Source organism: Schistocerca serialis, chromosome 1 (assembly GCF_023864345.2).
Source record: "Schistocerca serialis cubense isolate TAMUIC-IGC-003099 chromosome 1, iqSchSeri2.2, whole genome shotgun sequence".
Taxonomy (NCBI): domain Eukaryota; kingdom Metazoa; phylum Arthropoda; class Insecta; order Orthoptera; family Acrididae; genus Schistocerca; species Schistocerca serialis.
Window position 1 is genome coordinate 158,647,434 of NC_064638.1, and position 72,089 is coordinate 158,719,522.

At 39.5% G+C, this 72,089-nt stretch overlaps 1 protein-coding gene across 1 annotated transcript; it reads right to left on the minus strand.

Moving 5' to 3' along the window:
• Positions 1–26,357: 26,357 nt before the first annotated feature.
• On the minus strand, positions 26,358–29,674 carry LOC126457926 (zinc finger MYM-type protein 1-like). Its single transcript, XM_050094668.1, has 5 exons — positions 29,619–29,674; positions 28,097–28,425; positions 26,969–27,781; positions 26,519–26,855; positions 26,358–26,385 (listed from the first exon to the last, which is right to left on the minus strand). Exons 1-5 carry the CDS (start codon positions 29,672–29,674, stop codon positions 26,358–26,360), a joined length of 1,563 nt encoding a protein of 520 aa, XP_049950625.1.
• Positions 29,675–72,089: the final 42,415 nt, after the last annotated feature.

A 72,089-nucleotide genomic window follows, 5' to 3' on the forward strand; every position in this document is an offset into this window, starting at 1 on the left:
TTCTGGCTGGTGCAGTATATCTTTTTGTATTTTGTCTAACATGCACACTTTTTGCTCCAGGTATGTCTACTGCCTTGGAGCAGACAAGGTGCCCATCATTTTATGCCTAGGCTCTGGGGACAAAGAAAAGAATTTACTCTCTGTCATTAAACATCTTTTGAGGTACACAAAAAAGTAATTACTTTCTTTTTAATGTGATGCAAAACAAGTTATAATTATTCTAAATTGTCTGATTTGTGTGCAATAGTAATATTTCTCACAATAGCAAAATGCAAGGGTATAACATTATTGTATTTTCTCAAGAATAAAACTCAAGATGAGCTCGTTATTTCAACTACCTCTGATTACTATTATCTTCACCCATGTTCACATGTTGATGAATTTGCAGGTCAGAGGGATCATTGCAAAGTGGACCAGCAACAAGAACCTACACTTTTTATCAAGCCCTGTTGGAGAAAATTTTCATTTAACTCCCTAAAACACAGTATTGCAGCTGTGGCCATTAGTCAATGACAGAGCTATGTGTTGCATTACATGCAAAACTCTGGTTTATGTAAGATTGGAATTTTTTCATATAAGGTAAGTAATTTGCAGCCAACATTCTATCTAACACATAATGTAGGCTCATAATGTTTCTAATATTAGTAAATAATCAGATGAATCTAAAAATCAAAATTATCAACCTCATATATAATAATAACAATGATTAAATCTTCATCTTGTAAAATGCATTATAAAGGGGTTGTTTGTGTTGTTGCCTCGGATGATTATTACATAAATATTTTGTCAGGATTAGTAAGTGCTGGGTCCTTGAGGTATGGCAATACGTGAACACCAAGAGGTAATTTTAAACAGTTTTATTAACAAACTTGGATTATAAATCATGCACACTATGCGTAACCACCATCACTGTGTCTGACATCCCAACAGCAGCTAATTACGGTCGTATCAAAAGGCTCCATGTTGAGCTAAGAAAAGAGGCATATTCGCTCCTGAGACCATGCTAGTTAATACAGGGTGCTGCAGATGGTGGGCAGTGGCATACTCCCTGCCTCACGCTCCAGCCAGATGCCGCGTGTACTGACCAAGCAAATTGTCAGCATTCCAGATAGGCTCACTGGCGACCATGTGTTACTTACTGTATGGCTGTGTACAACCTGTAGACCCTTACATCACTCTCCCCAGAGAAAAAGTGCAACCATAGCTCGCTCAAAACAACCTCCTGGGCATTGTAAACTATTTTGCCATTTGTGGCATCAGAAGGCATTGCAACATGTATTTCATTTGCAGACACAGTTCGGTACAGGGAAGTGTGCCTTCAAGATGACAACTTCATACATGACAAATGTGGTTCACAAAAGACAAATTAACAACAGTAATAGAAAAACAATACTGACAATCAAGTATGCATTAACATTACTGGATGAATCGAAGGATTTAATCTAGTCCCTGCTTCTTTGAAGTTTAACTCATTATTGGAAGAAATTACATTTTCATGGGCATCCTTAATTAAATTATTGTCTTCAGAAAAACATGATAAGGAATGCTTTCCATATTTTAATATGTATGAATCATAGTAATAAACAGATAACATTCACATTAGTGGAAAATGTCCAGTTGCATGAAATGTAGTTGGCAATACACTAGGCATATCAAATAGTTAACATGATAAATCACAATTCATTCAATATTAATACACTATTATTCAATATGAGTGTAAAGGGTAGCTCAGGTGTATCATAATTTGTACATGTAAATGTGACATCAAGGGTGGAGTTAAATGAGAAAATTGTACCTTCAGAACATCGTTTAAGAAATGGATGATAAAGATGCATTAAAATTCTAGGGCAATCATTTCTTGGAGGATGATTCATAAACAATTCTTTCTCACAGCTGTACACTCTACTGTCTAAGAATACTGTCGATTCAGGGAAATTAACTTATGACTATGTTTAGACATATGCAGATCATTTTTGTTTAGGGACACAAAATATCTTTGATCCTTGCTGATCAGTAGATAATCACTCAGTACGTACTTTACATGAGTACCTGTCTGTCTCCATTTCACAGGGTAATTATAAATCTTATACATTTCAAAATTATGTTCTGATCTAGAAATGGGTATAGAAAAAATAACAGTTAATTCATCTTCAATCACTAAAGAGTGTGTGGTGGTTAATGTATTGTAAGCATATAAATTGTAAGAGTTAACTGGGTAAATCATAGTATAGATTGCATCTAGCTTTCGCTCAATCGATTGTAGGATCTGTAAAAATTGTTCTGGATGTAGTAGTACACTGTTCAAACAATCATTTGAACTACTTTCTAAGGCTTTTCTTAGTTAAGAGCATCAACTCTAGCATTTGATACACTATCAGTAATCCTTAACAAAAGAGTGTTTGGATCTAAGTGACTCTAAATGAATCTAATGAACATGGTTAATTAGTTCTAAATACTAGAGTTAACAATGCACGTAAAATAAATGAGTTCCTTGTGGGTAACCTGTGCAATAAAGGGTTTAGTTTCTCTTTGCGCTTGTGCAGTAGCTTCAATATTTCACATTCACATAAACACATAGCTAAAATAAACACTCCCATTGCACTCTCAGACAATACACACATTTACGCAAATTACAGGATCACTCAGAATGTGGTGATGCCTTGGCCTTGAAGTCTGGACTGCGAGCTCGCTATTCTTGCTTCCTGGGTTTGAGAACAGTCAACCTCTTGGACGGTCCTCGTCATATTGCGATACTACAGGAAATCTACTCAGAAATGGCTTTACGTGATTGACATGTATGACAATCAAACGAAAGGGCAGTTGGAGCTTAAGAGTGGCTGTCGACAACACCTCTGAGATCGGATATGGTCCTTTTCAAAACTTCTTAAACTTTTTGACTTGACTCTTCTTTAACACCACGTTGCTCAGATACACAAGATCTCAAACTTGATACTGAGACACTGCTACTTGGTGGTCATGTTGTCTTCCTTGCTGAAGAAAGGATTGATATTTCGCTGTTTTACTCCCCTCCATGCTTCCTTTAGCTTGCATGCTAGATCCCTTATGTGTTCATTGGTGATTCCGATAGTTAACTGTGCAAAGTCCAATGGTGAATGCATTCTTCTTTCATAGACGATCTCATATAGACTTGGCCAGTTGAGCTGTGCATTTTGGCTTTGTAACTACTTACCAAGTATGATAAACAGACATTCCAATTGTCGAGTTTGCTGCTCACATAATGGCTAACCATTTTAATAATTGTTCTGTGGACTTGCTTGATTCTGCCATTTCCTTCAGGGTGTGCTGGTGTAGTCCTTAACTGAGTTATTTTCATGAGCTTACAAGTCTGTTTAAGTAATTCACTCATAAAATTCGGTCCTTGATAACTAATTATACTTAATTAGATCCAAACTTAAGAATCCATTCTTTTACAAAAACTATAGCTATAGTCTCTGTGCTCTGATCAGGTATTTGTAAAATGAGAAGGTATCTAGAGAAATGATCCAACATTGTCAATATGTATTTGTTTCCATCTTTAGTCTTAGGCAATAGTCCTATGACAGCTGGTCCTATTCGTTCAAATCATTCATTTGTTTCCGGCAGTTCTTGCAGTGGTTCTCTACTTTTTCCTACATTATTTCATCTGTTACTGGAATCACATTGTGAAACAAACTCGAAAACGTCAACTTTGTGGCTTGGCCACCAAAACATTTGAGCTATTTTAATGTTTGTTGCTTTTTTACCGCAATGTCCTGATAATAAAGAATTGTGTTGCTCTCTCATGATTTGCTCTTTCATGCTTTCTGGAATAACTAGGCAATTTCCTTTACTAGTGATTTTGTACAATATTCCAGCTATTTTGACAAAATGTTGATCATTTTTCAATAATTTGCATTGTGGATCTTCTTCTTGAGCTGCCTTTAACTCTTCTTCTCGACTTATTGTAAGACAAACATTGACTTTTCAACTCATTGCATCAGCATTCACATGTTGTTCACCAGGTCAGTGAATAACCTTAAATTGGTACTCACTCAGTCTTAATGCCCATCTTGTTAATCTGGAACTTGGATCCTTTAAGCTCAATAACCATTTAAGTGTGGGATGATCTGTAATAACTGTAAATTCTCTTCCTGTTAAGAAACATCTGTTACGAGTTATACCAAAAACCAAAGCACAAAGCTCCTTCTCAATAGTAGTATAATTACATTCTGCTTTGTTTAATTGTTTGGAAGCAAATGAGATTGGACGTTCATGACCATCAACTTCTTGAGGCAAGATTGCACCTATGACAAAATTGGATGCATCTGTTGAAAGAATAAAAGGTTTACTGAAATCCGGAAAGGCAAACACTGGAGCTGTAGTTAGAGCAGTTTTAGCTTCTTCCATTGCCTTTTTGCACTCTGTTGACCAATTAAATGTGGCTCCTTTCTTCAATAGCTGTGTCACTGGACATGCTATATTCGCATAACCGACTATAAATCGTCTGTAGAAATTTGACAATCCCAAGAATGATTGTAGTTCTTTCAAATTTTGTGGTTCAGGAAAATTCTTTACATCTTCAATTTATTTTGGATCAGGTCGAACACCTTCACTGGTTATAACATGACCAATATAGTTAACTTTACTTTGTGCAAGATGACATTTATCTATTGATAAAGACAGGTTTGTGCTTCTTATATGCTCAAAAACAGCTTGTAGACTCTCAGTATGCTGTTTCATGTTTTCACCAAAAAATTATTACATCTTCAAGATAAACGAGTGCTTGTGTTGGGATGAGCCCTTGTAAAACTGAATCCATCAGGCGTTGAAATGTAGCTGGAGTGTTACAAAGTCCAAACAGCATACGAAGATAGTTGCATACTCTTGTTGCTGTTACCAATGAAATTTTTGCTTGATCATTAGGATGCACTGTCAACTGGTGGTAACCATTTGTTAAATCAAATACTGAAAAAATTCGGCACCTGCCCAAGTAATCCAAGGCTTCCACTATATTTGGTAAGGGGTAAATGTTGGGTATGGTAATGGCATTCAAAGATCGGTAATCAATGCAAAAACAGAACTATGATTTTCCAAAAATTGATTTCTTCTTTACAATTACAACAGGTGAACACCACGGTGGGTCGAAAGGATCTCTTGGTTTTTATACTTCCGGCTTCTAACTGTTCTTTAACCATGTCTTCTACCAACTCTCTTTGACTAAATGGTATTCGGTAAGGTTACTGTGTGATTGGGGACGCATTCCCTGTATGAGTATGGTGCTGAACTAAATGAGTGACAGGTAAATTTGTACGTCCTCAGAATAAATCTGTATACTCCAACAAAACAGCTGCTAAAATCTTCTGTTCATCAGCTGTCAAATGTTCTATCTTCTTCCAAATTGTGCACTTCAGTTCATTATTAACTACATCTCCTCATTGTAATGTTGTGGTACTGTTACAAAAATATGTATTTATAACTGCACTATTTGTTACCTCATCTGCAATCTGTACCGTCACTGTTACTTACACTCAACACTTCAGCAACTTTTGTTCCTTGTGGCAAAACAACATCCTCATTGCTCTTATTCGGTATTGTAACCAGGACTTTTGTGACATTCTGTTTCACCATAGTAGCACCACCTACACTTCTAGCTACATAACAATTCATTGTATCTAGTAACTCACTTTTCTTGGATCACTCAATTAATAACAGAGTTCCTTCCTTGCATCGGGGTGACTTAACTTCAACATATATTGTCTTTCTAGCTCCCTTGGGAATTTGCTGAGGCTGATCAATTTGAACATCAACTCGGATGATTTGAACTGATGCATTGTTTGGGCAGTCCATTCCTATGATGTCAGTATTGCTGCTCCTTTGACTTCGATCTGAAGAACGATTTCCTAGGTTGTAGTTGCTATGGCCTAGTCTGATCTTTCTTTGTGTGACAAATATCTCTGCCTCATTAGTGGACAAGAAATCAAATCCAAGTACACCATCGTAATGCATTCCATTGTTTGAAACTACTTGCACCCTTGCTGTGTATTTCTCTTTATCTTTATTTTCACCTTCATCTTGGTGTTGGCCAAGAATTAATTCTACATCAACTTCTCCATAGTTACGTGGCTTTCCTCCATTTGACCCTCACACTTTTAATAGTGGTGGTTTCAATTTATCCCATTTATCTATGCAAGACCACATTAATGAGGTCTGTGCTCCAGTGTCAATAAGTAGTTTGACGTTTCTCCCATGGTATACAGCACCTATCACGAAGTCATTTTTGGTCTGATTTTCGTTGGAACTAACAGGAATCACTGTCTCTGGCAAGGGGCAGACGAAGTGGTGGCCTGTACGTCCATGTACCCGTTTAAGGATCTGGCAGATTGTCTGTTGTTTGCATTACCTTTATTCTTGTTGCAACAATCTCTCGAAACATGACCCTGCATCCTGCAATGATAGCAGATTCAATTCCCTTTACAATCCTTATGCTTGTGACCCAGATTATTGCATCTGTAACAATGTACTGTTGTGTTGAAAACTCTGTGTTCTTGTTTCTGCATCTCGTTTGGGCATCTTAGAGCTTCAACGAAACCAACAGCTGATTCTACTACTTCCCGAAACGTTTTACATTGTGCCAATGTAACAGCTTTGCTTACTTCCTCTCCGTGCAACCCATGAGTGAATGTGTCCAAGGCTCCCTGGTTGGCTTCGAACAACTGAATGCGATCTCAATTTTCATCTTCTACTAACTCGTACATTTGAAAGTTGATATTTTGAATTCTGTCAGCAAATTGCTTGATAGATTCATCTCGTCGCGTTTGCATACTGTAAATCTGCTCTCTGTAAAATCTGATTGCGTTTTTACGTTTAAATCTCTGAACAACAATCGTTCTAAAGTCATTGTTATCTTCTGTTTTCATGCAAGTAGGCTCCATGATAATGAAATCTAGTGCTGCTCCCTGAATTCATAATTTGGCAACCACTAACTTATCGGAATCTGTCCATGATCCTAAGAGGGTGGCACCTTCAAGTTTACGAAAAAACAGTTTCACATCATCTTCAGGTTTCCCGCTGAACTCTGGTATTGATGGCAATAATGAAAAATTCTTTATTGCAGTTGTACCTGTACTGCATGAACTATCATTTACCAAGTCTTTTGGAATGTTACTCTCACTTCTTTCTGCTTTTAACTGTTGAATCTCTTATTGCAGTTCATTAATAACAGTTTGTAGACTGAGAATGTTACTATGACTGGATTGCGATCTTTTGTCTAATTTAACACCAATGAGTCACTCAAATGTAAAATAAAAATCCATCACTGCCTTTTGTATTCTAGCCAAACTGGAGTAGACCAACCTGAGTTCCAGCGTTGGATGTCAATGAGTAGTCGAAAGATGTTCAGGCTGCTGGTGCTCGAAGTTCATGTTGTGCTGCACCTCTTCAGAACTGTAGATTTTCCATAATTATCCCATGTTGACACCACATCTATAAGGGTGTTGTGTAGTGTTCCCCGGATGATGATTACATGAATATTTTCTCAGGATTTGTAAGCTGTGGGTCTTTGAGGTACGGCGGCAATACGCAACCACGGAGAAGTAAGTATAAACAGTCTTATTAACAAGGGCAGATTATAAAACATGCACACCCTGCATAACCATCATCACTGTGTGTGACATCCTAACAGCGGTTAATTATGGTCATATTCAAAGGGTCCATGTTGAGCTAAGAAAAGAGACATATTCGCAACCCGAGGACACGCTAGTTAATACTACGGATTGCAGCCAGTGGCATACTCACTGCCTTGCACTCCAGCTGGACGCTGTGTGTACTGACCAAGCAAATTGTAAGCATTCCAGATAGGCCGGCTGGCGAGCGCGTGTTACATACCATACGGCTGCATGCAGCCCGTAGACCTTTACAGCATCAATTAAATTGTAATGGGCCCCTTTAGAAAGGTCTTGAGGAGACATCACTTTGTATTGTATTATTGTATTCTGTTGTTAACCATTTATTGTATTTTTTGTTGTAAGTATTGAAAATTCTCTGGTTGGAGGTCAGGTGCAATCTGTGCTGAGTCCGTGTAGTATTTTTCACAATTTGTGTCATAGAAAACTGTATTTCTGATCTATTTTTAACAGCAATTATCAATATAGCAACCTTATCTATGTGATGATATTTTGTGTGTATGTGTGTTAGGGATAAACTGTGTTGTAATCTAATAGTAGGCTCAAGGTTCTCATCCAAATTTGTTTATGTGTTACGGTAAAAACCTGTGCTCAACACAATATGGAGTCGGTGGACTTAGTCAATATTCATTCAGCTGAAGAGGTAGTGGAAAGCAGAGGCATGTAGACCACAAACTCAAGATCCCTAAAATGAAATTCTGCTGTAGTTGTGATTTCTAGCTGCAGAACAAACAGAGATGGCCACTCAGGTTGCAGCATAAGTCACAAAGCAAAAAGGTATGAGTACTTGTGGGGAAGCAAGACGCATTAGACGAGATATGGCTTTCGTGAGCACTCAAATTATGATTTAGCGGAGAAACAGGAAGGTAGAGTGAAGGAATTAGGATTCCTGGAACTATGGAGAAGCTACCAACAAAAGTGAATGAGAACCATGGTAGGCAGGAATCCCTAGGTGACACGGTAGGCTGACTTTTAGACTGAGTGATGAAGTAGCCATTAGAGCAAGAAAAAAATTATACAAGAACAGCTGACCATGCACAGGAGCAAGTCTCTATAAAGATAGATGCTTAGGCAAAGTCTAAGGAAGATCAAGTCCCACAATGCGTGAATGAGGAAATCAAGACTGCTGTTAGTAATCTGATGATAAAGTTCCTTTTAACAGTGAATTACTCAAGATCAGGGAACAAACAGAATCCATTTTTTCTCAGTGGAGATGTAAAATAGTTGAAACAGTCAGAATTCTGAAGAAAAAGGCAATAGATGTTGGGGGGGGGGGGGGGGGAGGGAGGGGGGGGGCAGTGCAGTAATGCCAATGTGAATAGAATGAAAATAAAATGACACTGACCTTGAGCCCCAGATCAGACTATAACAAATTGAATGCAAATCAATCAGTTCAAAATATTTCACTTTCTACACATGACATGCTGTTGGCAACAACACTACTCACAACAGTAATGATGGAAGGTGCTTAAGAGTATAAATTTTTAAATATTTTCATCAGATAAGAAGATATTGTGGTATTCATTTGTTACTTTGCAGTTGTGTTGCCATGATCATGCAACAAGACAAAAAAGATAAGTTATGTAAACGAATATATAAATGGTGATGGAGTCCTATGGGTAACTGAAATAAATGATTCGTGTGAAACCTACACTGAGGTTACAAAAGTCATGGGATAGAGATATGAACATATATAGATGGTAGCAGCATCACATACACAAGGTATAACAGGACAAGGCATTGGCAGAGCTGTCATTTGTATTCACATGATTGGTGTGAAAAGGTTCTGATGTGATTATGGACACAAGACAGGAATTAACAGACACTGAATATGGAATGGTAGTTGGAATTAGATGTATGAGACATTCCATTTCAGAAATCATTAGAGAATTCAATATTCTGAGATCCACAATATTAGGAGTGTGCTGAAAATATCAAATTTCAGGCATTACCTCTCACCTCGGAAAATACAGTGGCCGACGGTCTTCACTTAATGACTGAGAGCAACAGCATTTGTGCAGAGATGCAAATAGACAATTATGTCACATGAAATAATCACAGAAATCAATGTGGGATATACAACAATTATATCTGTTGAGACAGTGCTGTCAAATTTGGCGTTAATGGGCTGTGGCAGCCGACTACCAATATGAGTGCCTCTGCTAACAGCACGACATTGCCTGCAGCACCTGTCTTGGGCTTTTGAACATATCAGCTGTACTCTAGATGAATGGAAAACTGAAGCCTGGTCATATGAGTCCCAATTTGAGGTAGTTAGAGTTGACAGTAGGTTTCAGGTATGGCACATACCGCATGAAGTCATGGATCCCAATTGTGAACAAGACACTTTGCAAGCTGGTGGTGGTTCCTTAATAATGTGTTGACTGTGTTTACACGGAATGGACTGGGTTCTCTAGTCCAACTGAACCAACGATTGACACGAAATGGTTGTGTTGAGCTACTTGTAGACCATTTGAAGTCAATCATGAACTTCATGTCCCTAAACAACAGTAGATTTTTTGTGGATGACAGTACCCCATGTCACTGAGCCACAATTATTTGCAGTGGGTTTGAAGAACATTCAGAACAATTTGAGTGAATAATCTGACCACCCAGAGTGTCCAACATGCATCCTTCAAACATTTATGGTACATAATCAAGAAACCAGTTCAAGTACAAAATCCTGCACTGGCAACACTTTTGCATTTATGAATGGTTATAGAGTTAGTACCTCTCAATATTTCTGCAGAGGACTTACTATGACTTGTTGAGTCTATGCCATGTTGAGATGGTGCACTATTCCTTGCAGTCAGCCAGCCACTTGCATCTGCTATATTGTTTTAGCTCCCTCTACCACTTTCTTCCTGTGTTGTCCATGTTTTACTGCTGGCGGCATGCTTCATCCCACACTTCAGTGTAGGTAGGCCCACATTTTTCCAAGCTTGTTACCTATGTTTTAGGTTCTGTTTTATCTTACTGTCCTGAGTCTTTTCTTGACACTCGTCTCAATCTGTTACTGAGCGGGCACTGAAGACCTTGCTGTCGTGCACCCACACAACCCTCTCCATCCATTATCCAATCAAAAGGGGGTTCAACACAATATTATGTGGTATCACATGACTTTTGACCCCTTAATGTATGAGGATTTTCAAAAGGCATTTCTTGCCCAATCAGGGTTCAGTGGTGTACAGGTAATACTATGGAAGAAAGTTTTTATTCGGAGCCTAATCTTTTCAAATTGGAAGCTTGTGCAAATATTTTGAAAAATAACTTAATATGGCATGCTACTATGATTGAGGGTGTTCCAGTAACTATTGTTCTAGGCACAGGAGCATTTGTCAATGTCATTTCAAGAAGTTATTTCAGTAAATTGTCCACAAAAACCAAGTTTCAAGGCATTCCTGTTCAGAACTGCAAGATTATTGAAAGCACTTGCATGTGATCCAAAAATGTTAGAATGATGGAGATGTCAGTAAAACTAGAAAATGTAGCAATACATTTGCATACCCTTCTACTAGCTGAAGACTTGATTGTTGACTGTATTCTGAGCCTTTATTTTATCTGTGAGGACACAATATTGACTTCTCTACTGGTAAGATTTTCTTTCTCACTGGCAGTGAAAGAGCTAAAGTGGAGCTACTGTGGAAGGATGGTAGCATCAGATGGTAGTGCCCAAGTTTTCAGATCAAAACCTATTGTTAAGGAACAACAGTGGATAAGAGCATTTGTAATACTGTTGAACAAAGAAGTTGAAGTCACATTACAAGTACAACAGAAAGTAGAAGAGCAAGGGAACCTCACCAGCAAGGAAAGACAGCAGTAGCATGGAATCTGTGTGGGGATACAAATGAAGAAAAACCTGGAATAATCCAAGGAAATACATATGACCTTTTACAACAGTTTCTATCTTACCACATGGTCTCAGTGGAAAGCACTAGATAATGAAATTGGAAGGATGCTTTGAGAACATAAGAGGTTCATAAGGACGTATTCTCATGATGAGGTAATGCTACAGATTGACTACATGAAACCATTTGAGAAGATAGTGAATCATCTGACTCATTTGTCAACACACTACACAACAGCACAGCTAATGTTTCACATGAGGGGAAAGAGTGAATGGATGGACCACATCCCACAAGTTGCCAATGTCAGAGATTAGTGGGAGAAAAGGTTCAGAAAGCTTTGATCAGTTTGAGGGACAAAGCATTCAGAAGAAAGCACAAGTGTTAAAAGAAAGTGGTAAAAATAGTAAGGTATCTAGTGGCGAAGAAAATATTATTAAGAAGCCACCCACTTTTTGAACAAAAGGAACAAAATGTGGCACCCACTGTATATGGGACATTTTTTTCTTTCTAAGAATTTCAAATCCTGGTGCACATTTATGAGGGAACTCAAGTCGTCATTGAATTAAAGGATTTTACCCTCTTCCAGATTTATGGAAATGTTATTTGTAGTGGAATCAGTGTACATCATTATAGGAACACAGGATCAATTGGAATGGCTGAGCAGAATATTGCATTAGTGTAATGCATAAAATTGGATTTTTTAAATTTTACAACATGTGGAATTTGTGTGCGTCATTGTAGGAACACAGGATCAATTGGAATGGTTGAGCAGAATATTTTCATGAGTGTAATGCATAAGTGCTGCGAACACTCACACACCGAACCAAAACACTCTCTGACTCAGACAGGCTGACAGCAGAATTAGAACATCTACAAAGAGTGTTCACAGACAACGGATACTCCACCAGGGAAATCCGCAAAGCCCTCCAACCCACCAGATGGCCTGAGGCAGCAGGAGAGGAGCAGGAAGAAGAGACCAGGAAAGTAGCCTTTCTACCATATGCTTGAAGAAACAAAATATCAAGAGTGTGTTCTGCCCACCTAGCAAGATAAAGACACTCCTTGGAGCTGTCAAGGATGATTTGGGGTTAAGGAAAACTGGTGTCTACCATACACCCTGTGAATGTGGGATGTATAACATCAGTCAGACTACCAGAACAGTTGAAATAAGATGTAAAAAACAACAGAGACACACCAGGCCACGACAGATAACTACATCTGCAATGGCAGAACATTGCCTGGACCTTGAGCACACCACGGATTATGACAAAACCAGAATCCTGGCTCAGACCTCCCACTTCTGGCCTAGTGGCATTAATGAATTGATTTAAATCAAGATGGTGGAGAACTTGATCAACCGGGAAGCAGGATATTAGCTTAGTACTGTGTGGAATCCTGCTTTGGAACTACTACAGAAACAGCGGAAGAAAGTTCCCTCCTACAGGAATGGACTACAGACGTCCAAGGGCATAATTAACAGAACAGAACAGCATACACTATACCAGGTGACAGCAAGCTCCTTGGAGACAAACTCGTGCGGTCACGGACAGCATAAGGAACTTCAACAGAGGCATGATAGTGATGGGATTGTGCCTATCGGACGCGGACCCAATGGGGAACGCTTTGGGATGTCCGTTACTTCAGAAGAGAGCCGCAACAGGCGCAGACTGAAGATGGAGCACCTAGAGACTGATACCACCACCAGAAATGACCACGGTGGGTGTGGACTGCATAGGGAGCACCACACACCACCCAGGCATAAATATGGGACAAGGTCAGCTCGTCGACCAGTCTCAGGGAACACCTGATGAAGACGCCGAGTTACAACATCGAAATATCGTGTTGGGAAGATGCATTCCACCGGCAGTACACCCAATTATATGAGGTGACATGATAGTCATTCATTTAGAAGTTGGTCTTTCTTGTGACTAAAGCTGCACCAACATTTGTAGAGGTGGGATATTTTGTACAATTTGGTGGGATGTCTTCTACACTTGTAAGTTTCATCCTTCTTCAGAGATGCATGCTTGATTTCTGAATATTGACCTTTTGTGTTTGACATAATATATTTTCCATTGGCTAAGATTAAGCTACTTGCTCCACATATCAGCTTAATGAATTCATGAAATTATGAGGTGGTGCTGTTCAATTGCTGCAGTTGTCATGATTTTTGGAACTTTTATGAGAGGGGTTTATATAAATATGTGGAACAATAAACATCAAGAGAAAATGTTGTTGATTTTTTTACAATAAAATGGGCATAGAATCATGAACATATGTGAGTACAGTGTTTTGAAGAAGGGAACACATTCACTGCGCACAAAGTGTATCAAATGACAGATGATCACTCATGAATGCGGTATGACAATTGGCCCATAACGTCTGTAGCATTGCCACTGAAGTGAAGCTAATGTGTATAAGGATCCTGTTTTATTTGAAACATTTGTGAAATGTACCACAGAAATTGTGTGACTGTACTGTATTGGCATTAACCAGTTGGCCAGTGAAACTTGGGTGTCAAGTGATGGTCTAATGATAGTCTAAGGAACATTTATGACTGCATGATAATTAACCTTGTAATTAAACTTCTCCCAAATCCAACAAATTCAGCACAGCTGATAATTTAAAATTATTGGTCAATATGGTGTCGGGTGAAACCTCCTCATGTAATGACGTCTCAGTTACTATAAAATGTGATAGTTATGTGTGTAAAGTTTGTTTAAAAAAGGTTATGTGAGTTACCCTGTGTATTGAGTGCAAGTTGGGGTACCACGATAAATGTGTAAAAGTGAATCTGAAGTATATAAAAGTTGATCATGACTGGATATGCCATCAGTGCTTTACAAGTGCCTTGAAAAACCAAATATTTAACACACTAAAATCAAAAGAAACAGTAATAATGGTTCTTACATACAATTTAGTTACTATAACCATGCAATACCATGAACTCCAGAAGAAATATCAAGAACTAGAAATAAGATACCAAGGATTGGAGTAAAATCATCACGTAGCACAAGATGTTGCTGTGAATAGTCTTTCTATGCAGAAAACATAGCTAGTCCCGACTAAAGCATGTAAACAAACAGTAAGTGCGGCTCTGGTGATACTGCTATCAAATAAATACTTGGTTCTAGATGAAGACTGTAATAAAACAGCAAACACAGACGAACCAAAATCAGTGACAAAATGTCCAGTAAAGTGCACCGTCGAGGGAAGGAAATACGGAAAAAACCATAACAACTCCATAACAAGAAAGTCAGTCGCAGCCACAGTATCAGCGCAGCCAGGATCATCATTTGAACAAAAAGAGGCAGTGCCAGAATCATCTTCAGCAAAAACAGCAAGAAAATGTGAGGGTCCAACAGAAGAAACAGTGGTCAGTGCATCAATCAGTGGGATAACTGAAACACCTCATCACCAAAAGCATGTTTAGACCAACGCAAGAGAAACATAAAGTTTTCAAGGTAAGCAGTGCTCAATGCTTCTCAGTCTTCCACCAAAATATGCAATGCATAAGAAACAAAGTGCAACAATTAGAAGTGTTTATTGACAGCGCACTTGTTGCATACAAGAACATTGGCGTAATCATTCAGAATTAACAAATGTAGCACTAAATTCGTACAGTCAAGCCTGTCATTACAATAGAAGCACTGTGAAATGTGGTGGATCATGCATATATGTGAAGGAGGGGATTATATATAAAATAAGAAACGATGTTTTGGCATTAAATGAGGATACACGCATAGAGATATCAGCTTTAGAGATAAGAAAACCTAGATGTATTCCAAAGACTAACTGTACTGTGTATATATCGTGCTCCCAGTGGTGACATGGACACATTCACTACAAAGTTAACCAAAGCATTAGATATGGTCTCTAGCCCCAAAAGAAAAATCATCATTTTTGTAGAACTAAAGATTCACATGATGGACCCAGATATGTGGTGCAACAGCTTTCTGAACAGTACGTATACCTATGGTATATTACTATTAAGTAACACTGCCACTAGGATAACCACACATTCAGCATCAAGTACTGTCCATATGCTAATGGACATAGTGAAAGATCGGTGTGACATTGCCATAGATGACCTTGGTATCTCAGACCATTCAAGTCAGTTATTAAAATTAGGCATAGAGTTAAATAATAACATTAAAATACACAAGTACAGTAGGGTTTTCTCTGAGACAAAAAAATAGTTCTGAGCACTATGAGGCATAACAACTTAGGTCATCAGTCCCTTAGAACTTAGAACTACTTAAACCTAACCAACCTAAGGACATCACACACATCCATGCCTGAGGCAGGATTTGAACCTGCGACCGTAGTGGTAGCATGGTTCCAGACTGAAGCACCGAGAACCGCTTGGCCACAATGGCCGGCATTTCTCTGAGACAAAAAGATCTCTATTTGCCTCACTAATTAATAGTGAAACATGGGAGGAAGTGTACAGAGAAACTACTATAAATGTGAAGCTTTCAAAGTTTATGTCAATTTTAAATTCAGATTTGAAGAAATGTTTCCTAAAGTTCTAAGAATCACTAAATCATGCAACAATAACAACTGAGTAACCAATGGGATAAGGAAATCCTCTTAAACCCTCAAGCACCTTAGCTAAATGAAAAACTACTGTAATGATTCAGCATTTCATAAATATTATCATACATACAGAAAGATGTATAGAGAAGTTTTGTTAGCAGCTAAAAGGTACCAAAAAGACAAATTTGTAGAAAAAGCTAATAATAAAATCAAATTAGCTTGGAAAATCACCAAACAGGAAACTAACAGGAAAAAATGATAGCCAATAAACATGCAGTTTCAACACAATGATACCAAAATAAATGACCCCAAAAAACTAGCAAACTTTGTCAATCAGTATTTCAGCAGCATACAAACCAAACTACAACAGAAGTTCAACAAAACAAAGCATTTACAAATGCTGAGCAAAATACCACACACAGTGGTGCTACAATCAACTACAGCAGAAGAAGTATGCAATGTTATGAGTAACCCAAAATGTAAAAATTCAGCAGCCATAGATGAAGTACCTGCGTGCTTACTGAAGGACTGCATAGACAGCATTAAAGACTCTTTAAGTCACATCATCAATTAATTCTTTTCCACAGGTTGCTTCCCAGACATACTAAAGCATGCAAAAATCCTACCTGTAAATAAGAAAGGTGACCCAGAACTCATAGAAAATTGAAGACAAATCTCGTTACTCTCATCCTCCTCAAAAGTCATAGAAACCATAATGAAAAACAGGCTTATGGGGCACTTTACAAAGTTCAATCTTCTGAGTAAAGAGAAATTGGGTTTCTGGGCTGGCAAAAGCACAAATTCAACTGTTGCTCATTTCTAAAGTGTTGTCCTTGTAGCACTAGACAAAGGAGACCACATAACAGTGATCTTCCTTGTTTTGACCAAAGCTTTTGACACAGTAGACCACACAATTTTGCTAAACAAACTAAATGCACTAGGAGTAAGAGGAGTAACAAACATGTGGTTTCATTCATACCTGCAAACATCCAACAGGTGGAGGTCACTCAAACTAACTCCAATCATACCTTTTCATACCTTTCAGACAGATAATACATCATTATAGGAGTCCCCCAAGGAAGTTTGTGGGCCCAATCGTCTCTTTAATATACCTCAATGATTTTCCATGAACTGTCAAACATGGTGAATCACTACTGTTTGCTGATGACGGACGGTAACATCTTAATCAAGCTGAGTCACAAAGTGTACTCAATGGTAAAGCTCAGGAAACACTTAAGCATCTATGCCAGTGGAAAGAGGCTATCAAATTAACCCTAAATGTAAAAAAAAAAAAAAAAAAAAAAAAACAGTATTAGTTTCCACTTACACTGAAAACTGAACAGTACCACGCTAAAAGTTAATGACGAGCACATAGAATGTGTACCAACAACAAAATTTTTAGGCATGCACGTCGACTCTCAACTAAATTGGACCGAGCACACTGTGGCACTGTCTGCCCCCAGTAGCTGAGTGGTCAGCATGACAGAATGTCAATCCTAAGGGCACGGGTTCGATTCCCAGCTGGGTCAGAGATTTTCTCCACTCAGGGACTGGGTGTTGTCTTGCCCCAATCATCATCATTTCATCCCCATTGACGCGCAAGTCACTGAAGTGGTGTCAAATCGAAAGACTTGTACCTGGCAAACAGTCTACCCGACGGGAGGCCGTATTCACATGCCTGCGGTACTTGGAAAACGAATAGCTTCAGCATTCCGTGCACTTAGGATAATAAATTCAATGTGTAGTAGCTCGAGTACTAGAAATGTATTTTTTGCATATGTCCACTCTATAAATAATTATGGCATATCCTTCTGGGGAGCAAATGAGCAGAACAGACAAACAATATTTAAGTTGCAAAAAAGGACTGTACAAATCATAACAAAAAGTAGCAATAGATCCCACTGCACAGAATTATTCAAATCTTTGGGTATATTGACAGTTTTTTGTGAATATCATTTTGCAGACAGTGATATACATAAAAAACATATTGACCAGGTTCTGATAAACTGTTCCATACATGCACATGAAACAAGACACAGGCAACACTTTCACATCTATAGGAAAAACAAATCAAAAACTCAAAACAGCATGTCACACAATGGAATGAAATTATACAAAAATCTTCCATGAGAAATCAAAGACATATGCGAAATAGATATCTTCAGGAAATCACTTAAAAATTATCTCTTGGAAAAGTGTTTTTATACTGTCAAGGATTACTTGGAATGATGTAAATATACAGCAATATGTAAAAATTATCAACTGTGTTATTAAGTGATTTAACAATGTATCTTTATGTTACAATATTCAAGAATTGCAATTGTGATAATTATAAATTTGTTTACCTATTGTATATACTCATTTGACAACATCCATACAATCCTGATTGTCTATGGATGGATAAATAAATAAATAAAAACAAATTACTCTGCACAAATTATCATTGATAAACCAATAAGTTCCCTTAAAGTGATTCATGTCAATGAAGTTTTGCTCTTTTATGTTCAAGTATGTTGTATATTCACATGCCATCATTGCTGACGTGGCATAATGTGGGTCAGATCACCATCATTCTACCATTCCTTGGATCAACCCTATTTCCTGTCCATCCCACATCATGGATGAAATCAAGAAGGGCTTCACTGTCCGGCACACGAAATTCATCACTACCTTCCCTTCAGTTTTCTTAGGGACATCATATTGATGTTATTACATCTGATTAATATTGTTTCCATTTTCATTGAAATGTTGGTGTTGTACCTAAACCTTCATCCAAGAAACATTTGCAAAATGTACAGATGGAATAGCTTTATGTAACCTATATTATAAGTATTTGGACATCAAAGCATAATAGGGTAGGGATTGGGATGGCCAAGTAGTGGCTCTACTCTAGGAGCAGACAGGGACCTGGTGTGAAGAGGTTTTGGGCAGTTAGGCACAGTCAGGAGGTAGACAGATGACTGGGTGGCTGGGGGGAAATACATGGGTGCATTGGCAGGTTAAAACTGTGTGCCGGACCAAGACTCGAACTCGGGACCTTTGCCTTTTGCGAGCAAGTGCTCTACCAACTGAGCTACCCAAGCACGACTCATGCCACATCCTCACAGCTTTACTTCTGCCAGTACCTCGTCTCCTACCTTCCAAACTTTACAGAAGCTCTCCTGCTCAGTTGGTAGAGCAGTTGCCCACGAACGGCAAAGGTCCCGAGTTCGAGTCTCGGTCCGGCACATAGTTTTAATGTGCCAGGAAGTTTCATATCAGTGCACACTCTGCTGCAGTGTGAAAATCTCATTCCATCAACCTCAAAGTCTTCTGCTCCTCTCATGGTCAGCTACACGTAGCTTGCTCTTGGGTAGCAAATTCGAAAAATCTGTACATATATAACATGGATAATAAAATGAAATGTTGTTTTGATCGTCAATCAACATAGATACTGAGAAATTTATGGACAGCTACTCCCTCTAAGGTCTCATTTTGTACTTTAAGGCTTTTCTATTAGGTTTTCTACTTATATAGAAGTTCTTGTGATTAGTCTCCTTTATATTAAGAGTTACCTGTTGGGGACTGACATAAGTGCTGTGTGAGCTTTCTCCTAACATTTCTGGTGTCCTGTTTGTAATTATTATATTATTGTTGTCAGCAAGTAACACTGTTTCATCTTGTGTGGCCTGTAGTGGCAAGCCAGTAATGTATGAGGTAGTTCGAAAAGTTCTTAGAGTGGAATAGAAGGATATGAATCACACAAGTGTAACTTTTTTATGTTTCAGTGTAGGCTCCCTTTGTACTAATACATGTGGCCCAGTGATATTCCAATACCTTGAGCTCAACTCAAAAATTAGATTCCTCTGTGCTTGCAAAACACTGTCAACTTTGGCTGTCCGTTCTTCGTTTGAAGACATTCTCTATCCATCATAGAAAATACTGAGCTTGAGGAAGAGATGGATGTTTGATGGAGCCAAATAAGGTGAGCTTGGCAACAATTCATACCTAAATTGATGTATTTTTCTCATGGCATTGACACTTGTGTGTGCGCATACTGTCTTGTTGAATGATTACTTTCTCTCCTGCCAAACCTGGCCTTCATTTGTATATCTTATGCTGTAGTTGGGCCAGGAAGTTAGTGTAACATTATCCTGTAATTGCTTCACCTGAGTCAAGGTAACATATCAGCAGAATTCCTTTTGCATATCCGGAAACTAACACCATGACCTACCAAGCTGACGTTATTGTCTTTGTTAAGTTTCCCGGCTTAGGACAATTTTACAGTAAGTAAGTGATTACACTCATGAATCAGTTTGTTGACACAATCAATTTATGTTTACAAATGTAAGTCCTGCACTCTTTTAGCATTTCAAAGGAAATAAGAAAAATCCTTCTTGACAATAAAGGAAAGACTTCTTGGACAACTTAAAGTTCTCGGAAAAAAATGTAAATAAATATTTATGTGAGACAATCCTCTGAAAAGTTCTATTGTAAAAAAAGTGCCTCTCTTCTTAGGATGCACAGTATGCAAAAAAAATAAAGTCCCATCTCATAACAAAACAACGATTTTGAGCCTCAGAGTTCACAGCTGGAGCAGCAGGTCATGATGCACATTGGTCCCTGGTGGCAAGGGCATCATCAAGTCTGGGCGGTGACAGAATGCTGGGAAACTTCGGCCTCTGCTGGCATAGATTGAACTGTCTGTTGCTTGCTGGACGAAGGCAGTTACACCCATGTGGTGGATGACTACTAGATAGCTATTGGTCTGGCAATGTGTGCTCAAACTGGCTGAGGAATATGGACTGCAGATGCACCCAAAGATCCATATACATGGTGATGTCTACTGCTCTCGTGGGTGCCCTCAGAACTAGCTTGCTTCCTGCAGGACAGGCGAAGTTGAGCTGACTTTGACCAATGTGCCTGCAGAACTGGAGCAAGAAGCTGCATAACTGTGTAATGTTGTGGGTTGGCAGCTTATAGGAGACCCCAGAAACACACCATACCTTCCCCATTTCTCGAGAAAGACCAAGAGGGGCAGAGACTGGAGTGAGAAACAGTGTTATCATCACTGCCAGAAGCATTGCCAGAGGGCAAGGTAGGGGTTGCTGGTGTGTTGACATCCATTGGGATGGTGAATGGAGGCATCGTCTGGCTGGGCACACTGGAAGGTGGAAGCAACACATCTGCTGGGTGAGCAGCAAGCTACTCAGAGTCCTTTGTATCTGAAACACAGAACTGAATGGCAGAGTCTGTTGGAGGCCAAAAACCATGGCAGGGGCAGTATTGGTTGATGTGCTGTAAGATTTGGGAGCACTCGAGGAGTGTGATGAGAAGCATAGCTTGCCTTAGAAGATGGGAAACAGTGGTTGTCAGCCACTGGGGCTAGCCACAGAAAAAATTCATATCCCACATCAGGTCCCTGGGAGACAAACAATGTTGGTGGGAAGAAGAGGAGAAGGGGGATGGTCTGTCGGGTGGAGAATGGACAGAGAAAAGTGAGGAGGGCAACCATGGGGCCTCTCTGCCAGAGAGGAGCCCTTCATCAGAGTGCCTCAGTACGATCTGTGATAAAGATGAAGATTCTCATGAGAGGAGTGGTACTTGTGTAGTTTAGACATTTGAAATTTAAAAGTCTGCAGAAAATGCTCAGCAGTGCCATTAGAGGCAAGTTGGAAAGGCACGGTGGTAATTAATGCAATGCTGTGAGCAGCACAGAAGGCAGAAAATTCAGAGGAAGTTAGCTGAAGCCCATTATCAGTGACAATAGATCTATGGAGGCCCTCTAGTGCGAAAATCTGGGTAATTGCCCAAATGGTGTGGGAAGAGAAATTGGAAGACTTGCAGACCACAAACAGAAAACAGGACCCAGCATGCATGATGGTAAGCCACATAGAGTCAAGGATGGGGTATTCGAAGTCCAGATGAATGTGGGACCAAGGACCGGCAGTGGAAGGCCATGTTAAGTAATGCTGAGGTGGGGCCCTCACCAACTCTGGCAGGTGGACCAAGCAGTGACCAAATCTCAAATAGTAGAATCCATGCCTCATAGACGTGATGGTGAGCCAGTCACTAGGTAAGAACAGTCCACCAGTGTCCTTTGTGGAGCAACTGGAGGATGCGATTGCAGAGAGCCGCCAAATAACCATCCAAGTGCAGTTGTTGTCACCCTGGAGCAGGACAATGCTGTCCTGGGAAGAGAGGTCCTGTCATTGATCCCAGAACAGCTGAAGATCTGGGTGTGCCACAGCCTTAGTGTTGGGTGGCCAGCTTTGCCAGATGTGCTGGAAGAGATGTGGAAGACTGGATTGTCTGCAGTGTGGAGTCAGACAAGGTTGACATCCAGGAGTAGCTGTTCAATGTCGGCAGCAACAGCGGTCAAGGTGACAGTAGACTTCTGGATCAGTATTGAACACTGGGTCCTCTCCTAGTGAAAGCCGAGAAAGGAGATCAGCATTGGTATGGTGGAGGGTGGAGCACAAAATTGTCTCATAGGAATAGACAGTGAGGAACAGGGCACAGTGTTGGAGGCGGTGGGCTGTGTGGTGCTGAAACCCAGAGAAAGTGCAACAGGGGCTTGTGGTACATACTGAGGGTACATGGGCGCCCATAGACATAATCATTGGACTTTCTGAACCCAAAAATAATGGCCAGTGCTTATTTTTTGATTTGGCCATAATTACACTGGGCAAAATAGTTTCTGAGACTAGTTTCAGAGACAAAGGCAATCGGCTGCACCATCTCATTGATCACTTGGAAAAGAACAGCTCCCACACCATAATTGGAGGTATCAGTAGTGAGTGTACACAGCTATCATATGTCATAAGGCAGGTAGGCTTGAGGAGCATCTGATTTAATAAGCAGAACACCCTGCCACACTCAGGGGACCAGAGGCACTGGACATTCATTCAGAGGAAGTGAAGAAGCGTCTCTGCGACAGCTGTTGCATGGAGAATGAAATGACCTAAGACAGATTCGAGTTGATTCTTGTGGCAAAGCACAGGGAGCTTCTGGATCACCTCAATGGACTGCATGACAGGGTAGATGCTGGAAGCTCTTAGGATGTAGCCAAGATATTCCACTCATTGCACTAACAGGTCACGCTTGTCCTTGTTACATTGGAGACCCACATGACCAGACACTGCAAACAAAAGATTCAGATTGTGTAAGAAGTCTTAGACAAAGGCACCAGTAACCAGGATATTGTCCGAGTAGTTGGCAGCCTGGGTAACATACAGCAACAGTTGTTCAAGATACTGCTGGAAAATTACTAATACACTGATGATAATGAAGGGGAGCTGATTGTATTGTAGAAGACCAAACGGGATATTGATAACCAAAATGTCCTGGATGCTGCCTCGAAAGGAATTTGCAGGTATGTGTCACAAAGATCAGTTTTTGCATAAATCTTGCTAGCACCCAGTTGAGACAAAATCTCCTTAGCTTAGGGGATAGGGTAAGAGTCCACTACTGACTAAGAGTGGACCATAACACTGAAAATGCTGCAGATGTGTTTCTGACCCGTATTCTACCAATAAATTGTTTTCTTGCCACTAATAATTGTTAAAGTGCTTAAAAACACTGCTCATGCAGTGAACGCAGTTGGATTTAAATTAACAGTCCGGGAAAAAATGGTTCACTACACTCAACTGTGTAAACCTGGTCAAATTCACTTACACTACTGTGAAAGCTTCTTTTATGCACTTAACAATAGTGTTCTGCAGCTGCATAGTGTACTAACTAAGAACAATTCTTTCATGTGATACAGCTCTATTTTGGAATAGGCCTACACATTCTAATATACTTACTGAATTAAAATTGTTCTCTGAAGAGCATTTGTCATTTTATGGTAAGCCAGATGTTTTACCCTTATATGCAATTTAGAAATACTGATGCACTTTTAGTACCATTCCAGAGTTATGAACATAAAAAACTAACATTATAACTATAGTAAAACCTTTTTTACATTAGCAGACTGTACATTTTGCCGCCATTTTCATTTGATCCTGTCCTAAGCTTTTTCTCTCTGAACTACTTGTTTTCCTGCTGTTAAAAATTCGACATTCGGAAGTAACTGAAGTATATCTTGTCATTCTTCCCTTCAAACAATGTTTAGAAAGCTCCATCCTCCCCTCTTCTTAAATTAATTGGATGATGATCCCAAATTGTTCAGTTTTCCCTTCTCCTTTTCATTAGTCGACACAATAACAATACTTAGATTTTACTGTCTGTTCATTTCAAACAAAACTGTACATTTAAAAACAATGAATAATTTACGTAACACACTAAAATTAAATGAATGGGTTTGATGATGAAAGTACATTGCCTTTAATCTGCTGACTTGTGGGGTGGCGACGGTGATTTTACTGCCATGTGTGTAAACACTGGACTTCTGAAAATGGTGACGGTCAATTGACATGGCGGAAAATATCCACTGTGAGTGCAACCCGCCTTAAAGACCTGGTCAGAAACATCGTGGCCTGGTGGTCCGACCTGTGGCCTTGAACAGCAATGGCAACGGAAAGGCCGCATCGTTGTCGTATATAGGTGTCGGTCACACAGAGCGCAACTCTGGCTGGGTCGCCGCACCAGCTGACGTCGAATTTCATCACAGACAGATTCGCAGCAGCCCGGAGCGGCTGTTTGCATTTGCTGATGCATTTAACAGCAATGGTGCGAGGCAGATCTTTGATACCACGCTACACGTGCAGGCTGCTATGTGATGAGGTTCCGTCTGTTTCCACGGTGTGACAGCTGACGCAGCAGCAACCACTTTTGCCTGTCCAGTGTTCCTTGCCCTGGTCATCCGCCATGCCTGGCCTGCACAGGCAGACTGTGGTGTTGTGTCTGACCAGGCCTTCAAGATGCTGAAAATCAGTTTTTATCTTTCCTGTATGTTTGGAAACTGGCACATCCGGGATATATTATAGAAACGTAGCCTGGAAACACAGGTGGCCCTTGTGACTCCTAAGGGATTGAGACCACTCATTTGTAAGTCATTATGAAACTATCACAAGCAAGCCATCATTGTCTCATTAATCATCAGTCACTTATTAGTTACCATCTCTCTACAATATGTCATATTGATCAAATGCCTGGATGGTTAACGGCATACCCTCGCTTGCAATACTGAAGTAAATGGCAACTGGCAAATGTTTCAAACTTGGTCCCAGTGTGGCGACTCCACATGGTCATAGAGAGGAGACAAATAAAACTGGAAATGCATTTCCAAATAAAATTTGGCAGCTCTGCAAAGCTTAGATTCATGTGCTATGTGGCGCAGTGGTTACACACTGGACTCGCATTCGGAAGGACGACGGTTCAATCCCGCGTCCGGCCGTCCTGATTTAGGTTTTTCGTGATTTCCCTAAGTCACTCCAGGCAAATGCCGGGATGGGTCCTCTAAAAGGGCACGGCCGACTTCCTTCCCCATCCTTCCCTAATCAGATGAGACCGATGACCACGCTGTCTGGTCTCCTTCCCCAAACCAACCAACCAACCATGTGCTATGCTGTATTCTTAGAGGCAGACGCCCTAGTGTCAGCCACATCAGTTTTAGATGAATTCGCTGTTTCTCACACATTTGCTGTTAAGGTGTCTCATTTTAAGAGTTAAAGTTGTGAGAATATTCTGAATTGCTCTCGTAAATGGACATTTTGAGGCACAACGCCATGTCAGTAAGTGCACCACTGCTGAGAGGTGTTAATAGGTGCTTAAAATAAATAATAACAATCTCAGATTGGTAAATATAAATTATTTTCTCTTTTTAAGTAAGAATAAATCGTTCATTTTTGCCTGCCTTAACACATTTTCTTGCTATTTGCACTTTTCTCTGTTAGTTCCCTGAAAAGTGAAAAAAACAGGGCTTTACTTTCTATTTCGTAAAGTAAAAACTAAATGTACACAACAATTTCCACAACCCATAACAGATTCATGTCTTAACAAATTTTTTTGAACTTTGGTTGTAAGGATGATGTGACTGTTTTATTGTTACAAACATATTAATGTAGTTTGAAATACTGTTGTAAATTTAATATTAAGAACAAAAGAAGGCATACAATTGTGGAAGTCAGTTCTGTTACTAACAATGTGCAAAACTTGACTACTCACATACCCGCATTACTTAAACAGAAATTGAATTCGTCTCGGGTCCTTCCCATAACTATCTACCACTTTTTCGATAAAGGACTCCTCCTCTGATTTTATCTTATCACGATGAACTGACACCATACACAAACAACTGAGTCGATTATCTGCCATGGTAGTTCTTAGCCACATTTTCACACTCCTGTGAGTGCTGCAAACAGACATGACGTAGGCCTATACTAATTCATACAGTGTAACCCTCTTCAATTACTCTATTGTGATAATATTTCAAACAAGATTTAAAAATAATTAGAAGAAATGTTTCATCTGACTTAAGAAATTGTTTCAAAGTCTTTCTAATTAAGTAATTACAATCAGAAAAATGTTACTGTGTTAATTAAGTACCTGAACGATCTTTCCGCAGAGCAGGTGGTTGCCAGTAAGCTAAAGGCTATCTTTGAAGCTGAAGCTACGGCGGGCATGAATTTGGCTTTGTCCTGTAGATCAGTCAGGCTTAATTGAGCAATATCTCCTTCAGTTACTTTATTGCGTTTCCACATACTGATCCATGTCCATGCTTCTTCAGTGAAATTATCTAAAAGATCGCCATAAAATCTTTTGATATTTTCAATTATCCTTTTCACATCTAGGTTGCTTTGGGATTTCATTACCTTTGGGTGCAAGCAGAAAATCTCAAAAGATGCCTTGTTATCGTCTGAAAACCGTTCTTGCAAGGACTGGACTAGGGAATCCAAATATGGAATAAAGAGAGATTTTCTGTAGTACTCAGTGACAGAAACTGGTGGATGATTTGATTGACGCACTTGTCGTGCAACACTCACAGTTGTCAAATGCCAGTGACATCTATTTCAAGTGCACTATAGTTGCTTTCAGCACTTTTCATTATCATTTCAAATTCGGCTTCCGCATTTTCTCTGTCATCCAATAACATTTTTACAATTCGTTGAATGTGTTCTGAAACTTCTAACAAGTTAATGTTTACTGATTGTAGGATATTGGTGACAGGTTCTAGTTTGGCTGAATATTTTGCTATGACTTTTAATGTAAGAATAAATGTTGGAGAAGTAAGTGTGCAGTAAAGTTGCCAGACTTTCTGACCAGTTTCACGATCTCCTTCTTTATGTAAAATTGCAAATGCTTCAACAATTTCTAAAAACTTATCATTAAATTTCCTTCTAGGCTTATGCTTCTCAGACGAGCGTGTCTCACACAGTTTTTGAAGGTTCCCAACTAGGACTTTCCTTTGCGTGCTCCCTCGGAAAAAAGAAATTCCTTCTTTGATAGTACCAATGGCATTTCTAACCTCTGGTAAGGTGTTCAAATCATTCACAACTAAATTAAGTCTATGGCTAGCACAACGATAGAAGCGAGCCTTGCGATATTTCTCAGCAATTATCTTCTGTACTCTGCCAATTTTACCGGCCAGTGTACTGCACCCATCATAGCCTTGTCCTACCATTTTATCTAGATTTAAACCCCAAGCAGATAAAGTAGATATTGTGTTGGAGATATGTTTTACATCTAACCTTGCTAATGGTGTAAATCCAAGGAAGACTTCTCTGACAACATTAGTTGCATGGTCAAAATAACGTGCAGAAAGAGAAAGTTGTTCTGTGCCTGCAATATCCATTGATTTGTCTGCCAAAACTGAAAATGATTCTCTGTTATTGATGGTATTAATCAAATCATTTCTTAGTACTTTGGCACATAAATCATTTTGGGTTCTATGAGAAACATAGGTAGCATTCTTAGGTGCACCCTCAATGCGTTTCCACAGTGTTTCGTCACCTGACTGTAATCTAAATTGTAACAAATCATCAAATACAGCATTTGAATTTGTTTCTCCTCTTAAAGGTAAGTCATGTAATGCACAAAACAATACACAAGAAACAATTGATTTTAACTTTGCACGAATAGTTTGTACTAATTTTGGAAGATTCTCATTGGCGAGTTCTTCCACACTTTTAGTTTTGTTTGTCACAACACTAATGGAATTATTTGACTTTTCTATTGCATCTTTATGCCACTCGGAATTCATATGCATTTTTGCACATTCATGGAACTTTTCGAAATTTGTGAATGGGCGGCTTATGAATGTACCATGATGACTACCATGCGTTATGTGTGGGCTGAAAAGCACACAAAAGTTGCAGAGGGCACCTTTAACTGCTTTAGAATATACCAGCCATGGATATAATGACAGCCGGTCTGGTTGAAATGTTCTTTTTGTACTGTCTATGTCATTCTTAAAATTATAACTTTCTTCAGGTTGCCATGGATTCAATAAAATCCTATACTTTAGGAAATTGTCAATATCCTTTTTTTCAATGTAATTTCAGACATCGGGAATACTGAACAGGATACTGCTACCCTTTTCATCAATGCACTTGAAGCCAGCAGAGGTACTGGCTTCATCTTTATTTTCTCCATCATGACAACTACTGGAATTTTTAATAGTGATGGTTGCATTTGATTCCCCAATTTCCTGTGATACCTCATCATAGACACTATCTTCTTTGACACCTCCACTTTCATTTGTAGTTTTAATTCACTTTTGAGGTACAAAAAACTTATGTATATCTGTCATTTTGGCACTGTATACGCTGCGCTTTTACATTCACAACGCACAAACGTCTATGCAAACCACTGTCCACTTACAAGTCACATTGAATTTACACAACCCTTAATGCGATGCGATGCCGAACCTAGCTGAGCGATGACTAAAGAACAGAAGCTGAAATCGTATCACAGTGGTGGGAGGGAGGGAGGGGTCTTGGTTCAACAATGAAACAGTGCGTGTCCATTAGACCGCAAGCCAGCGACTTTGAGGTTCACGCGATCGTTTGGCGCAGTTTCTTGCGATGGATGTGGAAATATTAATGGGAAATATTCCTATTAGAACATAGCAAGACTCATCTAGAACGTTCCGGAAATGTAGGTAGCCACACCCTGCTAGATCATGTTTGTTGACAGTAGTTCCAATGACAAATATTGCCTACTTCTACAGACAAGTAGTGATATTAGTGGCCACACAGTACCCTCAAACACTTCTTCAGCAAACGAAAAGGAACATAATACAATACACTAATTTAAATTAGCATCTGACAATTGTTAACCATTATTTGAAATTCGAAAGAATAAAAGACTCAAGGGAGGTAGCCTTAAGTTTGAGGAAATTGTGATGGAGAGACTCACGCACAAGGGAGGATACATGAATGTTTACACTGGAAATGCCAATCAGGAAAGTGTCCCTGGAATCGCATAATCCTCTGCTGATAAGATTCATGAGACAGACTGTGACAATTAATAAAACTGCAGTTGGCCACAGCCACATCAACATTGGAATCAAAACAGTCAGAGACACTGGACTTCAGAATGTCATAGAAAACAGAGTCTGGACCAGCCTAAGGATGCAGCTGTTGGATAAGCTGGTATACCAAGGTGTCTGGCTTTGTCCGATGATAAGTGTTTTGCCGGGTGTCACCTGTCTGTCTGTGGAGGAGGAAATGCTGTTCCATCTGCATTAGGTATCACAACCATGGCTTCAATTTGTGGTCAAACACACGGAAGGGAGGAAGTGTCTGCGGGAACTCCTGGTTGGGGTTGAGGGTTGTGTCACTGTGCTTCAAAACCTCCAGTGACAAGTGCAGCCGACCCATGAGCTTCACCAGAAGAGCCCTGTTGGCCCTCTACATCTGCTGGAGGAGGATCAGATGGGTAAGGTCTATAGGCACACCTGCCAATGACATAGTGACAATGACACAGGAGCCCTATCTTTAACAGTTATGTGATATTCTTGAAAATGAAGAGTCCCGACTTGGGGCAATTTTCCAGTAAGTAAGTGATTATACTCATGAATAAATTTGTTGACACAATCATTTTTTCTTCACAAACGTAAATTCTGCACTCTGTTGGCATTTCAAAACAAATAGGAAAAATCCTTCTTGACAATAAAGGGAAGACTTCTTGGACAACTTAAAGTTCTCAGGAAAACAACACAAATAAATATTTGTGTGAGACTATCCTTTGAAAAGTTATCTTGAAAAAAGTAGCTATCTTCTTAGATTGCACAATAGGCAGAAAATTAAAATCCCATCTCATGAGCAATACCAGGAGTCTGCGCCTCAGACTTCACAGCTGGAGCAGCAGGTCACGATGCGCATTGGTTCCAGATGGCAAGGACGGCATCAAGTCTGGGCGGTGACATGATGGTGGTGAATTTCTACTTCCCTCTTGTGCATGCCCTCAAATCTAGCCTGATTTCTGCAGGAAGGAGAAGTTCAGCTGGCTTCTGCTAGTGTTCCTATGGGGCTGGAGCAATGACATAGCAGTGTGACAATGTGGATTGGTAGCATGGTAGGAGACCACAGAAACACAATACTTTGATTTCTTCAGTTGTGTTGAATCATCATGTTTCCAGTGCTATGACTGTTCTTTTGTCTGTGTGTTGTAGTAATGGACCCAATATTCATCTGTGGTTACAAACTAAAACAAAATTCATGTTGGTTGCTCTGAAAAGAGGTCAAACATAGTTCACACATTTCCATTCTGTTGCATTTCTGATCCTGTGTTAAGAGTCACGGCAGCAATCTAGCACACAGTTTTCTCATATTCAATTCCACTGTTAAAATGTGATATGACATTCAGATGACATACTTATAGCTTCAGCAGTTTCACGCATTTTCAGTTTCCATTCCTCCAAGACAATTTTATGCACTTCTGCAGTTACTTCTGGGATAGTGGCATCTGCATTTATTTCTGGGTTAGTGGCATATCTCGGCTGATGACTAAGCAAATTATCATCAGAGTTTTCCTGACCAAATTTAAACTTATTTGGTCACTTGATGACCACTGAATATGAAGGAGCAGAGTCCTCCAGTATGCCCAGAAAATCAGTATGAGTTTCCTTTGGTTTCATACATTTCTTTATTTCAGTATTTTCCATCCTCCACAAACTGTGTAGTTGCAGGTTTTTGCATGGTTGCACCAAGTGGTGTCACTAACCACACATTCATGGTGTGTCTTCAAGATAAGTGTGGATATGTATGATTGAATGGACCTGATATGTTACAGTCTAGAACAATAACCTACTATAATCGATTGCTTGACTTACACTGAGGTGACAAAAGTCATGGGATACTTCCTGATATCATGTCGGATCTCCTTTTGCCTGGCATTGTGCAGCCACTTGAAGTGACATGGACTTAACCAGTCATTGGAAGTCCCCTGAAGAAATACTGAGATATTCATCCTCTATAGCTATCCATAACCGTGAAAGCATTGCCACTGCAGGATTTTGTGCCTGAACTGACCTCTCAGTTATATCACATAAATGTTTGGTAGGATTCATGACGGGCGATCTGGATGGGCACATCATTCACTTGAATTGTCCAGAATGTTCTTCAAACAGTCATGAACACTTGTGGCCCAGTGAAATTTCACATTGTCCTCCATAAAAATTCCATCATTATTTGGGTAGATGAAGTCCATGAATGGCTTCAGAAGGTCTCCAAGTAGCCAAACATAACCACTTTTAGTTAGTGATCAGTTTGGACCAGAAGACCTTGTCTGTTCTCTATAAACACAGCCTACAGCATTATGGAGCTTCCACTAGCTTCCACAGTTCTTGACAACTTGGGGTCTATTGTTTCATAGGGTCTGTGCCACACTCAGGTCTTACCTACAGAAATCAGGAATCATCTGACTGGGCAATAGTTTTCTAGCCATCTGGGCTCGAACCAATATGGTCACGAGTGCAGCAGAGGCACTGCAGGTGATTTTGTGTTGTTAGCAAAGGCACTTGCATCAATCATCTGCTGCCATAGTCCATTAATTGCAGATTTCATCACACTGACCTATTGGATTCATTTGTTGTATGTCCCACTTTGATTTGTGCAGTCATTTCATACAATGTTGTTAGTCTGTTAACAGTGGCATCTCTATGTGAATGATGCTGCTCTTGGTTGTTAAGTGAAAGCTACTGGCCACTATGTTGTTTGTAGTGAGAGGTAATGCCTGAAATTTGGTATTCTCTGCACATTCTTGATACCATGGATCATGGAATACTGATTTTGAAAATGGAATGCCCCCTGTGTCTAATTCCAACTGCCATTCCACATCAAAGGCTTTTAATTCCCATTGTGTGACCATAATCCCATGATACACTGTTTCACAGGAATTTCCTGAGGACAAATGACAGCTCTGCCAATGAACTGCCCTTTTATGCCCTTGTGTAGAGAATACTGCTGCCATCTGTATACATACATATTGCTATCCCGTGACTTTTGTCATCTCAGTATCTGTTGAAGTATCTGAAATTCTATATCACACGTGACCTACCACTTCTATTATAGAAGGGTATAGTTTACTCCTCTGAGTCAGTTCAGATGTTGGGAGTGCGGACGCGAGGGTGATGTATTTCATACCCCTCAGGCTTTGAAAAGTACTCCAGACAGTTAAAGTTAATACAATAAAATCAATATGTGGATAGCACATTACGCTTGGGACAGGCTTTTCAATGTGATAGAGAGTTGACAGTTCAAGCTGTTGAATTGTTTCACATAATAGCTGACTTAACAACTGTGAGTAAGTACTCACTTGATAAACTGAAGGTAACTCCACTATATAAACACGAGCTTAGTGAAAGTTATTTTGTCTACTCACGTATGAGAAGTCGACAGGAAATGCTGGGGAGGTATTGTCTGTCTGTAAACTCCAACTCAAGCAGTGCTCACAGTCGAGAATATTGTCTTTCCCAGAAGAAAACTACAGCTGCTGTAAAGGGTGACTAAGAATCAATTTCCTCTCTAGCAGTGTAGAACAGTGTGCAGATATTTATGTAGTTTAGGTCCATATACATTTCTTGTGTTAGTGTTACTACTAACTCATATCTGCATTCCATTCAGTGTTAATGCAATTGTTGTAAAATAAAGATCCCCCGAATATGTCTGGGCACTGGGGAGAGTAATCATAACTTTGTGGAACACCCTGTATTTGATTGTGAGGTAAATGGAATGGGGAATAACCTGCTCAGTGCTGAGTTGATGCAGACTTTTCAAGGAAGGAAGCTCCTAAACACAATCTGGCAACCTACCATCCCTTGCATTTCTACTCCATACATTCCCCCTTTCCCTGGTTACACCCACAGAACTCAATACATCCATTAATACAGCTCTACTGCACTTAGATGTGATACATACATTTAATATGTGTAATCAACCCACTTCATTTAAAAATAAACATTGATTTTATACTGCTAAAACAATTATTTTGACAATGTGCAGTTTTTCTGTCCACTGTGACCTGGAAACTACAGGTATGGAGGAAAATAAATAGAACTTTTTCTGCAGGAAAATTAATATATAATATTTTTTGAGCTATTCAGTAACAACAACAAAAAGTGACATTTCAACAATCCCTCCTCCATGACATCCCACTAGTCGGGATTTTTAGTATGTTGTTCATGACACTCCCCTGTAGCACCGTGCAAAAATTTGTGACTACACAATTTCTTTCGCCTAGTTGACTTTTTCTGCTGTTTGATGACTGGGCTAAGGAAGACATCTGCACCATGAATCTCTGCCCAAGAGCACTTACACATCATGTATTTACCCATTAAGGATGACCTATTATTATGTGGGATCATCACTGCAATAGCTCTAGTATGTGGTAATGACTCCAAATTTTTCACACTAGCTTCATAAATGAGAAACATTATTCGGCCTAACACGTTCCCTTGAGGGACTGCAGTGTTCAACTATTCTTTACCTGAAAGATGTTCTCGATGTGACTGCAACTGATAGTCACACAGGTCAGTCAGCCACAGTATTATGGTCTGCTGGGAAAATTGTGAACTTACAGTACAGGCCTAAAGGTGGCACTGCCAGCATGGTTAGTCAAGTAGCAAGCTTACAGCATCAGCTACAGTACAATACTGCTAGTATGAGGCTGTGACAGTCCACATAAAATAATAGCCCCTGATGCCAAAGATGGAGGCTGTGAGTTTTGAGTCCTATTTATATCAGCAGTAGTTTTATCCCACTGTATACCCAATTTAAGTGTATGAAGCAGAGGTTTCTGATGTGATCCCACTGCTGTAACTTCACTGGACCTGCATGTAACGCTTAATCACTAGTACACAAAGCAGAATGTGCTGTTTTGTTATGTGTGTTGTGGTGATGTCATGATTTCAGTGGTCACTTGTGTGATGGAATCTTTTGAGAACGTGTAAACAGTGTTCATCTATTATGGAATGTATCAGTTAAGGTGTCCCATATTTTCCGACTTTAATATTTTTGTGTGTTCTCCATCCTGTATTGTTCATGTGACTCTAAAACACATTTGCTGAAAATTCTGTTGCAATAGAAGCACTGTAACCTATGCCAGAGTGTGTGTATGTCCAGTGCAGTCAGTTATTTATTTGTTTCTGATTGTATCACATGTATTTTACAGTCTCTGTTTAAGATGTCACAACAATTATGTGGTGCCAAGAGACATGTGTTGTTAGTGTGAAATATAAAATGCCAAATAACTATTACATAGAGAAGGTTTTTACAACATACAAGAAGTACAGTTGACTATTAATGGAAGTGCTGATCTTGTGGTTCCCAAGTACATATATTTTGGAAGAGAACAAGAATTCTGGCAAGAGATATTCAGCATTATTCACAAAATGTTATAATTTTGCATTTGGGTTGGAGAAAATCGCAAAATCATCTCAAGACATGTTTGAGTGCTGTAAAAGAAGTTTATAAATAATTTGTACAGTTTATTTGATACTGCACATTCCCATGCTCTACAGATAATCAAGTTGGAAGAAGACAAGATGGTTTTACTTCAACAGAAAAAGGCAGAGCATAAAGCCTAACTTGTAGGAGTAGACTGAATACTTGTGCATAAAGAAAAATGAGTGAGGCAGAGAAAATTGGAAGAAGAGAAAAGTCAAGAGGAACAAAAGTGCACAGCATCTTCTTCTGCATCTTGCACTATACTACTTTCATCATCTTCTGAACTCTATAAGGAATTTCAAGTTCAGATGAAATTGACATTGGTAATGGTGAGGAATTTGAAAGTACTTCTGAGAGTAGTTCATTGGAGAATGCTGCTAGGTGAGGTACCAAAGATTTTACTACTGAAAAGCTTGGGGCTGTATTGGATAGGTGAGTGTAAGAGATTATGTATACAGGGTGTTACAAAAAGGTACGGCCAAACTTTCAGGAAACATTCCTCACACACAAATAAAGAAAAGATGTTATGTGGACATGTGTACGGAAAAGCTTAATTTCCATATTAGAGCTCATTTTAGTTTCATCAGTATGTACTGTACTTCCTCGATTCACTGCCAGTTGGCCCAATTGAAGGAAGATAATGTTGACTTTGGTGCTTGTGTTGACGTGCGACTCATTGCTGTACAGTACTAGCATCAAGCACATCAGTACGTAGCATCAACAGGTTAGTGTTCATTACGAACGTGGTTTTGCATTCAGTGCAATGTTTACAGATGCGGAGTTGGCAGATGCCCATTTGATGTATGGATTAGCACGGGGCAATAGCCGTGGCACGGTACGTTTGTATCGAGACAGATTTCCAGAATGAAAGGTGTCCCGACAGGAAGATGTTTGAAGCAATTGATTGGCGTCTTAGGGAGCACGGAACATTCCAGCCTATGACTCGCGACTGGGGAAGACCTAGAATGACGAGGACACCTGAAATGGACGAGGCAATTCTTCGTGCAGTTGACGATAACCCTAATGTCAGCGTCAGAGAAGTTGCTGCTGTACAAGGTAATGTTGACGACGTCACTGTATGGAGAGTGCTACCGGAGAACCAGTTGTTTCCGTACCATGTACAGCGCGTGCGGGCACTATCAGCAGCTGATTGGCCTCCACGGGTACACTTCTGTGAATGGTTCATCCAACTATGTGTCAATCCTCATTTCAGTGCAAATGTTCTCTTTACAGATGAGGCTTCATTCCAACGTGATCAAATTGTAAATTTTCACAATCAACATGTGTGGGCTGACGAGAATGTGCACGCAATTGTGCAATCATGTCAACTACACAGATTTTCTGTGAACGTTTGGGCAGTCATTGTTGGTGACGCCTTGATTGGGCCCCATGTTCTTCCACCTACGCTCAATGGAGCATGTTATCATGATTTCATACAGGATACTCGAACTGTGCAGCTAGAACATGTGCCTTTACAAGTATGACACCACATGTGGTTCATGCACGATGGAGCTCCTGCACATTTCAGTTGAAGTGTTCGTACACTTCTCAACAACAGATTCGGTGACCGATGGATTGGTAGAGGCGGACCAATTCCATGGCCTCCACGCTCTACTAACCTCAACCCTCTTGACTTTCATTTATGGGGGCATTTGAAAGCTCTTGTCTACGCAACCCCGGTACCAAATGTAGAGACTCTTCGTGCTCGTATTGTGGACAGCTGTGATACAATACGCAATTCTCCAGGGCTGCATCAGCGCATCAGGGATTCCATGCGACGGAGGGTGGATGCATGTATTCTTGCTAACGGAGGACATTTTGAACATTTCCTGTAACAAAGTGTTTGAAGTCACGCTGGTACGTTCTGTTGCTGTGTGTTTCTATTCCATGATTAAAGTGATTCGAAGAGAAGTAATAAAATGAGCTCTAACATGGAAAGTAAGCATTTCTGGGCACATGTCCACATAACACATTTTCTTTCTTTGTGTGTGAGGAATGTTTCCTGAAAGTTTGGCTGTACCTTTTTGTGACACCCTGCATAAATTGTTTTGGTGACAGCAGGGCACTTGGTCACAGTACTGAAGAGCTCTATATTAATTTATCATCTTTGCATAGAATCAGACAGAATAAGAGAGGAGAACAGTCTGTACCAAAAAAATCAGCCTTCACAAGTGATATTCCTGCAGTTCTTACCATCCAGGGCATGGTAAACTGTTACCAAAACTGAATTTCAGGCACCCAAAATAAGAAAAAACTTGGAATCATTGTTACATTTGGGGCTAGTGAACAATTTTTGGCATTCCAGAATTACAGAATCTTGCCTTCAAGATGGTGTCGTGTGAAGATGTATATGTGTTGATAAATAGAACAGAAGTTACAGTGAAGTGGTGAAAAAGCAATTTTGTAGTGATTGTAGTTGAGAAATTCGGAAGTTAAATAAGAGCTTAATAAGTCTACAGTTCATAGTGAATGGATTAAGATGCAAAAACACCCACCGAACAAGTGAAAATTCAGTGCTGTGAAAACTACAGACACCATGAGTTCCTGACCTCCCAACAAGTAGGCCTTAACTGCAAGACTGGAAACAAGTAAGTGCTTGAAAAGCAAAAAAATTATCAATCATGGAAGATGAACAAAAGTTTGATGATAAAAACATGTATAGTGTACTCTCAATAAGTGGTTGCAATGGTGGCAGTAAATTTATGTAACTTGATAACGAACTTAGTAAATGTAATTTTGAAACAAACACAGTGACAAATATGAAAATAAGATACAACACCAGATCCTCAGTAGAAAAAAACTGTAATAAATCTCTGAAAACTACCATAATGAAGTGTAATCAGCTCCCAAAAACTAATCAAAAACAGACAGTTAATAAGGAATACAGGAAAAGTGCGAACATAATCATGGCGATGCAGTCCGTGACTCCTTCAATAAACTCCATAATTCTGGTACTCCAAAACACACATGAAAGTACAATGTGATTTTACTCTCATATAGCCATGGAAGAAATCTAGCTGAAATCCTAAATAACTCAAGCAAACATCTTCAAGTGATCAGTGTTGTGGAACCTGGCACAAAAACAAAAAACATTGTACAAGATGCTGATTTGAAAATTAAATTGCTGTGTAGCAATGATTTTATAATTTGTGTAAGCGGTGGAAATAATGTGGGAAGTGTTGAAGCTGGTGTCTACATTGAAGCTCTGCAGAATTTCCTTGAATAAAATAAGCAGAAAAACTTGATTGTTGCTACTGTCCTGCATCGGCATGACCTGACCTATAACTTGGATGTAAACAAGGAAGTAAGAAATCAAATATTATAATTGAGGCACTATGTTCAAACTGTGTAGCTCAGTTCTAGATATAGGAAAGTTGGATAGAGGTCAGAACACTAACCACAGGTCGGACTTGAAATATGCAGGAAGACGTTATTTGTGTGAAAAATTAAATCAAATAATAAAAGAAAGGATCAAACTGAAAAGCTTTATATATAAAAACAATTCGTTCATAAGTGAAAGCAGTCCTACAGAAACTTTTTTGGAGTAAAACAACTTTCACTATGCATATGTGAAGGCAAAGTACTTGATGACAAAAATGTAAATGATTATAAACTCGAAACAATATCAAAAAACTTCCAATATATTACCAACAAAATTGAACAAATTTTCTAAGTGACAAGTAGTCCTCATATTTATCTTGCGACTGAACTAGGGGGCAAAACTGAGGAAATGTGTGGTATTAATTTAAGTAATTATAAAACTGAAAGTTTGTATTGTAATAAGCAACATAAAGCTGGTGGTGTTGGTATTTACGCCAAAAATAATGTCCAGTGCGAAAAAATTCACTGGGTAGAGTGCCAATAGACTTGTTAAGATCCTACCTTGCTGACAGGAGACAGTGTGTTAAGCTGTATCATACAACTGGGGCACATACACAAACAGTAAAATCATGTTATAAAATTCTTAACTATGGAGTCCCTCAGAGAAACATTATTGGGGCTTTTTTGTTAGTTGTGTACATCAATACTAAAATAATTCCATAAAATTCAAACCTAGTAAATTATGCCGGTGATACCTCCTTCTCTACAAAACAGTTAGCAGTGCAAAATAATACAGAACATTAGCCTCATCACAGAATATCTCGCCAAAAACAAATTGGTACTACATAAGGACAAGACAATTCTGATGGAGTTTCTGCTGAATTATAAGTCAAGACAAGTGGTTACTGAGCCTGAGCTATCAGTTGAAACAATTCCTGGGTATTATAGTAGATGAACATCTTACATGGAAGGAGCACACCAGCTATATGTGTGACTAAATATTCTGTAACACCTGCCTGCTAAAACGTCTTTCTAGCATAATAGCACCACTTGTCTTAAGAAAAATCTTTTTTGGAATCATATGCTCCCACCTTCAATATGGTGTCAAGATTTGGGGTGGGCCACCAATGGCATACATGGATAGGGCTTTGAGACCCCAGAAAAGAGAAATTAGGATAATAGGTAATATTAGTAAACTTCATTCCTGTAGAGAATACTTCATTACATATAACATACTAACAGTGTATTCATTGCATGTTCTCCTGACTATACTGCTTGTGAAAGGACATATGGAACATAGTATAATCAATTGTGAAACCCATAATTATAATGCAAGAAAAAGAGAGTATTGCCACATAAAATTTAGTAATACAAGAGCAACAGATCATAGTCCATTTTCTGTTGGAAGACATTTTTATAACAAACTGCCAAATAATATAAAACAGTTGAATGGAAACATATTTCAGACAATACTAAAGCAATAGTTAATTGCTATATTTTTGTACTCCTTCAAGGAGTTTTAATGATGCTGTGAATAATTTATCTTTATTTCTTAACTCTTGTTAATGTTCATATGTTTATAAACAGACTATGTCCCCAACGTAAAAGTTATTATGGACAAATAAAAAACCATCTATTTGTTTATAGTTATTTATTCTAGTAAAGAGAGAGCAAATTATTTTCATGTAAAGTACCACCATGTAACAAGTAGTTGTGGTATACCAGTGTTTCAACATATGAGAGCAAACTGGAGAAATATCAGTGTCAGGAATTTTCACACTGCTAAGAAGATTATGGATTTGTTTTTTAATGAGTCAGAAATTATGGTTACATTAGACTGTTATGAAAGTCAGTCAGATAAATCAACAGTGAGACATAATACTCTTAGAGCCCTTGTAATATTTTTGGGAGGAGACTTTTGAAGAAAACCTGAAAATATTCCCTCCCAGAGCAATGCATCTATCAGGGTGGGCGGCAACAGCAATTAATTGCTTAAAAACGTTTTTCTACAACCATTATTTTATGTATCCATTGAAAACAAAACTGGCAAGAGAGATGTCTCCCATTTCATTGTAGGTGTTTATGTCAATCCATGGCTTCACTGCAGTAGTGGTGTAAAAGCTCCTCATCTGGATCTCTGCTTCTTAAAAGATGTGAAATCACATAAAAGGTTAGGTTCCATAATCTCAGAAGCATCTATAAGGAAATCTAGTCATCATATGTAACACACACACACAAAAAAAGGCTTTGCATCACCCTGGGTCACATAGCTCCTCAAGATAGACATTGACTGTGGATATTGTATCACAGACACAGTCCCTTTGACTGTTTGGAGATTTCACTAAACCCACCCAAAGATGTAAACAACCATGCATGAGCAGTGGCTATTAGACGGAGGGGGTCAGATAGCTGATCAGTTCCAGTCATTCCTTCAGGAAGGAGGTACACGGCTCATGTTGTCTGTAGTTCAACCGTGCCTAGGCAGTCAATATCATGGTTTGATCACATCTACATTGTTACTTTGTTCCAGGAAGGGCTCTCAACAAGGGAAGTGGTCAGGCATCTCAGAGTGTACCAAAGTGATGTTGTTCGGACATGGAGGAGATACAGGGAGACAGGAACAGCCGTGACTTGGAGACACCAGCTATGGTCAATTACCAGCCCGCTGTAAGATCACATGGGTTCGTCTTCTTCCTGCTGGTATTGTAACTGAGATTTGGCAACAAGGCAATGTATGTTTGGCAACTCTGTGATCGCCGAGTTACTTCCTGGTGTGCACGAAATTAAGCCTCAAAGTTCACTTGATTTTACCTGTTATTTCCATTGAATAATCTGAGTTGTTACCACTTGAGATGTAACAAAAGATTGTAAATTTACGGTTTTTAGCCCAGGAAAGTCATTGCACGTGGAAATCGCAACTAATCTCGTCCTTCAAATAGCGCTTTATGAGTTGTAGCCACTATTGATCTCGTAAGAGGAAGCTAAGACACATACTTCTTCGCCAGCTCTGTGGTAACGAGCTGACTTGTGAAACACTGTCTGTTATGGTTCGCAGTTCCAGTCTCACTGAGTGTAGCATTTTTATCCCTTCTATGGAAGAGCTACATACAGTCAGATCAAACATCGATGAGGAAATCGCAAGAAAATAATTTTGGGTTTCTGGAAATACATAACTTTATTTATGAAATGCCACATTTGCATACATCTTGAGTGTGACACAGCATACCAATTAAACACAGACCCAATCAAAATCTAAGTGAGCAGCATTTTACCAATTCGTGTCGATAGAGGCACGCTTGTGTACAGCTACTCAGTTTTATTAAAACAGACTTTCGTAGTAAGGTTATCGTGGGTAGTTTTATTTCATTTCTTATAATACAGTTCACAGTTTTCGTAAGGTTTCCTTTAGTGTTGTTAAAACAATAGTACATGAGAGAGATATTAATCATCAAAGATATATGCGAATTCTTTGATGTTAACTATAACAGTCTGAAAATGCACATGCAGTTTATTGATTACATGCATGTAGAAAACTTGTTCTGAGTTAAAGCTCTCAAGCAAGGTTTGAAGAAGAATAAAATGCCACTACCAGACAACAGCTAATGTACAAAATACTTTTCCTACGTATTTTGGCACGGTGCACTCTACCCATACATAATACAAAGGTTTCGAGATGCATCTACTGTCTGGCTGTCTCTTAAACCTGAAATGAACAAAATGTCGCAGAAGTTAGCCCTTTTTCCACATACGACTATTTTGGGTTGAGAAGTGAAGGGAATTATGTTACTAGTTCCATTAGATTGATAACTTTAGCAGATAGCAGAATTGCGTTTTAAAAATATAGCAGTGAATGTACTCGAACTAGCGACATCTTACCTACCGTGCGTGATACTTACCATTACGCTACTAACTGACATGTAGCTGTAACAGCTCCAGAAGTAAAAAACAAGTCCTCCAGAACTTCTCCATTCCGCTGCACTGTGGGATAATGCATATGACCAGGTCAATACTTACAAGAGACAAACAGTTATACCTTTTATTTTGCACTGCATGACGTTTTCAACAAACAGATAGTGCAACAGAGTAGCTCAAGTGGAAAGGAACACTTCCTACTTAAATTTCTGCATCCTACACTGTTGGCAGTTCTGTGTTGGTGGCAGTTATGTGATTTTATTTTGGTGATTACAAAATAATGCTGAATGTATGCACTGGGTAGCCGAGGCAGCTAGTTCATAGTGATTCGGTCAACCAAGTAAATGAATTTACTGAACATGCTGCAAATTGATACAGGGAGCCTGTGTGTCAGAATTCTCAGCCTGTGTGGCACAACGGCACTATGATAGAAAAATGAGCCACTCAGCAGAGGCTTTGGTAGTCTGTTGGGCTGATGGGAGGTTCATATATCAATGGTCTGCATTCGATTCCAACTTTGATCAGTGATTTTAGACGGGTAGAGACAGATTCCATTCTCTTCTGGCTACACCAAGTGAAAAAGATATAATGGCGTTGTGATCTGAAATTCACATTAAAAATGATATTCCTTCTCTACCAAGTAGACGTTAGGTTGAGGAGGCTTTGGTAGTCTGTTGGGCTGATGGGAGGTTCATATATCAATGGTCTGCATTCGATTCCAACTTTGATCAGTGATTTTAGACGGGTAGAGGCAGATTCCAATCTCTTCTGGCTACACCAAGTGAAAAAGATATAATGGCGTTGTGATCTGAAATTCACATTAAAAATGATATTCCTTCTCTACCAAGTAGACGTTAGGTTGAGCAACAATAAAGTCTGGAGTGGCGACATGTAGAAACTCAGTCACCAGTAACCTTTCTAATACTAGTTATTTATTTCTAGTGATGAAACAAACGCTATGTAGGCTCACATGACACTTATTCCATTTTTTATCTGAGCTTCTGTATGTCGATAAAAATTGGTTCTGAACGGGGAATGCAACTCAGACCACCGTTAACGCGGTATTTTTTCCCTTCATCACAATACAACTCGGCTACAATTTGTTGTTTGTTCAAAACTGCAGATTCCTCAACATCTCCATATATTGCACATGAATAGGTTCGAATCCTGGCCCGGCACTAAAGATTTCATTATGTATTATCAAGATCTAGCATGAGAACACCTATCTGCTGGTGGATAATAATTTCGATTTTTAATATATTGTCATTCGTTGTCAACACTAACGATATTTGACGTTTTTGACTCCCAGTGAGACACACAACTATTTGCGAGATCACTGTAAGTTCAAGATGTTATTCCAAGCTGCTGGTGGAGAAAAATTCGGTAGCTGATGTCTCTTTCCGTGTAGTCGAAAACGATATGTGTGGGGCTCTATTCCCAGTCAGCACTGAACTCTTCGTCATATTATTTCTAGTTCAAACATGATCACATGTCACTGCTGGTGCAACAAACCCATATTTAATGTTTGTTTTCTCTAGAATATAACAGTGATAGGTGCCGGGTTGGAGTCCTGGGAAGGAAAAAATTAATGTTTTGTCTCGTCATTTCAGTTAAAACATCTAGCTACTGCCGAGAAAATGCGATATGTCACAGTTGATTGTGCTTCGATATCATCCGATTAGGTTCTGGGTTCGAAACCCAGTCCAACTCAAAGCTTTACCTCACGGCATTTCAAATAAGTTACTTGTTAAGAAGCAATATTTAACATCTCTTGTAGTTCGTCAACAGGGACATTAGGTGATGGGTAGGAATTCGGGTCCGTTAAAAATGTTTGCGTTATGTATTTTAAAGTTGGTATTTGCTAATTGATACTGTCTAAAATCGAGGTATATCACTCTCTGTATGACTAATCAGGAATGACTGGTAGTTTCCATCAGTCACGAAATCTTTGCTTAGTCTGCATGACTAAGCAATCCATATGCAGATCGAGATGGTTCGTTGTGTCATTTGAAGTTCATACATATTCTCAACTAGCTGCTTGTGAATAACTTAAATTTTTAATGTCAGTTTGTGTTAAATAATAAGTACAGTATGTTACTTTGAAGAGGAAATCATGAATACGACGAACTTACTATGTGCATTACCTATCTGACTTAATAATGAGAGTGTAACATTTCAGGTATGTCATTTATTGTAATAAATGTGAGCTTACAAGCCTTAAGGACAGTCTTATCTGTGATAAGTTGTTCCATGATATTTGTAGTATTGTAGTATTACTTTACGTCTTGAGTTATTGCAATGCAGAGCAGTGTTTTCTAGTGGTGACTTGTTGGAACCATTTTCAATGGTCAAATGACTGTACCAAGGAGCAATTAGAGGACCTGCTAGACAGCTGCATTATGTGGGTTGTATGCGAATCAGGCGAAATGCAATTCAGGTCATTCGGATACTTTTGAGCACGACTGTACTAACCACAGTCAAAACGGATGCAAATCTGAACAGAGATAATGTACAAATTTGAAACGGATTGTTCCTATTTGTGGAGAAGTTTATGCATCATTATACGACCAGTTTAATATTATTTTATTACCATTTATTATGGTATGGTATTTTTCATATTAGGTGTGTTTTTTGCCACCTACTGCCAGGTACTCCATGTCAGCGACCTCAATAGTCATTAGACATGATGTGATTTATTATTGATTTTAATTTATTAATTGATATCTCATAATTCAATCTCAACTTGATTTGAAAGAAAACATCAGCTGACTCGATGTCAAGCAGAAACAGAGGTCTGTCCTCTTGCATGAAGATTATGGAACACAAGTTTTATTCAAGAATGGCCTTCAACATGCATCACAAACACTTCATACACTTTATGATGAAAAGTATGCAGACACCCAAAAAAACATACCTTTTTTCATATTAGGTGTGTTTTTTGCCACCTACTGCCAGGTACTCCATGTCAGCGACCTCAATAGTCATTAGACATGATGTGAGAGCCGCATGATTTACTCCGTGGAACTCACGGACTTCGAACTTGGTCAGGTAATTGGGTGTCACTTGTGTCATATGTCAATATGTGAGATTTCCACAGCCCTAAAAATCCCTAGGTCCACCGTTTCTGATGTGATAGTGATGTGGAAACGTGAAGGGACACTTTAAGCACAAAAGCGTACAGGTCAACCTCGGCTACATCTACATCCACATCTACATTTATACTCCGCAAGCCACCAAACAGTGTGTGGCGGAGGGCACTTTACGTGCCACTGTCATTACCTCCCTTTTCTGTTCCAGTCGCGTATGGTTCGCGGGAAGAACGACTGTCTGAAGGCCTCCGTGCGCGCTCGAATCTGTCTAATTTTACATTCGTGATCTCCTCGGGAGGTATAAGTAGGGGGAAGCAATATATTTGATACCTCATCCAGAAACGCACCCTCTTGAAACCTGGCGAGCAAGCTACACCGCTATACAGAGCGCCTCTCTTGCAGAGTCTGCCACTTGAGTTTGCTAAACATCTCCGTAACGCTATCACGGTTACCAAATAACCCTGTGATGAATGTGCCGCTCTTCTTTGGATCTTCTCTATCTCCTCTGTCAACCCGATCTGGTACGGATTCCACACTGATGAGCAATACTCAAGTATAGGTCGAACGAGTCTGTTGACTGACAGAGACCACTGACAGCTGAAGATGGCCGTAATGTGTAATAGGCAGACATCTATCCAGACCATCACACAGGAATTCCAAACTACATCAGGATCTATTGCAAGTACTATGACAGTTGGGCAGGAGGTGATAAAACTTGAAGTTCTTGCTTGAGCGGCTGCTCATAAGCCATGCTGCTCATAAGCCAAATGACACTTCTTGGTATAAGGAGCATAAACACTGGACAATCGAACAGTGGAAAAATGTTGTGTGGAATATCAAATCACTCTACACAATGTGGCAATCTGATGACAGGGTGTGGGTATAGCAAATGCTCGGTGAACATCATCTGTCAGAGTGTGGAGTGCCAACAGTAACAGTAACTGCCAACAGGCGGTGGTGCTATGGTGTGGTCATGTTTTTCGTGGAGGGGGCTTGCGCCCCTTGTTGTTTTGCATGGCACTATCACAGCACAGGCCTACATTGAAGTTTTAAGCACTATTGAACAGTGATTCAGGGATTGTGATTGCATCTTTCAACACAATTGAGTACCTGTCCATAATGCATGGCCTGAGGGGGAGTGGTTACATGACAATAACATCCCTATAGTGGACTGTCCTGCACAGAGTCTCTCGCGTCCGTCGGCCGTCGTAATTTAATATATATATTATTATTGTTATTATTATTATTATTTGATTGTTGCCGACTTACGTGGTGGGCCTTAATAAAAATCATATTCCATTTAATTTTGATTTTACGATTAAATGCTTTCCTGAAGTTCTCCTTTTTAACAATATTAATTTCAAATTATTCATTACGTTAATGAATGATAGACTCGCTGAATCTTAAACATGAGCATATAAGTTGTACAATGTAATAAGCTTTTCATATTAATTTCCTCGGCTAGTCAGTTCACCTTAAAGCATAAGATCTTTAGTTATTAATTACAATTGCGGCCCACACACGCGCGAGAGTATTTTTCTTACCTCCGTTAACCATTGTATTGTAGTCAGAGTCCTGGCTCTGGGTCTCGGCTATGGTACTGAAAATAAGAATCTTAAAGCTAAGTATTTTCTGCAACGTCGGGCGGCTGTGGAGAAAAATTAATATTATGTTAATAGCGGGCGAGTTTTCCGCTTCTGCTAATTTTTTATAAGTTAATATCGCCATGTAATGGCGTCGTTGGCTGCATCGGCCGCTGCGATTCTTGAACTGTAAATTACTTGAATTCAGGTTAATTCAAGGAAGGCGGACATGAAATCGGGATCACCTCTTACAAATTAAAAGTGCACAATAATATTAAATCATTATATTATATGCTTAACTCATACAAATATGCTTACATTTGCCAGCAATCGCAAGATGTTGTACGTACACAATAAAGACAAGAGAAGAAGTGAAGTCGACTAAAAAATTAACAAAAGAGCGTATCTTGTCGTCTCTTTAGATCATTCTGTCATAAATTATTTCTTTGCAATCTAAACCTACACAGAGAAATTATTATTTTATGGCTACATGATAAAAATTTGGCACTGGGGACGCTATATTGCCCCCCGAAATGTTTATGTCATAAAAAATGTTCGTGTTTTTTGACATAAATATTTCCACTTTCACGTCCACAGTGTCCACATGCAGATTTTTCTTTCACAGTCATCGTATATTTAAATCGTTAAATTACTGAGGTGTGTTGTGCACAAAGTGTAATACAGATGAAGTTATCTACATAACAATATAATATACAATTGGTTACATATGCAGTCATGTACAAAAGGACATAGAATGCAACTAGTTTTATTTTGTCTGCTTCTTCTTAGGGTTGCAACTTTTGCAGTGTTCAAAGGTATACAATCACGAGTTAGTCCATAAACTTGAAGTCCCAGGGGTGTCAACTGTTCGCTTCCCATTTGGCGCGGCTGTAGGGAAACCTGGGGAAAACCTCGGCGGAGTGACAGACTAACTGCTTTGGTCTCTTTCACTTAATTGTTTCTGGAATGTCATTGGAGTACAGGATGTGCATACAAATATTTTTGTTGCACTATGCAAAAAATGAGGTCATTATAACAATTGATTGCGGTGTCGTTGATGATCTACGCCGAGACGTTTGGCTCGCGACGGCGTCGGTTAGTGTGTTCGGTGCTCGGCGTTCGCGGCGGCTGCGGAGAGGTCAACACCCGCAAGACGCCAGCGTGTGTCTCGCCGTCGCGGAACGTCAGAATCAGCTGATCAGCTGCACGGTTGGCGATGCGCTTCTGTCTCAGCCAGGCGTGGTGGAGTGGGATGATATCCGCCTCCCGCGCTTGTTGGCAGGAGTCAGCTCTGCTACGCATCTCCGACGTAGTACATGAAACATACACACAACCAACGTAATATTTGTTTCCCGCTGCAGATGGTTACGCTAGTGGGAAAGGAGCATTTATTAGTGCGGCAGTTGTTGTTAAGTTTTCGCCAGTTTCCGAGTGTCAAGCTAGCACTGTCTTGCGGAATACATGACATGGATCTTCTCCCGTGAATGAAGTTTTGATGCGCCACTGTTTCCATTACACATCAGTTTTTGTCTTGATAAAATTATTTATGTTTTTGACGCACTCGCAGGCACTGGTGAGTGTCCCAATACAAGCTTAGCACAAACATTCGCCGTTTCTGCGGTCGCTGTTTTGCAACAGTCCATGCATCGCATTCCAATCTCGCATTATTGTGCTCACTGAAACTACAGTCTGTCCCAAAAATATTGACTGTGGGTTAACTTCACGTTAACAGTTCACATTTATAAGCAAATTCACAGTTTTTCATGCGTAATATTGGCGTTTGGCGTCCTCACCGCTGTTGAACGTTCAATACTAGCACCTCACTGTCCATATCACAGTTTCACCTTCACAGTTTTTCGCACTGTTTAAAGTAACTGTTTCGATTAGTTCACAAACACTAATGTATTTCATTCAGTCTGAACTGGATTTTGGCTCGTGCTGGATTTTACCAGTCTCTCGCACTAATTATCTCTTTTCATATTCCACTTAGAGTCGTACTTGCCTTCAGATTTTTTGACTATACAATTGTATTTCCGTCTCACCTGAGGTAAGTCCCCATGTCATGTCTGCCCACTCATTGTGTACTTGCCCTCCAGTGCCAGGCTCGACTTTACAAAACTTTGCCTCTCGCATTATTGTACACATTTTATAATCTAGGCCTAGCGTGCAAGTTCCTAGATTAATGTTAGATTTGTGACTTTTGTTTGCACTACAAATTCGTGCAAATCTCTGCCTTAGCAGATGGCAATATATTTTAACAGTGCTTAGTGGTAGTTGCGTTTACTGATTTGCTTTGTACCTTGTCCACAACACATGAGGTACCTTGGGTGATGTACACCCTGCACTCATGTTGTTTAGTAAATTATGATTGAGCATATTTCAAGATTGGTATAGACATAAATACATGAAATGACTTATACACTATAATATTGAATCTCATAAGTTGCATTACTACTACAGTTCAAAAATATTCATGAGACACAAATGAAAAATTCTTTCATCATTACATGCTATTGAATTTTTTTAAAAATATTTTTTAAAGCATTTTTCAACATGATATTTTTAACATATTCTTAAACCTACGTTCATTTTTTTTCTTCAAAATACAATTGCTTAAAAATACTATTATTCCTTAACATCTACAAAATTGAATCGCACTAATCTTGTATGCCTCATTGTCTTTAAATATTACACTAAAATCGGAACATTTACTCACAGAAAAAAAAAAAAATACACTATAAACTTAACCTACTACACACAAATGTAAACGTTGCTCTACTGAGCGAACTTCTGTAAGTCTTTGTATGGATAGAGTCCTTTAATCTCTTCCGATTCTACGTCACCCAACAAATAGCTGCATCCATGTGGTATGTCTATGATTTTGTAGGGCCCGGCATACACCGGTTGCCATTTTTTATTCTTTTTAGCTAACAGAGATGACTTGGGATGAGTCCTTATTAGCACCAAGTCACCTGGTTGATACACTGTTACCTTCTTTATTTTCTTGTCATGCTTCTCCTTTCGGCGCTCCGCGCACCTCGTTAAATTATTTAGAGTCTCAGCTATAATTTGTTCGTGAGGTACAACTTGTTGTGGTACAGTTGGTAATGGTGACAGCCAGCTGTCGGTTTCATTCTTTCCAAACATGACTTCTAGTGGAGTATAACCGGTGGCTGAATGTGGCAATCTATTGTGGAGTTCCTCAAAAGTCGAAACGTATTCTGCCCACTTGGTGTGGCGATTCGGAATGTAAGTTCTCATGAACCTGTTCAACTCTTTAAAGGTACGCTCTACAAGACTGCTCTCCGGGTGAAATCGGGCTACAAAAATGTGTTTAATACCTTGCTCTTGTAGAAACGTTTTCCATTTGAGACCAGTAAAATAGGTGGCATTATCAGATAATATGATCTGTGGTTTGCCAACATTAACAAAATAATCTGTTCGTAATTTCTGAATGAGGGGTGTGGCCGTTGAAGCTTTAACAGGATACAATTTTAGAAATTTGGAAAAGGCATCATATACAGCAAATACATATTTCACACCACCTCTGCCAGTGGGTAGTGGCCCTAGAATGTCAACAGAAACTAGTTGTAATGGTTTGTTAGGAACAACAGGATGCAATTCACTTACAGTGGGCAGATTTGTAGGTTTCGTCCTTTGAAAAACTACACATGTCCTTACAACATTCTGAATTATTCTTTTCATATTCTTAAAATGACATTGTCTTGCGAGAAGTGCTCTACATTTTTCAATACCCACGTGTCCCCACGAAAGGTGCACGTGCCAGATTAAATCACTGATACATACTTCCGGTACACAGATACACCACAAGTCCTTGTTAACATCCTTCCGGTAATATAATACCCCATTTTGCACAGAATAATGGCTACCTATCTGATTTCCACCCGAAGATAGGAGTTCTTGTTTGACTTTTCCCCAAGCGGGATCTTCGTCCTGTAAACTAGGCAGTTGCTTGCACGTCTGCAGGAACTTTTTTCGACAAGTAGGGTCTTTCATAACTAAAATTTTGTACTCTGTTGCCTGTTCTAGTATTGTTGTTAACTCAGGCAGACCTTGCGGCAACCGTGACAAAGCATCAGGTACTATGTTGTCACAACCTTTTATATACATTATTTGAAATTGATATTCCTGCAGAGCAAGCACCCACCTAGTCAACCTGTCGTGCATTAACTTGCATGTCAACAAAAAACTTAAGGCCTGATGATCACAGAAAATTTTTACATTTTTTCCGTACACATAGTATCTGAACTTCTTCATGGCCCATACTACTGCTAGTGTTTCGAGTTCGGTGACTGTATATGATCGTTCACAACTTGACAACACTCGGCTTGCGAAACCGATTATTCTTACGTTCTTGTTTCCACCATCCCCATCGATTTGAAATAAATAAGCGCCTAGTCCGACAGTGGAGGCGTCTGTGGCAAGGCAAAATTCCTTTGACATGTCAGGATGTGACAGTAGATTAGCATTTAGAAGGGCTTGTCGTATTTGCTCAAATGACTGCTGGCACAGTTCATTCCATATCCAGGGTGTATTCTTTCTCAACAAGTTTAACAGGGTATTATCATTTAAAAGCTGGTCAGGTATGAATCGTCTGAAAAATGACACTAGACCCAGAAATGCCTTTAACTGTTTCTTGGTTCTAGGAGGAGGGAAGTTCTCAATTGCTGCCATTTTCTTCAGATCGGGCACAATACCTGTAGGTGATATTACATGACCAAGAAATTTTATTCTCTCCCTGCCAAATTTGGATTTTGCGAGGTTTGCTGTTACGCCTACCTCAGAAAATCTTTTTAGTACGCATCTCAGCGTGTCCATGTGGCTTTCCCAATCGGGAGTAGCTATTAATAAGTCATCGACATACAACGTTACTCGATCCAATAAATCTGGTCCTAATACTTTATCGAGCGCTGCAATGAAGACACCTACACTAACATTTAATCCAAAGGGTAAAACTTTAAATTGGTAACTTCTGCCGGCAAACACAAAGGCAGTGTACTTTCTTGATGATTCAGTTAGTGGGATTTGCCAATACGACGAACGCATATCGACAGAGGTCAGATATTTAACTCCATAAAACTTCTGTATCTGTTCATCCAGGTTTTCTGGTCGCGTTCTGACAGGTACAATTATTTTGTTAATATCGCGCGCATCAAGCACGAGACGTATACTGCCATCCGCTTTTGCTACGGCCACGAGCGAACTGCTGTACGGGGATAGAGATGGTTCAATTATCCCCCAATCAAGCATTTTTCTTATTTCCTTCGTAACTGCCTCCTTCTTTGACCACGGGATGGTGTAGTTTGCGTGACAAAGTATCGTGAGGTACCACTTCGATGTTATAGGTATAGCCCTCGATAACACCGGGTTTTTCCGAAAACACATTCTCATAATCTGTAAGTAGCTGAGGCAATTCAGTCAAATGTTCTGACTCCCTAACTTTCATGGCTATCAGTTTCCTTTTTTCCTCTTTGTCTTCATTACCTGTATTCCTTCGAATCTCTACTGAAAGCTCCGGCAATATTTACCGTGCACTTCCCGTGTCCTCAACAACGGCAAAATTACCCGTCTACCCTCATTCATAAGGCTTACTTCCCCGCACAAGAGGTCGATTTTTGCATCCCTCTGGCGTAAAAATTCCATCCCCAGGATGCAAGCAACACCTAATCCTTTAACTACTAGGAACGAGCTTTTCATTGCTTCATTTCCTACCGTAAACTCGACTTGCACCTTGTGCTTTATGATATGAGATTGTGCACCTATTGCACCTGTTACACGACAATTCTTCACTGGCAATACTGGTATTCTATTATTTTGACTCAAGTACTTGTAAAAATTTGCACTCATGACATTGGTTGAAGCGCCGGTATCGACTATTATCTGTATTGGTGCTCCGTACATATCTCCTTGCAATATAGCCTGCACAACACTTTTGTCGGTTTGGTTACATTTCTGCGGTATGTCTACAAGTTCCTTTTCTATTTTTGTTCCTTCATTGTATCTCAGCATACAAAGTTTATGGCTGTCATCCTTGAATGTGCTCTCACTACACCATCCTGCAGCCAACAATGGAGAGCGTATTGTGGCTGTCTTTAGTTTAACGGATGAGCATTAGTGGGTTGACAGTTGTCTGTCACTTCCACTAACCTCACATTGTGGTTCTGGTTGTTGTTGCTACTGTTGGGTTGGCCACCCTGCCTCCCCGATGGTGTATTTTGATATTGTGTATGGCTCTGGTTTTGCGGTGGTCGGTTGTAACTCCCTGACATGTTCTGTGATGGACCTGGGTTGGCATTCCATTGTGGCGCTGTGTTTTGTTGCCTCTGTGGTGTTGGTTCTTTACGACCACGCCACTGGTTTCGGATGTTCCGCCATTGCGGATTGCCGTTACCATTATATCCATTACTCATGCGTCCATCATGATGTCTCTTTCGATTTTGACGATTACAACCGTTGCCGTTATAACCATTGCCATTGTTTGTGCCTCGATTCTGTTGCCGGTGCTCTTACCTATTCCCGTTGTTACTACCGTTACTGTGGCTGCTATTGTAATCGGCTTTTTGTTGATTACAGCCTGCATGGTTCCACTTGTTTTCGGTTTTCATATCTTCGATCAATAAGTCAACAGAATCCACTATTTCCATGAATTGTTCTATATCGTATTCCGGCACATTGATGAAATATCTTTTAATTTCACTCGGCAACTTCATTTTTATTAATCTGATTATGTCACGATCGGACATTGGCTCGTCCCAGTACCTGGTTTTGTTTATATACTTTTCGAAATATTTGCGTAATGTTCCCATCTTAGGATTGTACATTTCTGGACTGTACAACTCCTTTCGTAGTCTTTCTTGGACGCTATCGGACCAGAATTTTTGCAAGAATGCACCTTCAAACTGTTGCATCGTTAGACATTTTTCGGACACGTCGGTGGCCCACAGTGCCGCGTCACCTTGAATAAAGGAGACCACGAACTGTATTCTTTGTCTTTCCATCCATGTCCTGGGAAACACATTCCTGAAGCTCTTAATAAATACAACAGGGTGGACATTTCGTTTCTCGCTATTGAAAGGTTGGAATGTCCTGTGTTTTATTACATTGTCCTCTTTTTTGCACCTCTGATTGCTTCTGGGACATTCATCACTTCGTGATGTGCGCTGCACGGTATCGCATGTTGTTCGTGCTCATAATTTGCATTAGGTTGCGGTTGCGCACTCGCACCCTGCCTACCGTCAGCGTTATTACAGTAATCAGTACGCGGAGTCGGATTCATGATCTGTCCGCCACTGTTTACATTGCTTTCCAACGCAGACAGTCTCCGCGCGACCTCCTGTTGCCAATTTGGCATCTCCGCTGTCACACGGGATTTGATCTGTGTTAATTCGGCATGTAGTGCAGCAGCGCTAGGGTCAATATTTACACTCGTGGCCGCAGTCACTTGTTCTACAGCTGTTTTTACATCGCTTTCAATCCTTGCAGATATCTCGCGATCCTTTACTTCCAGCCATTGATTTAATTCTTTTTCTACTTTTTGAGCTTGCACTTCCAAATATGCGTCAATACTTTTCCATGCATCTATCTCCACATTATCCACGTGGTTGGTTAAAGTCTGGACATTGTCTTCAAGCCTAGCCTGCGATATCTGTAATTTTTGCATTTCGCCGGCTAAGCTTTGCACAAGATCGGGTATTTCTTTGCACGAGGGCGCATCTCGGCAAGTTCGCTTTGGATACTGTCTAGTTTTGCTTCACTGCGCTGCTCTTGCTGAATGAGCTTTTGCGTTAATTTTTTCTCCTGCTCATGCAGCATCTGAGCCAGTTTCTGATCTCTTTCCCTATCTCTTTCTTCTAACCTGCGCAGAAATTCTGCAAATGGGTCTGCAATCGGTGAGCATACTGGTGCCCCGCTTAATCTAGCACTCGATTGGCCCCCCTGCCCAGGCAATGGAGTTGTTACTCTACTCCCATTCTGCTGTGGAGCTTCATTCACCGTCCACAGATCCTCGCCCCCCGCTCCGGAAATTATGTTATCCGAGGCGGTGGCTTGGGATTCGTTTACGTATTGCAAATGATCCTCACTTTCCATATTAACAGAATTTTGTTCTTCTGGTACGGATGCTTTAGGTTGTCCTATCTTACCCATACTAAATTCACTTTAAGCCACTGACGAATCTTTAACACTGATACACACACGATTAATTATCCCCTCCAAAAATAAAAATATAAATAAACAAAACGAATAATTATCCCCTCCAAAAATAAACACATAAATACACAAAACACCGAAGGTATCTCATGTGCACATGGGTTCGATATTCCGCACAGAGCTACACAGGATGCTTGCACATTAGGCCTTACCTTACTTATTTTTCTTTCTCGCAATCCTTTTTCTTTTCTACACTTTTTCTTCTCCAGATCTCCTCAGGGTGTGGTTTTGTTGTTGTACATGTAAAAGAATTCATATAAGCATTAATATTTTACAACAATTAGACACATACATAATTACATTCATTACAATAGAGTCAGATTTCGTAAATTTCGTATTTTCTTTAATCGGGCCCCAAAAATTGCAGTGCCAATCTCGCGTCCGTCGGCCGTCGTAATTTAATATATATATTATTATTGTTATTATTATTATTATTATTTGATTGTTGCCGACTTACGTGGTGGGCCTTAATAAAAATCATATTCCATTTAATTTTGATTTTACGATTAAATGCTTTCCTGAAGTTCTCCTTTTTAACAATATTAATTTCAAATTATTCATTACGTTAATGAATGATAGACTCGCTGAATCTTAAACATGAGCATATAAGTTGTACAATGTAATAAGCTTTTCATATTAATTTCCTCGGCTAGTCAGTTCACCTTAAAGCATAAGATCTTTAGTTATTAATTACAATTGCGGCCCACACACGCGCGAGAGTATTTTTCTTACCTCTGTTAACCATTGTATTGTAGTCAGAGTCCTGACTCTGGGTCTCAGCTATGGTACTGAAAATAAGAATCTTAAAGCTAAGTATTTTCTGCAACGTCGGGCGGCTGTGGATAAAAATTAATATTATGTTAATAGCGGCCGAGTTTTCCGCTTCCGCTAATTTTTTATAAGTTAATATCGCCACGTAATGGCGTTGTTGGCTGCATCGGCCGATGCGATTCTTGAACTGTAAATTACTTGAATTCAGGTTAATTCAAGGAAGACGGACATGAAATCGGGATCACCTCTTACAAATTAAAAGTGCACTATAATATTAAATCAGTATATTACATGCTTAACTCATACAAATATGCTTACATTTGCCAGCAATCGCAAGATGTTGTACGTACACAATAAAGACAAGAGAAGAAGTGAAGTCGACTAAAAAATTAATAAAAGAGCGTATCTTGTCATCTCTTTAGATCATTCTGTCATAAATTATTTCTTTGCAATCTAAACCTACACAGAGAAATTATTATTTTACGGCTACATGATAAAAATTTGGCACTGGGGACGCTGTAAGTCCTGGCCTGAATTCTATAGAACACCTTTGGGATGTTATGGAACATCGAATTCATGCCAGGCCTCATCGATTGACATCAATACCTCTCCTCAGTGCAGCACTACATGAAGAATAGGCTCCTATTTCCCAAGAAACCTTCCAGCACCTGATTGAATGTATTCCTGTGACAGTGGGAACTGTCATCAAGGCTAAGGGTGGGTCAACACCATACTGAATTCCAGCATTACCGATGGGTGGCACCATGAACTTGTAAGTCATTTTCAACCAGGTGTCTGGATAGTTTTGATCACATAATGTATTTAGATGCTAAAAGGTTAGTTACCGAGTGAAAAGCTGTTAAAATGATGCTGTTGAATGCTGTGTTACTTTACTGGAAGATTTTCGTGGATGTCTGATTGTAGATGAGAAACAAAAGGAATTTCCATTCTGTTGTGTCCAAGAAACTGTAGACTATAGCTGGCATGCAGTAAAAAGAAGAAAACTTCCAAGAATAGTAAATGCATCCCAAAAAACAAGCTACAGTATTTAGTTTCTCTTTTATGCAGTTCTCGATAACTTCTACACCTACTAAAAGCTACAAAACCTAAGATTCCCAATATTAAAATTTGTTGCTCTAGTCAGAATGGGTTAATATCACCCTGTTGAGATGAAATTTTTTTCCAAGTATCAATCAAATAGAAAATGTTTAAGGCGTGAGTATAAAATATTTTGAAAAAAGTTTTGAAACAAAATAAGGGATACTCTGGTGCCAGTGAGTGCGGTGATCACCTGAGTGATGGATTGTCTACATGTTTTCCAGTGGTTGTCGCTGCAACGGGCCTTGTGCAGGGACTAAGTGATCGCTCCTGTGATGGGTGCTTTGTGGCATTGTGATTGTTTTGTGACTGATTCCTTGTAGCAGCCATTCTGTCAATAAATGTACTTGTACTTAATAAGCCACTGTGTTTTTTATGTGCTGGAATGTGTCTGTTGTGCTTCCTATGTGCTTTCGGCACAGATCAAAGCCCTCGCAGATCAGGTGTCTGCAAGTCATGCACAACCAGCTGGTGTTTCCACACCACCACATCCTCACCAGCATACTCATGAATGTCACCGTGCCAAAGGCCAAACCACTATGTATTGGAATCACTGCATGTTTACAAGCAAACTTCCCCATCTTGCCTACCGTGCAACCAACCAAATGGCAGCAGCATTCATGAGTGAGTACATACAGTTATCAAAGTGCTTCGAATTGCTTGTAGAAAGTATTTCCCCTGTTTTCCTATAGAAATAGTGTCTGATATGCCTGTCTGTCCACACACAATGCTCATTGGGTGTCGACCAGCACCATTATAGGTGTTGGCTCCCAATTACTTGTATGTCACCACCTATGGTGTCTGTCCTTTACAATTGCATCTAGGATTGCACTGCACCTTCAGCTGGAAACTCACCATTGCAGTTATCACAGAACCAGCCATTGGTGCTAATTTCTTATCATGTTTTTAGCTGCTCCCTAACATTCCTGGCTCTCAACTCATTGACGACGACTGCGGTCACTTAACTGTTGGGTTCTGCCGTGTTGTACAACATTTTGTACTGAAGCTCATCCACACTGCATTACCAGGATCATCTCACCCATTTTCCAGCCATCACGCTCTCACGTGGAGCATCAAGAAAAGAATGACACAGCTTAGTACATCAAACATGCACCACACTTGGTCCTATAGTTTTCAATATACCATGACGTTTCACACTGGACCAATTTGTTTCTGCTGAAGCTGAATTTGAGTTTCCACTTTGGAATGGTATCATTCACCTTTTGAACAGATTCTTTAGTGAAGATCGCATAAGGAGGTCCCGGACAGCTTGTAGCACTGTTGCCAGCTTTCAGCTGTGAAGTTTTAACAGTTGCAGGTGAAAACAGTAGCTGTCTACTGAAGTGTTGCCACAGAGATGTTTATAAAATTGCATTACATTATTGGTTGAGGTAGGCCTGTGAAGCTGCTGCACCTAGCCTTTGCAGCTGTCAGGGATCAACTTACAGCAACTCGGCTATAGTCCTCTCCTCTCCAGTTCATACTGAAAAGTGGTACATCCTGACAGACCTATGGCAAATATTGTATATTGTGCTCATAATGCATGCACCATCCCAGACATATATCCTCTTCCAGGAGTTTGCTACTTCAACTATCCCCTTAGCAGCATTTCAGTGTTCTTGGCTGCATGAAGGCATCCATGCAGATACCAGTCAACATGGAAGACATCCCAAAGACATCCATCAGCACACTGCTTGGCATCTTTGAATCACTTTAGATGCCATTTTATCTCCATAATACTGCCAAATATTGCACTGATTTATCAACAGTGTTTCATCACCTGTTGCTTCCTTTACCTCAACATCATAGTAGTGTTTTCTTCTTCATTGCAGCTACACTGAACCACTGATTTCTGAGAAGGTTATGCATTTTAGAATGATATCTCACCTTAGCAACAATATCCTCAGTAAATAGCAGTTTGGGGTTAAGAAAAGTTGCTCTGCTGTTAATGTCCTTTACATGCCGACTCTTCCGATGTAGTCCGGGGACATAAATCTGACTGGGGAAAATCACATATCGGGTTTCCCAAGCCTCAGGTCCCCTAGTGTTACTCATATGTGTGAACAATCTTCTGCCTAATATACAGCATGCAGAATTAGTTTCTTTTGCAGATGACACTACTATTGCAGGGTTCGTACACACTGGGATAATCAGGAAAAACCTAGGAAATTTTTAGACTTGCAGATATATTTCATTTTCATAGGTTTCATTTTCAATATTTGTAATTTCAGCTGGTAATAACAGATTACTCTAACATAGCATTTTACTTTAGCCCACTATTGCAGAATAATATTGCAGCAATAAAATATAAACTTAACACAGAAGATCTGCCATTTATGCTGTTATTTAATATTGTACTGCCACATTTTGTTTGATGTCTCTTAAAGGGTAACACAAGCTACAAAAGACTAAGTTTCAAGGTTAGCTTTCCGTATTTATTTCAGTTCTTTCATAGAGTACAAATTAAGCAGTAACTATGGGAAAAAGTATAACTACCTATTAAAAAAATGTGCAAAGCGAGTTCTTCAAAAAGTCCATATGGAATTGGCTTTTCTATCGTAAAGTCAAAATGTTTGATGAAATGTTCTGTGCACAGCAATGAATTTTATAATAACGCTTGACAGAAATATTCAGTGCCTGCAATTTAAGCTGTATTATTAGGATCCTGCCTAATCACACTTTTGGAAAAAAAACAGCAAAATATTTTTGTTAGCCAATATTATATGTAAAAGCTTGGCTCTTTTTTGTAGCTATGCTGTATGTATAATAATTTAACTTAACTCATTAAGGTTTCCTATTTGTGTGTTTGCACTAATTAAGAATGATGCTGCTATTGGCTGACTGTGTCACATGTCCTAATCAATGAATATCTGGTGTCTTTGGCTAGCGAGATCATGCAGCATGAACTATGATTGGTGGATAAAAGCACATTGCAGTCTCGATTTCAGAGCTTCAGAAGTTACCGTGCTGTATTTGGTGGATTTCCTGTTTATATTTCTGTGAAGTGAAAATATTCAGTGTAAATGTTGCTGCATATCAAAGGTATTTCAGAAATCATTGTTTTTTGCTGGATTCATTTTCTAAAGTGCTGGCGAATTCTATATGGTGTATGAAACCTTCACCATTCGAAGGACATATGTTTTAGAGCTCCGAGGGAAATTATATTGTCACTTAATGTGAAAAAAATGTACTTTCACGAGGGGTATAGTATATTTTCACCCTGGAAAAAGTGTATTTTTAACTGGGAAAATCCCAGGATTTTTTTTTTTCTTATCCGTGAATACACCCTGTTTTGTAATCAATACAAGCACACATACAGAAACAGAAGAAATGGTAAACAATGTTCTTAAACATTCCATTGACTTGTTTTTGTGAAAGGGCTCAGTTTAAAAAAAAAAAAAAAAAAAAAAAAACAAAGACATATTCAGTTTTGGTCATCCAAGAGTACTATACTAATGACAAGTGTACCACATACTCAGAAAATAATCAATAGGGTGGCAACTTCAAAATTTCAAGTTGTCCATATTGACAAGAATTTAAACTGGACAAAGCACATTGGGAAATTCCTAAAACAACTTAGTTCAGCCACTTTTGTACTTAGAATCATACAAAATCTTATTGAGAAACAAATAAGTAAGTTGACATATTTTGCATGTATTAATTCAGTAATGTCATCTTCAAGAACAAAAGTCTTTATTGCTCAGAAACATGCTGTAAGAATAACATGTATTACTTATCCATGAACATCTTGTAATCTGTTTAAGGTGTTGGGCATTCGGACTACTAATTCAAAGTATATCTCTTCCCTCATGAAGTTTGTTGTAAATAATCTACTACACTTCAAAAGCAACAGTTACACACATAATTACAATATTTGAATGAAAACTGACATTTATTACTTCACATTAATGTTGTCTTTATCACAAAAAGAGATGCACAATGCTGCAAGAAAAATTTTTGATCACTTGGCCACTGATATAAAATGTCTGACAGACAGCAAAGTGAAATTTGAAAACAAACTTAAAAAGCTTTTTCCTTGACATCTCCTTCTATTCAGCAGAACTTCTCACAGTGTAATGTGTGAAAGATGGTGGATAGAAATTACCAAGCCGAATCTGTATATTTTTTAAAAAACTTATAAATGTTCAGCATGTAATGTAAAATAACTCATTCCACATCAATACAAATTATTGTGATAAATGAGGCAAGGAACATAAAAGTAACTAAATAACAGAAGAAAACCCAGGGTGGAATAATGACAATACTATGAAAGGATAGATTGCCACTCACCATATAGCAGAGATGTTGACCTGCAGACTGGCATAACAAAAAGACTGTTAAACATGTAAGCATTTGGTGAGAAGTACTTCTTCTGAAATAGACAAGACACACACTCACACAAATGCAGCTCACACACACATAAACATTGCCTCTCGTTGCCAAGGCCAGAGACAGTGGTAATGTGTGTGTGTGTGTGTGTGTGTGTGTGTGTGTGTGTGTGTGTGTGTGTGTGTGTGTGCGAGAGAGAGAGAGAGAGAGAGAGAGAGAGAGTGAGTGAGTGAGAGAGAGAGTTGTCCATTTCAAAAGAAAGCCTTTGGTCCCAATGCTTACATATTTAGTAGTGTTTTTGTAGTGCCTCTCCATGACTCAGTATCTCCATTATACGGTCAGTAGTTGTCTATTCTTTTCATAATATTGTAACTAAGTAATTAGCTGAACACCTGTCAGTAGGGTTTCAATGGGTAAAAGATTTTGGGGTTATCATTAATTGTATCTTTGGTGCTTCCCAGGTGATGTTCCTGGGCCACCAGATTTATCTCCCTTGTGCAGTCTCAAGTCAAGGGCTGCTGTCAGATGCTCTTTCTGGTCCTTCCATTCTTTTGATGGACCAAATAGACGGTGCCTTCACCGTTTTCAAGAACTGCTTTGTCGATTCTACGCTTCTGGCTCATGCATCATGACACACTGTTGGCACTTGTGGTTGACACCAGCCACTGTGCCTTAGGAGCAGCTTTGCAACAACACTTCGGTGGTTCCTGACAACCATTGGTCTTCTTTCCAAATAAGCTTAGGCCTACAAAACACCAACGAAGTGCCTATGACAGGAAGCTGCTTTTCATCTATGAGGTAATCTGCTACATCTATCAAAAGATGGAGGCCAGAACTTAATGACATTTCCACACTACAGACCCATCATGAATACCTTGCAGCAGAGCAATGGTCACTGCTCACCACATCAATTCCACCAATTGGAATATATCTCCCAGTTCAGCACGGACAGTATTGTTACCGATTGTCTGTCATGAGTTGCTGGCATCACTGGCTGCATCACTTTCACAACATTCACTGCAGCTCAAGAGGTCGGTACGCAAACCCAACAACTGGCCTCAGGCTGGCACAGACACAAATTGTAATGTGATACCTCCAATCACTAATTACAATCTTTTCTACCAACCGCCTCCCCCAGCTGGCCTTTGACAGTGTCCATAACCTGGTATTAAAGCTACTACCAGGATTCATCATTATGTAAGGCTTGGTATCTGCTCAGATTGTTGCAGCTGGAACCATTGCTGTGTTGCCTGTAAGCTTGATAAGACTGACCTGCACATCCACGTCCCAGTTGGTGATTTTCCCGAGGCCACAGGGTTGCTTATGCATGCCCATGTTAACATTGTCAATCACTTCCTCACCTCTGATGGTCAGCAGTAATTTTTTAACATATCATTGAACATTTCACACACTGGCCACAGGCAACACCAATTTCTTACATCGCAGCTGATACTGTGGTACTAGTATTTGTCAGTAAGTGGACTGATCATTATGCTTTCCTACTTGACATAACCACAGGTTGTGAAAGGAAATTTGAATCCCAGCTGTTCAAATCTTGCCAAATTCTTTGGCACTCATAATCGCCATCCAGCCTGAAATGATACGGTTGAGTGATGGCATCAAATTTTGTAGGTGGCTCTGGTTTGTCATAACAGAGCAAGGACTACTGCACTCTTCATCATACTTCTCAACCTCCACTCCAGTTTAAGACAGACCTCAACACCCCAGTGACTGGGGTCTTTTACAGTATATGGTGAGCAGCTTCAGATACCAGACAATGTGTCAAATCTCTGCTACCTCTTCTGACTGTAACATTCCAGTATTCCTGTATGACCTGTGCTACCATATTGCATGCATCTATCTTTAACTTGGCTCTCAGCATGGCACCCCACCTTCCTTTGTTCATCAGATGCAGGCACTGCCATGCATGTAATGGTCAGTGTTGAGGGGTTCAGGCCTGGTCTCCAATGTCCATTCTCCGGATCGAAGTCATTATACCCTGGAAGTTTCCATAGATGAGAATAAAAAAATGGTTCAAATGGCTCTGAGCACTATGAGACTTAACAGCTGAGGTCATCAGTCCCCTAGAACTTAGAACTACTTAAACCTAACTAACCTAAGGACATCACAAACATCCATGCCCGAGGCAGGATTCGAACCTGCCACCATTGCAGTCACGCAGTTCCAGACTGAAGGGCCTAGAACTGCTCGGCCACTCTGGCTGGCAGATGGAAACACTCAGACAGTATCACTGGACCATATAAAGGTGACATACACCTTCCCATCTGAGCCGACCTCCATGCACCCCACTCAGATGACCACACCACCACCTCCCCAATCAGTACAGTCTTTGTTCCAATCCTTCTCTGGGCATTAAGTGTGCTTCCCAGCCTAATTTGCCTGACCTACAATTACTCCCTCCTTTTGGGAGGAGGGTTAGGTTGTGTAGCAATGGAAAGTTCAGCTAGTTGTGGTACTGTCAAAGTCATGAACTTATAGCGTAGGACAAATTTGGCACTGCTAGCACAGTTAGTCAGACTGCGAGCTTACAGCATTCGTCACACTGCACCAATGATAGTAAACGAATGTGCCGGCCAGATAACAATAAAATACAGGACCCCCAACAACATAGACTGCAACTTTGGTATCTAGGTTATATCACCACACTGTGTGCCCAATTTAAGGGGGTCCAGCAGGATTAGCGAGCAGAGGTCTCAGATGTGCCACTCCTGCTGCTGCTGCTTCACTGGAGTATACTCTCACAGACACAAGGCAGAACATACTCGTCCATTAAGTGTGCCATTCTGATAGGAGACATTAGGTTCTTGTCCAAATTTGTTTTTGTGTTATGGCAAAAACCGACGCTCAATATAAGATGAAGTTGGTGGACTTAGTTCATTTAGTTGAGGATGTAGTGGAACCAGAGGTATCAAAAATGTTCATTCAGTTGAGGATGTAGTGGAACCAGAGGTATCAAAACCATAAACATAAGATGCCTTTACCAAAATTCTGGAGCAGATGAGAATTTGAGCTGCAAAACAAACACAGCTTGTTACAGCATTAGCCACAAGGCAAAAAGAAATGTCTACTAGACAGGAGGATATGCCCACTAGGCAAGATCTGGCCACAGTGAGCACACAACTTACTGAATTAGCAGAGAAACAGGAAGCCAGAGTGAAGGATATAGGAAGTGAGATAACTGAACTGCAAAAAGCTCAAGAGCTGATCCCTGGATCTATGGAGAAGCTACCAACAGAAGTGAATGAGATCCATGATAGATAGGTATCCTTTGGTGACACTGTAGACAATCTGCCATACCAAGCAATGAATTTGTCATTAGAGCATGAAAATTGGTACAAGAACAGTTTACTGTGCACAGGCAGCAAGTCACAGAATGTATAAATGCTTGGGCAAATTCTGAGGAAGATCAAATAATAAAATTTGTGAACGAGCGAATCGAGACTTCTGTTAGTAATCTGTTGTCCCTCCCAGCAGTGGGCTAAAGAAGGAATTACTCAAGATCAAAGAACGAATAGGATCTTATTCTTCATCAAATAAGATGGTATATCCTGTGGTATTCATTTGTGGCTTTAAAGATGTATTGCCATGACCATAGACCTAGGTGCAAGAGATAAGTTAAGTAACTTAATATATGCATGGTGACAGGGCCCTATAGGCAACTGAAATAAATGATTCATGTGAAACCTACACCAAATTGGGAAAAGTTGTGGGATAGTAATACGAACATGTAGAGATGGCAGCAATATCACGTACACAAGGTTTAAAAGAACAATGCATTGGTACAGCTGTCATTTATATTCAGAAGATTTTCTTATTTTTTATTTTACATGTCTAGTTCTGTAGGACCAAATTGAGGAGCTAATATCCAAGGTCTTGGAATGAGTCAGTACATGAAATTACAACATAAGAGAACTAACAGATAAAATAAAATTTTTATGAACCCAAAAAAAGTCAAGCTATAAGTTCATGCAAAAGCAATCAACAATATAACAGAGGAATCAGTTTAACGTTTCAAGGACCTCCTCGACAGAACAGAAGGTCACTCATGAGGAAACTCTTTAGTTTCAATTACAAAGAGTGTGGATTACTGCTCAGATTTTTGTATCCTTATGGTACGTTATCAAAAATGGATACAGCAGTGTATTGCACACCTTGCTGCACAAGAGTCAAGCTAGTGAGTTCAAAATACAGTTTGGATTTCTGCCTAGTATTAACCAAGTGCAAGCTGCTAATTCTTTGAAATAAACTGATACTGTTAACAAGAAATGACAATAAAGAGCATATATATTGTAAGGTCAATGTCAGAATACACCACTTTTTGCCCAGACCACTGGTTTCTGAGCCAAAAATGTTCTTTGAGAATGGGAAGATTTACTCCAAAATATAATACCATACATCATAAGTGAATGAAAACAAGCAAAGTAGATTACTTTTCATGACAAACTGTCACTTACCTCATATACGGTTCGAATAGTGAAAATGGCAGCATTAAGTCCTTCGGCAAGACCCTGAATGTGGACCTTTCATGACAGTTTACTGTCTGTTTAAACACCAAGAAATTTGGACTGTTCAGTTTCTCTAATCATATGCCCATTTTGTGGAATTGAAACGTTGGGTTTGTTGAATTGTGTGTTAGAAACTGTAATAAATGAGTTTTACTGTGATTTAACATTAATTTTTTTTTATCAGGCTTAAGTGTATGTTATGAACTGCACTATTTGAAACAGAGCCAGTGTTGCACACAACATCCTTTACTACCAAGCTAGGTTCATCAGCAGGCAGAAATATTTTAGTGAACCATAATACTAGAGGGAATATCATTTAAATAAATAAGGAACTGGTGTGGCCCCAACATTGATCCCTGGGGTGCCCCCCCATTGGACCATACCCCACTCAGACCCCACATCACAGCCATTCTCAGCACATGTGAATAATGACCTTATGCTGTCTGTTGTTGAAGTAAGAGGTGAACTAATTGTCAGCTACTCCCTTATTCTGTAATATTCCAACTTCTGGAGTATTTTACGATCAACACAATCAAATGCCATAGTTAAATCATAATATATGTCTAGTGTTCTAAACCTTTTATTTAATCCATCCAGTACCTCACAGAGAAAAGAGAATATAGACTTTTCAGTTGTTAAACCACGTCTAAAACCGAACTTTATATTTGACAGCAAATTATGTGAAATAAAATGATCAATTATCCTTACACACACTACTTTCTCAATATCTTTAGCAAACACTGATGGCATAGAAATATGTCTAAAATTGTCTACGTTATTCCTTTCTCCCTTTTTATAAAGCGGCTTTACCAGTGAGTACTTAATCATCCAGGAAACTGACCACCCTTAAAGGAAATATTACAAATATGGCTAAGTACAGGCTAACATGTGCAACACAGTACCTTAATATTCTTCTAGGCAATCCATTATATCCATGAGAGTTCTTGTTCTTCAGTGATTTCATTACTGATTCAATCTCCCCCTTGTCAGTATCACAGAGAAGTATTTCAGACATGAATATTGGAAAAGTATTTTCCAGGAGAATTATGTCATTCACTGTAGAAAACGAGTTTTTATTTAAATCACTTGCTATGCTCAGCAAATGTCTGTCAAATACTACTAATAATAAGGATATCACGTAGAACAAAATGGGAATTATATCAGAATGCTAGAAGTAGTCACAATCAAGCTACAGTAGCCCATTACAAACACTAATGTAAGGTGTTTAAAAATGTTATTAGGAATTCAAAGAGTATGTGGTACACAAACAGAATAGCTACTTCACAGGATAAAATAAAGATCATATGGTCAGTTGTGAAGGAAGTGTCTGTTCACAAGCACAAGGTCAACGATATAAAGTCAGTTTGTAGTAAAAATATATCTGATACTGATAAGTCATATACAGGGTGGTCCATTGATAGTGACGGGGCCAAATATCTCACGAAATAAGCATCAAATGTAAAAACTATAAAGAACGAAACTCATCTAGCTTGAAGGGGGAAACCAGATGTCACTATGGTTGGCCTGATAGATGGTGCTGCCATAGGTCGAATGGATATCAACTGCATTTTTTAAAATAGGAAATCCCATTTCTTATTACATATTCATGCAGTACATAAAGAAATATGAATGTTTTAGTTGAATTACTTTTTTTGCTTTGTGATAGATGGCGCTGTAATAGCCACAAACGTATAAGTACATGGTATTATGTAACATTCCACCAGTGCAGACGGTATTTGCTTCGTGATACATTACCCGTGTTGAAATGGACCGTTTATCAATTGCGGAAATGGTCGATATCGTGTTTATGTATGGCTATTGTGATCAAAATGCTCAAAGGGCATGTGCTATGTATGCTGCTCAGTATCCTGGATGACATCATCCAAGTGTCTGGACCATTTGCCTGACAGTTACGTTATTTAAGGAAACAGGAAGCATTCAGCCACATGTGAAATGTCAACCACAACCTGCAACAAATGATGATGCCGAGTCCGCACTTCAGTAGCAGACAAATTGTGTGAGAATCGGGAATCTGAAAAACATCGGTGTTTAGAATGCTATATCTACATCGATTGCACCCGTACCATATTTCCATGCACCAGGTATTGCATGGCGACAAGTTTGAATGTCATGTACAGTTCTGCCACTGGGCACAAGAGAAATTACGGGCCGATGACAGATTTTTTGCATGCATTCTATTTAGCGACGAAGTGTCATTCACCAACAGTGGTGACGAAAACCAGCATAATATGCATTATTGGGCAACAGGAAATCCACGATGGCTCTGACAAGTGGAACATCAGCGACCTTGGTGAGTTAATGTATGATGCGGCATTATGGGAGGAAAGATAATTGGCCCCAATTTTATCAGTGGCAATCTCAATGGTGCAAACTATGCTGATTTCCTACGTAATGTTCTACCAATGTTACTACAAGATTTTTCACTGCATGACAGAATGGCGATGTACTTCCAACATGATAGATGTCAGGCACATAGCTCACATGTGGTTGAAGCGGTACTGAATAGCATATTTCATGACATGTGGATTGTTCGTTGAAGCACCATACCATGGCCCGCACGGTCACCGGATCTAACATCCCCAGATTTTTTTCCGTGGGACAGCTGAAGGATATTTTCTATTGTGATCCACCAACAATGCCTGACAACATGAGTCAGCACATTGTCAATGCATGTGCGAACATTACAGAAGCCAAACGACTCGCTCTTGGGAGGAATGTCGTTACGCATATTGCCAAATGCATTGAGGTTGACGAACATTTCTCATAGAGATGTTTCAACAATCTCAATGGCAACCCTGTCTGTTGAAAATGGAGAGAAACATATCACTGTGTCAGAACTCAGTTGGAATGAATTTATGTCTGTATTGGATTCTATGGACATAACTGAAGGAGACATTAAGTCGCAACCAGTACCCAGAGGTTATTACTCACGGAGTCCTAGTACAGGCAATGGCTGTAGTAGAGGACAACTGCATGTACCATAAGCTGGTGTCCTCCGCAGAATACCGAACTGAACAGTTATCAGAAACACAGCAAAGGAGATGGTCGTGGGAATCCTTGCAGTACAAATTGAATGAACTGTGAAAGGAGATACAATTCTGGGTATGCCTTTAATAATAATATGTATTGCAGTAACAAACAACTGAATACACTGTCAGATTATGACTGGGGCTCACAATCTCCAGTGATTACCAAAATTATTGATGACAGCAGTCATACAACTGTACAACACCTGGAAACAATTTCCAACCATCTTGAGCCACAGTGAGTTAGACATGAAGTAAGCTTCATTATATTCATTGTATTAAAGCTATCAATATAATGTAGCAACTCTGCTCTGATATGAATCAAAGCAACCAGGAATACCCATTGTTACCACAATCTGTAATTTGGGCCAGTGATGAGGATGTTCCAGTAACTATTGTTCTACACACAGTAGCATTTGGCAGTGTGATGTCAAGCAGTTCTTTCGATAAAGGATTTACAAAAATCAAGTTGCATGTCATTCCTGTACAGAACTGCAAGACAACTGGAGCCATTGAAATGCGATCCAGAAATATTAGAATAATAGGAATGCTAGTAAAACTGTTGCAGTACCATGCACCATTCTACTAGTTGAAGGCTTATTGTTGACTTCCTTATGATCCATGAGTTTATCTATGTGGACACAAGACCAACTTCTCTATGGGTAAGGTTTACTTTCTAACAGTGAATGAGCTTAAGTTGTGCTGTTGTGGAAGGACAGTACACACAGTCAGTATTGATCAAATTCATTGTAAAGGAACATTGCAGGACAATAAATTTTCTGAGCCTATTGAATAAAGGACTTGAAGTCATATCACAAATATAACAGAAAGTAGAAGAGCCAGAAAGCCTCACTGGCATTCAGAGACACCAATAGTTAAACCTCTTGAATAAATATGGGGAGGTATTTGAAAAAAAAACCTGGAATAATACAAAGGAAATACTTATCACCTTGATGAATTTCCACACAAAGCCTTGTACAACAGTTTCTATCTTATCCCATGGTCTCAGTGGAAAGCACTAGATAAAGAAATTAGAAGGATGTTTCGAGAAGTTAATAGTTCATAAGGACGTATTGTCACCATCTACAGATGCTGGGGATTGCCTGCATAAAACCATTTGATGACATAGTGAACCACTCATCTCTTTTGTCAAGACACTACACTACAGCAGAGCTACTGTTTGGCAGGAGGGCAAAGAATGAATGAATGGTGAACCAGATTCCACAGGTTCCGAGTGACGAAGATAAGTGAGAAGAGAAGGTTCAGAAAGCTTTGACCAGCTTGACAGACAAAGCATTTAGAAGAAAACACAATTCTGACAAGACAATTATAAAAATACTAAGGTATCAAGTGAACAAGAAAGTATCATTAAGAAACCATCCACCTCTTGACAAAATGAACAAAAAGTGGCAGCTTTTGTGTACGGGACCTTTCGTGAGTCTAAGAATTGCATATCCTGGTGGATATTTATTAGGGTACCAAAGTAATCAGCAAATTAAAGGAATTTGTCCTCATCAAGATTTATGAAAATATTATTCTTGGTGGAATTAGTGTGCATAATTTTAGAAACACAGGTCAATAAGAATTTTTATGTATTTTTGTCTGTAGTAGATAAGTATTATCCTGTGATGTATGTAGGAAGAATGATTCCCATCTGCCAGTCTTAACATCACCTTTTCCTACATCTATGTCTTCATACATGGTTAGTCTGGAATTCACAGAGGGTTCATCAAACCACTTTCAAGTTGTTTCTCTACTGAAACTTCCTTGCAGATTAAAACTGTGTGCCCAACCGAGACTCGAACTCGGGACCATTGCCTTTCGCGGGCAAGTGCTCTAGCATCTGAGCTATCGAAGCACGACTCACGCCCAGTACTCACAGCTTTACTTCTGCCAGTATCTCATCTCCTACCTTCCAAACTTTACAGAAGCTCTCCTGCGAACCTTGCAGAAGTAGCACTCCTGAAAGAAAGTATACTGCGGAGACATGGCTTAGACACACCCCGGGGGAAGTTTCCAGAATGAGATTTTCACTCTGCGGTGGAGTGTGCGCTGATATGAAACTTCCTGGCAGATTAAAACTGTGTGCCGGACTGAGACTCGAACTCGGGACCTTTGCCTTTCGCGGGCAAGTGCTCTACCATCTGAGCTACCGAAGCACGACTCACGCCCGGTACTCACAGCTTTACTGTTCCACTCACCAACAACACACATGTAATGTGAACACTTACGTATTTTCGTACAAGCTCTGATTTCTCTTAATTTATTGTGATGATCATTTCTTCCTATGTAGGTGGGCAGAAACAAAATATTTTCACACTCTGAGGAGAAGATTAATTATTGAAATTGCATGAGAAGATCCTGCCACAGTTGGAAAGGCCTTTGTTTTAATGATTGACACTCTAATTCACATATCATCTCTCATGGCACTCTCTCCTCTATTTTGTGATAATACAAAATGTGCTCCCCTTCTTTGAACTTGTTCCATGTCTGCCCTCAGATCGATATGGTGCATATCCCACACTGCACACCAGTACTCCTGAAGAAGGAGGACAAATGTAGTATAAGCCATTTCTGTAGTAGACCTGTTGACTATTCTAAGTGTTCCACAAATAAATGAAAGTCTTTGGGCCATGGGGGATAGCCACGTGGTCTGATGTTACTTACCACAGTTTGCACAGCTACCCCTGTCAGAGTTTTGAGTCGTCCCTCAGGAATGGGTGTTTGTTGTCCTTAGCATAAGTTAGTTTAAGTTATACTAAGTAGTGTGTAAGCCTAGGGACCGATGACCTCAGCAGTTTGGTTCCATAACCACTTACCACATATCGACCAGGGGAAAATGTAGCAGATTCCTTTTAGTACTAATGTTGGTGACTTCACACTTTTCACTGTTTATAGTCAGATATGCCTCTTTCAGCACCATGCAGGTATTTGTCTAAATAATTTTGCAATAAGTTTTGATCATCTGATGAAAGGAGAAAATATAAAAATGCAGTAAACGAAGCAGGCAAAAAGGAATACAAACGTCTCAAAAATGATATCGACAGGAAGTGCAAAATGGCTAAGCAAGGATGGCTAAAGGACAAATGTAAGGATGTAGAGGCTCGTCTCACTAGGGGTAAGATAGATACTGCCTACAGGAAAATTAAAGAGACCTTTGGAGAAAAGAGAACCACTTGTATGAATATCAAGAGTTCAGATGGCAACCCAGTTCTAAGCAAAGAAGGGAAAGCAGAAAGGTGGAAGGAGTATATAGAGGGTTTATACAAGGGCGATGTACTTGAGGACAATATTATGGAAATGGAAGAGGATGTAGATGAAGAC

Excerpts from the sequence above, each read along its gene's own strand:
- LOC126457926 (XM_050094668.1), bottom strand. The coding sequence starts at position 29,674 with ATGGTTGTGATACCTAATGCAGATGGAACAGCATTTCCTCCTCCACAG. Across the intron at positions 28,426-29,618 it reads CCTCCTCCACAGACAGACAG|GATTTTATTGAATCCATGGC; the intron begins GTGACACCCGGC and ends CCTAAAGTATAG. Across the intron at positions 27,782-28,096 it reads TGTGACAAACAAAACTAAAA|TTTTGGCAGACAAATCAATG; the intron begins GTGTGGAAGAAC and ends AATCATTTTCAG.